Raw genomic sequence first — 56627 nt, 5'->3', positions numbered from 1 at the left:
TGGGTTTTTCAGTTCATTACTCTGTGAATTGCTCACCAGGTTGGAGCATCTGCTTGATTTAACTGGTGAGTGATTGCTTTACATGTACATATTGGCTATATTGGAGCCTTGAGCTTTCTTTTTTGTGCAACTGACTTTATGAACCTGAGAGACAGAGAGGTGTAATTTAGGAAGACTGAATAGCAAATGTTACACCATGTTTAACATTATGCAAAAAGGGGCATTTTAAATGACAGTGAAGAAGAGAAGCAAAACATACTGTTTATTATATAAACCGAGGTTCAAGAATGTTCCCCCAAGAAATAGTTCACCCAAAAAATTTAAATTTGAAGAAAATGTATTGCGGCTGTTCAGAATTCAAATATCCAGGGAGTGTCGCTAAAGGTCAATGCTCTATTGTGTTGGAAATATCCCCAAACCAAACCCAACCCTAAACCTACCTGATAGTGTTAACAAAGGCAAAAGTGATATAAAAAATTAGGGCTGTCAGTTTAGCACGTTAACTTAATTAATTAGTTATGAAAAAATAAGGCGATTAAAATGTTTTACGATAGTTAACGCGCTGGTCCCGCCCCCAGACCTGCACATCATCTTATATTTCATACAGTTAGGATCGTTTACAACCGCATTTTGATCGTTTGAAGCTGCATTTAAACTGCATTTTGGAAGTTCAAAATCGGGGCACCATATCAGTCCATCATATGGAGAAAAATGCTGAAATGTTTTCCTCAAAAAACATAATTTCTTTACAACTGAAGAAAGAAAGACATGAACATCTTGGATGACAAGGGCGTGAGTAAATTATTTGTAAATTGTTGTTCTGGAAGTGGACTTCTCCTTTAATTAGATTACAAATTTTAATCGACAGACAGCCCTAACAAAAACACAATTGTTGATGCAGCCATGCTATTTTAAGTTCCTTATGCAGATTTGAGCTGTTTTGTACCGAAGCTTTTCATCACTCAAGCGCAACGGCGTATTGCGTGTGAGCTACCGGGTAAGCCTACTAAATAGAGTCCTCTATCTATAATATTCTATGCTCTGGTAAAAAAAAAACGTGTCTATTCTGAATCAAGAGAGAGATATGCACAGATCAAGCACTGTTTACAAGGGAAAAAATCAAAAATGAAACAAATATGTCTGTGGATTTTGATGTAAGAGGGAAGGATAATTACGAATAATTCTGGCCAGAAGCAATGTTTAAATTTAAAACACCTTAATGATGGATTTGTTTCTTATAAACCTGCAACTTTTCACTTAAGACTTTAACTGATCAACTAGAGTCGTGCGGATTACTTAGATTTCAACTCTCATTCTGACCGCACACATTTAGTGTAGAGGATCCAGTGATTAGAAACTGATGCAATGCTAAATTTCTCCAAAGCTGTTCCTATGAAGAAACAAACATCTACATCTTTGACGGCCTGAGGGTGAATAAAAGTTCAACAGAATGAATGAACTATTCCTTTTAGATGCATTTTGGGAAGTGGATGGTATGGGCCATAAATCAAGTTGCAAAGCCATTACACCAACTATTTCAGAAGATTGGCCAGTTCTGTAAAAAAAATCTATTACTTGCATATGGAAAGCTGCACATCCCTCAAAAAGCCCAGTGGGAAATCGCATCAAACTCACACTGAGGACATTTATATTCATAAACATCTGGTGTGTATTAGGGAACAATTAAATAAAGGTGAAAATTTGCATTTGTGGAAGGAAGGTGTGTTATGAGAATCCTGGGACTGAAACATAAAATTAAACAGAAAAGGATTGTCTTTTTTGTTTTGACAACATTAAGATGCAGTCCCCCCAACTGCTATGACATTATTGAGTCTCTGTAATGAAAGAGTAAACTAGTTCCAACTCTCTAGAGGGCGTAATGAGTTTGACTAATCCCAAAATTGTAAGGGGTAATGTAGAGGTTAAATACTCAATGATTCATTTACTGCTGAATACAAAACAATAGATTTTGATGTCGACTGTGTATATGTTACCCTGGACCACAAAACCAGTCATAACGGGTCAGTTTTTCAAAACTGAGATTTATACATCATCTGAAGCTTTTCATTGATGTATAGTTTGTCAGGATATGACAATATTTGGTCGAGATACAACTATTTGAAAATCTGGAATCTGAGGGTGAAAAAAAAAAAAAAAAAAAATCAAAATATTGAGAAAATCACCTTTAATGTTGTCCAAATGAAGTTCTTAATGCATAGTACTAATCAAAAATTAAGTTTTAATATATTTGCTGTAGAAAATGTACACAATATCCTCATGGAACATGATCTTTACTTAATTTCCTAATGATTTTTGGCATAAAAGAAAAATCAATACTTTTGACCCACACTGTATTTTTGGCTATTGCTACAAATATACCCCAGCGACTTAAGATTGGTTTTGTGGTCCAGGATCACATATGAAATAACGTAATGTGTTTTAAATGACAAAAAATCACTCTAAAGTATATAAAATGTAACCTAATGTTCAAGTGGGTACAAATATGGAAATACACTTTAAGGCTCCACATGAATTTAAATTACTAAAGCTTTAAATGAGTTTAAAGCTCCAAGGTTTATGTTAGCACATTAAAATAACACCTTGGTCCTTAATATTCATATTAACTTGATCTACTTTGAAATGACAAGTTACAGAGCCTCTACAGCTGTCTACCAAGTCTATTAGCAATTCTGGGAAATTCTACATTGACAAACTAATAAACCAAATGTAGTGTTGCTGTTAATCCAAAAATTAAAAAACTGTGCTGTTTACTGACTTGAGGCATAAACATCACAAGCATTAGGCGAACAACAACTTCCTGTATGACATTATTAGTATGCTCTGTTATAATAGTTAAACAACGTTTAAAATCAGTAACATGAATACTAATCAAGATGCTTGTTGATGAGTATTCTGGAGTTGTGCCATGGGTAATGGAGGTATAAATCATACATTTGATAGTAAACAAGTTGTTGGAAGTCGCAATGAGCTAAAGTTATATACCGTAACAAAGTGAGCACGAATGCCTCATTCTTTCTGACTGGACCCTTTAATAAGGCTTAATGAGTTTTAATTGACTGAGATTAGTGGTGCCCCCTGCAGGTTTGATAACTGTGATCAAGAACCGCAAGCAATAAGAAACAATCAGTGTAATAATAAGCTTGACAGAGAGATTGCAGCTTAACAAAAGCTTTAATGAGCAGCCATTTGTTGTTAAGAATGGATTCTGAGATATTTGTATTTAGAGGCCAAAAAGCGGGGTTTTCTGTAAACGGTCTTTTTCTTTTCTAGCAAAGCACGCTTTGGATGAAACTCAAAGATATATTTTTATCTGTTTATCTGTTTTTTTATCTGTTTTAGCAGATAATTAAATTCAATTAGTCTTGACGTACATTCTGTGTGACAATTTTTTTTTTCAAATTCATTTACTAATTGCCTACTCTTGAGAAACTGCTGCCAGCTGGGACTCAAATTTACAGAAAGATCTTTATTACCTCAGGATGTTCATGCTTTTGGCTGACATTGAAATTGAGATTGATCATATCAACATTAGCTAAATTGCTTGAAGCAGACACGCAATTGTCCAAAAACCATAACGTGATTGGTTTTGAGATTAATATTAATTTCCTGAACGGAGCACTGCTAATTCAAACAAGATTAAAACAACAGAAAAGTTCAAAACACAAAAGTTTCTTTGTTTTGTAGTACTTCAGTGGCGACACAATGTCTGTTGTTTTAACTATTTAAAGAAAGACCACTAATATATGCTCATTCACAAGACTGATAGTAAGAACTAAAATTCTTCTAGGTTAATTTGCATTTTAAGCATTCATTTCAAACTGAGTGACATTCTCTTGCTGAGATCAGACGACTAAAGTGCTTCATTAACAAAATCCCTCAGCTTGTCAGTGAAATAAAAGAAGCGGCAATGCTTTTACAGTATATGCATAAATTAGATAAAATTGTCAAGTGTTTGATCTGGAATGTCATAAACAAAATCCGGTGAACCTGATGGGATAAAAACAGACCATCTGTCGGCATGTTTTCAGAGTGATTTCCTTACTAATTAACTGTCACGTCACTGAAGGTTGACATGCACTAGATATTCATTTTCTGAAAGTTTTAACAACATCTTTACTAGCTTACTGAGACGAATGGAGCAACGTCTTCAACCAAGGTTATAACAGGACAGGAATGGAATGCAAATACAAGAACAGTCCCCAAACCACGGAAAAGCTGGCAGAACATTCTGACTAGTTTCAGACAACAACCTCAAATGCTTCCCCTGGAATTCACATAGAGTTAAATCTGCTGTCAAGCTTCTTCTTTTGTACTCATTTCAGACCTCTCACCCTAACAGTGGTCAAGAAACAGATCTTTATTTGGCACAGAGAGGGTCATCAATCTCATACACACCCACTCACAAGTCACAATTTAGACATTGGTTTTTAATGCTCACAAACTTCCTCATTCCTGGAAGCTGATGAGAAAGAGATGAGATGTGATTTTTTTTTCATCATGGCAACAATGCATGTTTAATAAATAACATATTACAATTGGAAATCTAAGAAGCAATGGAAGGCTGCTTGTCCGCTTAATTATATTATGTAATCCATGGCATCATTTTTTATAGATCTTCATTGCATCATTAAACAGATGCAAGGCCATTAGGCAGGACATTGTTTGTTTGTACTCGTTGTCAGCCACTGAAAAAGGCATTTATTATTAAAGGTAGGGAATTTTTTTTTTTTTTTTTGGCTAAGCAAGGGAAAGAACAAGTGGGTGGTAAAACTTTGAATACACAACAGTGATTTTAAATTATTAATCATGGCTGCTACAGTAAAGTTCATCCTTGAAGTAACCTGCAAAAATGTACTGAACATGAACAAGTTTGTGACTACACTAAAAAAAAAAAACGTGGTGTACAAACAATTTTCACTCAGAAATAGCAAGTAAATTTCTTAAATACAAAGAAACATCAAGTAATAACACACTGAATTACAAAGTAGAAAGACATGAAATAGTATTTTCTTGTAAACTGTACTCAAATAATCTTTGTTTTATTTACAACTCCAATTCTTTATATATATATATATATATATATATATATATTTATATACATATATCTATATATATTTATTTATTTATTTATTTATTTTTTGCGATTTGGAGCCCCCTACAGTTAAGTGAGTGGAATTAATCACTGTCGTAACTTTTTTTTTAATTAATTAATTAATTAATTAATTAATTAATTTTTTTCTTGCACGCATAAACCAGATACAGATCAGCACAATAATGGATGACAATATAATAAAATAAAACAGGAAGACAATAAAGAAAAAAAAAACAACAGAAAAAAAAATAAGAATAACAGAGGTAGCAGCTCAGATTACATAATCATCAAATCAGTACACATTTTCACAGATTTGAGACTTTTTTTTGTTATTAATGTTTTTAAGTGTTAAAATTAGGTAGTTGAGGTCACAAAGAAAATTATGTAATTTGGGTAATGTTGAAGAAAAAAATCACTGTCGTAACTACGTGTGTTTGCAAACAGTGATGACGTTTTTTTTGTGGGCGGAGCTTATCTGGTTGCAGAAAATGTCGGTTTTTAAGTAACGTTAGCAGTCTATGGAGCCATGGAATAAAATAATTTAAAAAAGGTAAATTTGAGTTTATATTTCAAAATTCTGACTTTATTCTCGCAATTTCGAGATTAAATCTCACACAACTCGTCTCTTTTTCCCCTCGGCTCCGAGAAAAAAGTCAGAATTGTGAGATAAAATAAATAAATGTTATGTAAAATGTTAATAGTAATAGGTTTAAATATTATGTCATGCTGTAACTGTGGGGCTAATACAATGCGTCCCCTACTAACAGCATATGTGAATATTATGTAGACATATTGTTTAAATCATATTTATCCTTAAAAAGTAGAGTAGTCATAGTAGTTTTCATCCATAGTCTGTCCGTTTAAACGTCTGCGTTTAACTATAAAATGGTGTCTTTGACGACAGTATTCTATAAAAATTATTTGCATTCCGATTCTGGCATCAAAAGACAATTTTTTCCCCTCTTATTCCATGGATTTTACCTGTTTCCTTCCACTTGTTACCAGTGTTTTTCTGTTACCACAATGCGCGCGCAGCTGCAAGTGACGTAACTGTGATGCGAACTACTAATTTGACTATTTGTACTTGCTTTTGCTGCTGCTGTAAAGCAATCGGTCCTTTTCACGGAATTTCGTACCCGTTCATCAAACGTAGTTCCAGAACGTACGTTCTGAGGAAGCGTGAGAACTAAACAGAAGCCGTTCGTCTCATTGGAAGCCAGTGTACCTCAGAATGATTTGGAAACGGACATTTCAAGGTAAAAAAACTTACATACAGTTGCTTTAACTTGTTTATTGGTTGATTTTGTTTGTAAACTTACGTACCAGAAAGACTAGTCTGTTGTCATAGCAGCGGTTTGCTGAGTTCACACTATCCCACTTCTAAATAGCACCTTTCAGTGTTTCTTGCTGCCTGACTGATCTGAAGAAGCTGCACTTGTGTCTCAGTAGTCTACATCTAATTGCTTGCAGGCCTCTCAGCAGCCTGGTATTAATTCTTTCTGACCCCCTGAGCCATTGATTCCACTCCATTTGTCCTTTTCCTTCTCATTAGTGTTACTTTCTAATTATGTAAGACTTACTGGCAACTGAAGGGCTTTTAGTCCCTCCAGAGAACCCTCCAACAAAACATGGGTTTAGCAAATGAGCTCTCAGGATGTCTGGGGAAGCATTGTAACACACAATACTGAATTATGGAGACTTGGCAAAAAATTACCCACATGTGCGCACAGCGCAAATGCCGATCGACCTCACAGCTGCAAGCTCTGACAGCAGGAGAGAGCTAGCTGTGAGGTCTGATTAACAAGGTCAGCCGAGGCGTCGCTATGGTTTGTGGGCCCCCCAAACAGCATATTGTCTTGGGCACCCTCAAATCACGTTGTGGGGTTGTACTAGGCCAAAAAAAGACCTCACCTGTGATAAGCAAAAAAGAAAACGTGTACCAAATCCCTAAATTGTAATTCTGTAATTAGTCAGGCCTCTCCTGACTAAGCTCATCTGATCTCAATTTTGTAATCATGTTCATACAATCAGGATGATTTGCTATTTGAAGAAACCTATCAGGGCTAAAAATTTTGATCACTGGTCTGTTTTTAGTTTACTGCAATTTCTGCATGTGTTTTTTCACTATGCTAATCAAAAAGTAATAAAACAACATTTTTTGAAAGACCTCTGTGGTCTGACTATAGGGGAAAGTGGGGTGAACTGAGCCAGTTTTTGCTTGTGGTGTGTTTTAAATGAATATGTACATAAATGTAAGGATGGCTTTCCAAAAACAGTGGTCTCTTGGCTCAACTTACCCCCAGTAAGGGGTAAATTGAGCCTAGGGAGAGGGTAAGTTGGGCCACAAGGGGTTAAACTGTGCCATTGATTATACTGAACTAAAACTAAATGTATTCACCTCATGCTTTATCAAAGGAGAAGAAATTCAATAAAATGACTTCTTAAAATCTTTATGTGAGCCTTGTGATGGTTTGGCCATCCTTATGCTGTGTTTTACCACCTGTGGATCAAGACGCAGGGTTAGACTCCAGCTTCCCACAACACTAATAAAGATAAATCAGTTTGGATAATGCGATGGATGGATGGATGACTTCTTAAAGGGTTTATTTGAAGATACAGTTCACATATTTTAAGCCATTTTTAATTATTTTTTTTTTAAATTTCAGAACAAAATAAAGTTCACATTAAAGAAACTAACTAACTAACTAACTAACTAGGACTGCAATAGTACTCAACAATCAACTCCGGGCTCAACATACACTTACAAATGTATCAGGGAAATACAATTTCATAACTTCAATGGCCAGTTTTCATAAACAAGGCCTATTTAAAACTTTCAAAACAAAATCAAGTTCAAAACTTCCCTAAACATAAAGCAAAAAAATATTTTTTTATTTTTACTAAATTGCCAATAGAGGGTTCGCACTGATGTCACGTTTTGGTCAGTCACCTGGATGCGCGGCCATTGCGGCGATGCTCATATGTAAACCGCAGCATTGATTGCACGGTTAATGTACCACTGATGACTTTGTTTTACTAATTTATGCTGTCTAAACCATGGAAAAGTCATATAGATCATATAAATCATATAGAGAAGGACTTAAGCCAGAAAGGGTGTAATAATTTGACAAACTAAAGTTATTACAGGGCTCAGCGCAAAGCAGTGACAGTGTTTTCTTGGTTACTGTTGTACACAGAGCAGTGCGATGCTTATTAACACTGCTTTATAATACATTATACAGATGCTAGATGAAAAGAAAATGGCATGTGAACTTTTCTGAAAACAGAAAGTTCCTCTCAGAGATACATTCATATAAACTCCCCAACCCCAATTCATTATTTAGTTTCTTCCAATAATTGGTGCATCGTGAACAGTGAGATTGATCTGCCTGCTACAGTATTTTCTCCTCTTTAGGTCCCCTGTTAACAGCCTTTTACAGACTAAATATAATAACAACAACTTAATATTTCCACACAAATGACATTTTGTAACATGAATGCAGTGCAGTGAATATAGAAGTTGCACGGGCCATAGGGCAGTCCGTATGTCAAGCTCTGTAATAGGTGGTAAATATCCATACGATCTGCCTCCTTTGTTGCGGACTGACGACCCAACAGTTCTTCCTTCTATATGCCGACATAGTGAATTATTTTCATTTCTACGTTTTTTCACCAAGCCCATACACAAGTTCTGTTCCGTTCAGTGCCGACACAATGGCGACTTCCGGATTGATGACGTAACGTGAAAACACTATTATTCCATGAGCCTCTCTCAATTGCATGGAGAGTAAAATGGATAACTCTTCACATATTTGTGGTCACATCACCAATTTTGATTAAGGTTGCCTAGAAACAAGGGGTGGCTCAACTTCCCCACAGGCTCAAATCATCCCCCTCTCCCCTGTTTGTTCAATATGCAGACAGCACTTGTTGGGGATTTAGTAGGTCATCTATATTACAATATTGTTGTAAGCATTCTCATTTTAATGTCAGATGTGTGCCATTTTTTCAATAAAAGGATAATGGCTTCTCTTCTCTTTACCCAGACTACACACTACATCGTTATCTGTGTGTATTTCAACAGATCATGCAAGGGGTCACCTAAAGGAGGTCACTAGAATATATTCAAATATAAATTAAAATCTACTTCACTATATAATGGAACATAATGAATATGAAGTCAGTTTGAAAATGTGGATCAGCTGTCATCTTATCAATGTGGTTAAACACTGCAAACTTTTATTGACTGCACTGATTGAGTCCATTCTTAGTAGTTAATAATTTACTTTGCAGAGTAAAAATAAAAAGAGGAAAAAGAGTAAACAGAGTAAAGGTTATTTTATGATCGAACTTAAGGACAAACCAGTTTGGGGAAATAGAAACCGCAGCAGTGTGGAAAGGTGGGAAATTTCTGTGTTCACAAGGTGAATCTTAGAATTATTAATAAATGATATATTTTTCAAACTATAGGATATTGTTTGTTATATATGAACTGCATTTCCGTCAATAAAATGTTGCAAAACTATTTCTGTTCATTTTCCTCAGGGCCTTCAAAAGAGACAATGGAAAGGAACATCATATATTTGTGGATTTGTGCTTTTGCAGTAGTTCATGGGAATCAAGAGACTTTACCGCAACCTCCCATCAGCGATAAACTCCCATCATTGATAAAGATGAACAATGATTTTGCTTTCCATCTGTACAAGAAGCTTGTAGAAATGCCTGATTATCAGTCCAAGAATATCTTCTTCTCTCCCTTTAGTGTGTCCATGGCCCTTTCCGAGCTGTCTTTGGGAGCTGGTGGGGAAACCAGAAAGCAGCTTCTCAGTGGCATCGGCTATAACAGCTCAGTCTTCAGCACTGAAGAAATGCACCGGATGTTCCACAGTCTCCTGGAAGAAATTGACCAGAGGACAGGGGTGGACATTGATGTCGGTAGTGCTCTATATGTAAGCGACAAATTGAAGCTCCTTCCTGAGTTCCTGGAGAAGATAAAAGAGTTTTACCACTCTGATGGCTTTACTGTGGATTTCAGCGTCAAAGAAACGGTGGATAAAATTAACACATATGTGAAGGACAAAACGCATGGGAAAATAGACAGAGCTGTTGATGATCTGGAATCTGACACTTTGATGTTTCTTCTCACTTACATATTTTTTCAAGGTAAACGCACACCTTTACAATATTCACAAACTTTTATAGATCTGGTAATTGCATTGTCTCAGATCCCTTTAAATATGTCTCTCTTTCTTCCAAAGGAAAATGGGACATGTCATTTGACCCAAGCAAGACCCATCAAAGTACATTTCATGTGGACGCTGAGACTACAGTTCCAGTGCAAATGATGTACAAATACGCATCCCTCAAAGTTTTTTATGACGACGAACTCCTTTCCAAAGTCCTCTGTCTAGATTACGATGACTCTTTCTCCATGTTTCTTGCTGTCCCAGATATTCACACGTTTTTTGAAGCAAAGACCATCAAAGATCTGGAGAAGGCCATCTCTAGGCAGCACATTGAAAAGTGGAGGACATCTGTCAATAAAAGGTTGGTTGCCATAATTATTCAATGTATATTAAAATTAAGGATATCAGGACTGATTCATAAAAGCTTTTAGATGTTCAAATGTTCTTAAGTTTAATATCTCCAGATTGAAAAGCCATTTAATGTTTTCTCTTGTCCTTCAGAAAAGTTAGCATCTATGTCCCCAAGCTCTCTCTGAAAACATCATATTCTCTGAATGATATTTTGAAAGGATTGGGAATGGCTGATATGTTTACAGATAACGCCAACTTCACAGGAATGTCAGAGGAAAATATCTTCATTTCAAAGGTAAAGTTTCTAGATAATCAAGACATTGCATCAGCGTATCTGGTTTTAAAGAGACAGCAGCCTAATTTAGTTGCTATTGTCTGTGACATTGATGTTAACAAATAATAAAAAATAAAACTAAAACTAGACTAAAACTAAAACAGTTCAGATGACTAAAATATGACTAAAACTAAGACTAAATCAAATTTTGCTGTCAAAATTAAAACGGCAAAAAACCCATCTGTTTTTAAGAGGGCTCACTTTGATTCTCTTTCAGGCTATGCATAAGGCCACTCTGGATATAGATGAGAAAGGAACCACTGCAGCAGCAGTGACAACAGCTTCATTCACCCCGTACTCCTACAACCCATTGTTGTTTTTGCGTTTTGACAATCCATTCATGATCTTTATTACTGACCAAAAAAATGGCAACATCCTCTTCTTTGGAAAAGTTGTCAATCCGGAGGAAAAACAGTAATGTGACATTGAAGATGTCAACATTAGCCAGCAGATGGCCATGACTTAATCAACTGTTGTTCCGCTATTTTCCTGACGCTAAATTTTGTAGGTGTTGATTTATGGCCAATCCTTCTTCTAGAGGTTCACCTTTCTGCAGAGTTTAGTTCCAATGCATATCAAACACCTGAACCTGCTTATCAAGGTCATTGGATTGAGTCGATTGGGAATAAATGGCAGGAAAGTGGACCTGCAAGATTGAGTACTGCCAGGAAGGCATTGCTAGATCTGATTCCTCTGATGAATGTATTCTTCTCTGCCAAGTGGCAACTTGTTATATTTAATGCCTGTTTGGAAAGAGCTGTAGGAAAAAGTAAAATTCAAATAGTGGTAAAACTGGCATTTGTCTTACATTGTTATACACCACATATTTGGCGTAGAGATTAGATTAAAATCGGTGGGTGTCCATTTTATTATCCATCTCTGGATAGAAAACAACAAATACATTAGTGAAGTGAAAGTGAAATAGGTGAAATAACACACGAACATTCTTTTGGACAAACATATTGCTATTTTAACATGGCAGTATCACATGAAAAACATACTTGCTTAGAATCTCATAAAGGTCCTTCCACACTGAGGCCGAAATTCTCATCTGAAATTTTTGCATTTTAAAAAAATAAATACAACCTCATGTTGTGTCAATCACATTTACACTGCCTCTGAAACTTTCGTCTGTCATAAAAAATTTTGATTCTAGGTTCAATTTTCTGTGATTTCTGCATCTGTAACATGCATTTTCAGAGGTGTTTTGAAAATTCTAAGTCACTGTGATGTTTTGTGCATGACAAATTATGATGAAAAATAAATGTGAAAATTTTGGACTTTTTGTACAGCCATTCATCAACAAGTCTAATCTAGTCCTTTGATTCCTTGCCTGTAAGATTATTAATACAAACACAAACAGAAGCAGTCAGACCTGCATGTAAGCTCAATGGAGAATTCAGGCTCAGTATTACTCAGATGTGAAGAAAATAACAATGGATTGGCACAACTTTGCTTAAACACATTTCCTTGGCATCGTCCTAACCTTCCCCTCATTATAGCATCCCTCAGGTCAGCCACATGTGCCTACAATGCTTTCCATGTGATGGAAAATTGAATGGATTGAATCAATAATAAAGTTTAGAATTTTTTATAGCGCTTTGTAGGTTTTATTATTCCCTTGACTGAAATTGAGGAGCCAGTAGCAGTGTTCACATATGGTTTTTTGGCAGCTCAATATTGTTGTATAGTTTAAGTATGTCAGTTATTAAAGATACAATAGATTTTTATAAAATTATAAAGTAATTTCAGCTCAAATCATTGTTAAATTATATAATATAATGAAAATTACAAAATCAGCTTTATTTCAGCTCTGCTTTCGGGTTGTGATTTATTTGTGAAATTGTGAAGTTATTAGTTTTTTGCTAAAATGATTGGTTTTGATTTCATGGCGAGTTCAAATCATTTTATAATATGTGTGTGTAAAATGTTAAAATAATTTAATTTCAACTGCGCTTCTAGGTTGTGATTAGGTTTATTTTGTGATAATCACTGGTTGATTAGCCCCTTAGCGATCCAGTAAATTCCTGTGACTTTACCGGTAAATACACAAATGTGCTATTCACACAGGCAACAGTATTCTGCTTTTTACTGGTAAGAGACCATTCACACACCACCAAAATGCTGGTAGATTCTGTGATGTCTAATGATCTTTAGTAGAAGCACTTTAGTTTTACTCTCTAACCACATTTTTGAAGTCTGAGGCTTCATTTACAGTGTATTCAATCCCTTCAATCACTGCTAGACCTGGGACTCGAACCCGCAACCTTTCGGTCAGAAGCCTGACCCCCTAACCATTAGGCCATGGCTGATTAAAGAGGTCATCAGATGCAAAGTTCACTTTTACATGTTGTTTGAACATTAATGTGTGTTGGCAGTGTATGTACACATCCACCCTATAATGATAAAAATCCATGCAGTGGTTTTTAATTAGTCTGGAAAAATATCTCCTTTTTCAAATCGAGCCATTTTCAGATGCCTGCCGCTCCCACGATTGTTGATTGACATGAGTGTCTTACCTCAGACCCACCCTAAATCATCTGCGACAGTCCGACCTCCATTGTTTCGATGCCAGAGCAGGGATGTAAGTTAGACAAGAATATCTCCGATTTAGCGATTCAGGTCTTGTGTTGATCCAGCTTCACCTACAGCAGAAGTGAATATAAGGTTTTTTTTTTTATGAATCTCTTCAATCACCTTTCCTAATAACGTGCTAGTTCACAAGTTTCGTGGCTAAATTAAACAATCTCTCAGAGCACAGCTAGTCACTCCACAGAGAGAAGAGGGGGCGGGGCGAGCAGAACTCATTTGCATTTAAAGGAACAATCCATCAGAATGGGTTGATTTTTGCAGAGGTCATTTTGACAAGGTGAAAAAGGTGTTGTTTTACACTACCACTGAGCATTTTTAACCAAAGTATATTATAGACTTTTCATTAAGACCCTAAAGAATTATATCAACTTGTGGAAAATGGGCATCCGATGACCCCTTTAAAGTCGGCATGAAATTGCTATCATATTTTCTTTACAATATCTGAGTAAAACAGCTTTTCAAATGAGAAAAAATGTAGGACAGGACTTGATTTTGTCCATTACAAACTGATTAGACCATTGTTGCTGTTAGATTGTTTTCATGGTGCCACTTTCAGTTATCTGGGTGGTCTGTTACATTCCCATGTATAGCAGAGATGAAATGCTTTAGGATTAATTTTGAAACAGTTTAGACTCAGAAATTGAATTACAAGTAGCCTAATTAACTGAATTAAAGGTCAAATTTTATAATACAGTAGAAAGACTAAAATAAGATTTTCTTATAAAGTGTCCTCTAATAATCCAATAATCCATTTTATTTACAACTTCGAGTGGCCACGATTGTGCATTCAATATAACAATCAATAGCTAAAAGCTATACAGCTATGCTCTGTAAGATAGCTGGCATTGTGATGTAGGAACCAGCAGCAAGCAATTAAATTAAAGTGATGCATGGACTGTTCTCGGCTCAGCTGCACTGAGTCTCATGGCACGTGAGTCTAATGGCTTTATATTACTTTCATTACTCATGCTCAAATATTGAGGCACACATCTTTCAGGTCGTAATCAGACGCAATACTTGAATGCATGATGAAACACATTATTTGTTTTTGTTTTTCTTTTCAAATGACAATTATTGCATTGCATGGAAATTGGAATGCCAACCAGCATTTGAGCAGGCGAGAGTGTAATGATATTCCAGACCACTGTTATGAAGTCAGACGAACTGTAATGTGATTCGTTTGTGGGGAGAACAGCAGCTCTACATCAATGGCTGATTTTGTGTGCATGTTTATTCCCCACAGAATAATGTACAGAATGTATATAGATGTGAGAAAAAATATAATCTAGAGTGAAAGGAATTATAGTAGACAGACAGGTTTAGGTGGCAAGCATCAATTAGGAATACATTTGTTAGTTTATGATACTGAAAACTTCTGAGTTTTATTAATATCTGTGTTTCTTTTTGTTGCTGTCTGTTTAATGAAGAGGTGAAAGAGCCAAAAAATATTCATGTTTAACTATCATGCTGACACTGTTTAGTCTACTAAGTGTCAAATCTTGTGTAGTCATGGCAAACCATTCGAAAAATAAGCTTTGCTGTGGAAAAGTTGCTCAGTAACAACAGAGAGCTTCACAGGATCTGCTGTTATATAACAGATTGTTTTGGCAATGCTCTGGAAAAAAAAAAGTCCACCTTTAAAATCTTAAATCAGATCCTTGTGGCCTTCATGTACCCAATCTGTCCACATTTGTATTGCAAACAGCAAATGAAAATGGGATGAATATTACAACAGAACTATTCATCTCTAAAAATTGTTCTGAGGTTTTTGTTAACTGTATATTTTGACTCAATTAGAAACATTTTCTGTATTCTACAAATACGTAGCTGTCTTTGCAATACTTTCAAGAGGTCCAGTCTGTTGTTTCCTGAAGCTAAAAAGGTGGTTTTTAATCAGTGACCAATGATGTTACCATGACAATTGATGACACTGCAGTAAGTGTAATTGATGGATGCCATGTTCTTAGGCTACCAAAGCAGGAAAATATTGACTTTTTGTAAATTTAATCAGTTTTTCCTCTTACTAACTGCATGATGTCCACCACTTTTAAAATCATTTAATCATTTTATGTGTTTGTTGTTTAGATTTTGTCACGATATGGTAACGGCTATTTTAATATATATATATATATATATATATATATGTGTGTGTGTGTGTATTAAATATCAACATTTGAATGGCGTTAATAAGAAGACTAACTTAGAAAAGTAAGTAAACAATGCACACACTTAGATATAACCACTTTGTTACGTCAAAATAAGAGTTAAAATGTTTGTTACGTTAAAACAGGAGTTAAAATGTCATGAAAACATGATCTGTGGGAGTTTCTAGTGAGTAATCAGCTTGGTGAAATTTGAAGTAAATCTCCATGTATGTGAGCAATATTTACCGAGCTTTTATGATTGATGATCCGAATTAAAAAAATAGGTCAAAGTTAACTGTTAAAAAGAATAGCTGAACATTTGTTCACAAATAAAAAATATTGTTTAAATCGTTATACTGGTTATATAATCGCAATGTTATTTTAATAAATGTAAAATGCTGAGAAACACTAACTTCATGACATTCATACATTTATTTAATAAACAGAATATTGATTACATTGTTAATGTAAAAATTTAAAACAGAATTGTTTGTTTTCTTTTTCTGATAGCGTAAGTATGTTTATTTAACCAAGAAAATGTGACTGGGACATGCATTTACATTAGAGAGAGAGAGAGAAGTAGACAGGCTGAACTGGAACAAAAAACAAATTGCAAATGGCACAAAATATAATTATCATTTCTAGAATGTAATTATAAAGTCGACTACATTTGTAAATTAATACTTTGAGAACTTTTGTATAAACAAATATTTGTACGATCTCCATGACATCAGACTTCACCTCTTATCAGTTTTAATTAACAAAAACAAGCTACTGATGACAGCATAATAAAAATTTGGGCGATAATGTACAAGGTTCCTTCAGAAAGTGTTGCAAAACAATATTACTCAGAGGAGGCAACATAATGAAATAATTAAGATTAGCATCTAAGATAACATTTTTAGAGTCACCACTTGAAAAATAATGAGTACAGTATTACATCTGTGGAACCTGAAACATCTGAAATCAATCAGGATTATCATTACAAATACAAATATATATATATATATATATATATATAATATGAAGAGTTCAGATGCAAAAGCCTCTAAATTCATCTGATGTCTTTCTTTAAAAAATGCATTTTTATCAGGCTCCTATGTATAGGTTTCTATGTAAGTACCGGTACTTCTGATTGGGCTGAGGGTGGGATTTTAGTGAGTTTGAAGTAAAAGTATTTGATGGACATATAATATGTGTGGAGAGTGATTATATGAACAAGAATTTAATATCAGAAGAAATCTGGATGTATGCATGCTGATTGACCCATAATGAAAAAGTGTGTTTTATTTGAAAATCTCATTACAACTCTCAATACTTTAATATGTAAATTGAGGAATCTTATAATTTTATTGATAGTAATGTTTGGGAGACATCTTGGCACACATACAACTGCAGAAAGCCAGACTGCCAGAGGGCCATTATCCACATTAGCCGGTTGTGCAGTATGCTGGATCTTCACTATAGCTACTAATGGATTGAACGGCCTCTTGGTCTGTTATCTTGTGATGCAGTCGCTATTTTTGTTCCTGCTTCTGAAGGATCACATGAAGTCCCTGATACCTGTAGAGATTTATCTCTCTGCATTAAGTTAAAATGACAAAATAATCAAGAAATAATGTGAAAATTAAAAAAAAAACAATGAGAATTGTATACTACATACTGTATTTTCAATTACAGTAATTACGCAAATTATGTTATTAATTACGAAAACAACCCATGAGACCTCTTTAATCTCATTACATCTCATTTAATTTTAGATTGCAGTGAACAAATTAAACAATTGCTAATTGACTGGTAAATGACCAGAGGGCATGTTGTCTTGTGTTTTTCAATTACAGTAGCATTGCCAAACTCATTAACACTCAGACAAAGACAACAATTCTGATTACGAAGCTGATCACAGTTCTGTAATTAAAGGAAAATGCTCTCAGCACATCAAGTGTCAACAGAAAAACCCAGAAAGAACAAAGCATAAATAGTACATAAATATCTGTGCCTGCAGAGATGTGTTAACTTTTGAGTTCACAACACAAAAATTTGTTAACACATGCAGTACGTTCTTACATAAATAGTGGCCATAACATGATCAACAAGTCTGATTGCGAACCTCTGGGAACAAAACGTCAAGGAGCCGTCTGACCCCTTTAACTCCACCAGTAGACTTCAACACAGACTTCAAACTAGAGATTTGAATAGGAATACAACTTTCATGTAGTTTTTTATAAATAAGTGCTTGTTTTATTAGTAATTAAAAGCATTAGTTCATCCAAAAATGACAATTCTGTCATTATTTACACTTCCTCATGACTTTTGAAACCCACATGGCTTTCTTTCTTGCGTGAAGCAGCGAAGGAATTACCAAGCAGAATTTTAAGAAAGACATGAGGGTGAATAGATGATGACAGAATGTTCAGTTTTGGTCCTTTTAAATAAACTGAGTGCTGCATTTTTGAAAAGTTCTAACATTTTAAAAAAGATGCATCTCAAAACCCTGCCTTTTCCCCATTCATCAGCACTATGGTTTGACACTGTGCAAATCAACTCTGGTGAAATCAGTTCATTCTGATTTATTTTTTATTTTATCTCTCAATTTTTACAAATATCAATAGGGAGAGCATTTTTCAGTGCTACTCCATGAATAGATTGGAAATGAGAAAGCCATCTCACTTTTAGCCAAATAACAGCTATGATTATTCATGTATCCACTTACAATCAGTGTACTAGCTATATAATGAGAACACAATGATTTGAACAATTTCCTAAACAAAACAGTAAATTGAAATCCTCAGTAACACAACGGATGGAAAAAGTGGCGACCATTTCAAACCACTTGTGCAAAATGTGGATGGGGGGGCGCTTAGAGAAGCACTTTGGTGTACCCCAACCCCCTACCAGATTAAATTATAATAATGGCATGAAACACAGTCCATCCCGGTAAACGGAAAACACAAACAGCACAGAATCAAATAATGATACACTTTAGAAGCACCATTACAAGGCAAGCGCATCAGAGCAGTTAGTCGACATGTCAAACAGTTGCAAGCATATGCAAACACCTCTTATCAAAAACACACAAGCAGCGCCACGACCATCTGTTGATACAAGCTTGATGACAGCTCTAGCTGTGAGCAGAGTCCCAGAGCTGTACACGTTTGTCTTACACCATAAATAAATGTAAAACTCGAAATACATTCATGAAACCCTGTTGTTTGTACTGCAGACTTGCCACACTTCGTGGCATCTGTAATTTGGCATCTGGCATTAGGACATTCACAGGTGGGTTGTGATCTGAAATGATTTGCTGGTGGCTTAACATGCAAACATTACCTGGCAGTTCTTATTGCCTGTATATACATAACAAATTATGATTATGATTCTGTAGTTCCACATACAGTAGCCAAAAGAAGTACTGACACTTAATTACACATAAAATGTATGAAAGTCTTTGCATTAAATAGCATAATTCCAAGAAAGAATCAACTGCAAACTAACTGTGGTACATTTATGCGTACATTTTTTTTCATCTCTAGATAGCAGCAGCAGTTTGGAAAATGGATGAATGGATGTTTTTTTTTGCATTAAATTACAAAGAAGAGTGACTGGAGCTTCAAAGGGGACTCGAAAGCAACATTAAAGTAGTCCATACAATGTTTGCCATACATTAGCTTTATGGTGCTTTTACTTGCACCTTAAAAGCTCTTGTTCAAACATAAAGCCAAATGGGTTTGTAAGGGAGAGTAAATGATGAGAGTGATGATAATATAATGAACAAACCTTTCGATATGAAAGAAACTCATATAATATGCTTTCGGCAACATAAATACAATGCTCTGAACAGCTTTAGTGTAGACTATCTCTGTACCACTGTTGGCTAAATACGTATCAGTCAGTGAAAGCACTGAATGGTCACAAGTCAGATGTTCTTTATCAGCTCAATGCATCGGTGAGCTGACAGGAGAACTGCTTTTGGACTCATGGATTCACTGGAACTTTTAATTTGGCAGTGAAATATTATGCAATCGTTCTATTTTCCATTGCCCTATTAGCAGCTACCGAAGCGGGCAACGACAAGTTAAGCACGACTAGGCGTCTGGCTTTGCGGCCTGAGCCACATTCATTTCACTATTAATTAAGTCCCATGTCAGTTTCATTAATTTTACTCTGTAATCACTGCCTGAGAGCACATGTCAAATGTTAAATGCATTTATAAAAGTATTCCGGTTTCCACTGTCAACTATGCACTTTTGCAAATACCACATCATACCCCATCCTAAGCAATTAGAAATCACACTTTTCTCTGATGTTTATTGGTGGAAACAGAAAATTAGCAATTTCTGACTCTTATGTAATCTTCTAAATGTATTTACTGGTCACGGAGCCTTTTCACATCCACCAGTTTCATAGAGCTCTGACCTCTAGGAAAATACATTACGCTGTCGCTCCCTTTTTTCCTAGACACTGCTTTTGCATCTGCCTCGCTTATTTTATTTTAATTGGCAGGGTGTAAAATCATTTTCAGAGTCATGGGGATTTAAGCTGGTTTCAGAAACATAAAGACTGCTTTATAAAACACTTTTTTTGAAAACATTCTTTCTTTAAATACAGTTGCGACCCTGGATCACAAAACCAGCCTTAAGCAGCACGGGTATATTTGTAGCAGTAGCCAAAAATACATTGTGAGGATCAAAATTATCGATTTTTCTTTTATGCCAAAAATAATTAGGATATTAAGTAAAGATCATGTTCCATGATGATATTTTGCAAATTTCCTACCATAAATATATAAAAGCGTAATTTGTGATTAGTAATATGCATTGCTAAGAACTACATTTGGACAAATTTAAAGGCGATTTTCTCAATATTTATTTTATTTATGTCAATATTTCTTTATTTTTGCACCCTCAGATTCCAGATTTCCAAATAGTTGTATCTCGGCCAAATATTGTCCTATCCTAACAAACCATACATCAATGGAAATCTTATTTGTTCAGCTTTCAGGTAATGTTTAAATCTCAGTTTCGAAATTATATAGACCCATATGACTGGTTTTGTGGTCCAGGGTCACAATTCACCATTTTCTTCTAATATTGTATAAGATAGAGTGCCATGAATGTAACCTGCTGTTTAGCAAAACTGATGATCCATGGGTCCACTCTATAACAATGCATCGTGCAAAAATATAATATGCTAAGATGATGTTCAGTCACACTCAGTAAGATGCATAATCACAGATGTGGAACTGAAGGGCCCAATTAGAAGAACAGCTTCAATCATTCTTGTCAATAATTTATGTATGTTTAATTAAAAATTAACAAACAAAAATGACTGAATGCAGTCTTATCAGCCAAGAATAATATAAAACAGCTGCAGCAGTCATATCGCTCATTAAATATTTCTCATTGAAAATGTTACATAATTTACAACTAAAAGGATGCAAAATAAGAACAAAGCAGAGCTTTAATGGCCTCCTGACAACAACTGGTATAAAAAAGCAATTTACGTAAATGCCTAATCATCGTCTGTTGAAACTGCCTTCCATTTAAATTTTAAAGTCTTTTGGTTTATGGTGCCAACTGGTATGATCTAGAATATTGCACATGAAAAGATGCAGCACTTTGAGGCACTCGGTGAGTCAAAAAATTGGCTATTAAAATAAACGTGCTGAACGGACTGTTCCAAGGCCAGAAAGTATCTCACTAAACTATTGAATTAGTTCCCACTTTTACATTTACTTCGTTCAGGAATCCAGCTGAAAAACTCAAGCATGGAATTCAATTAAATGTGCCCACGGTTGCAGTTATCAGCATCAAAAAGAGCTCTGCGGGCTTGGCATTGAAAAACGCACACAATAAGACTAAACAGAAGTTTAGAGAGGTTTTAAAATAAGCCATGAGGATAAGAAGTCTGAGGAAAGTATTTGAGACCATTCAGTGCTTTACTGCACAATAAACATTTTACATAAACCATAAATTAGCATCAAGAAATATTCCTTCTTTTTTTTCTAGCAGTTGGCAGGTGAATAAAAGGACTTTGCCAAATAGTACCAACACTGAATGTAGTAGTCTCCATAGGAGCTGCATGGCAAACGTCAGTTTGAGTAAATCCAATTTGCTAATATTGCTGTTGTATATGCAGGATTCCCACATCTTTTGAATAATTTGTTTTCATTTGTAACATGCGTGATATTTTCAATTTTTTTTCAATGACAGTGGCAAACCCTGCACATTTTGTTTCATTTCAAAGGTTGCTTGAGTAACAATGAACAAAATCTCTTTGAGTGTGTTGACTGCGACAGTGACATAAGAGTGACGTTTTTGCGTGGTAGCATGCTGAATCACCCAACGTCAATATGATCCACAACTACATCTGGAAATTTTCCAGCTCGTTGGGTGACTAAACTCTTATTTTGGAAAATGACTACTATCAAGTCACTGTTCCTCATTTCCCCCATTCAAGTTACTGTTCTCTATGTTCAAAGACTGTTTGTGAGCATTGTCACTCTGAATGGCCTTTTTATTTAGGGCGCTCAGAGGACATTGAGTTTCCTTCTGCGTGTCTAGAGAGCACTTGGAGACCGCGCTGGCCACCTGGCAGAACTTCCTCAAGAGGATCTCTCTCAGGAGCAGGTAAACCCATGGATCTAGAATCTGATTGAGTGAGGCCAGACGTATGGCGGTGAGAAAGAAGTTGCAGTCCATTTGTAAGTCCTGGGGTGAGAGAGATACAGTAGCAGAATTGCACTGATGGGAGGATGTGTGGGTGGAGATCATCTTCAGCATAAGGACCTGCAGAACGGAAGGAGACACACCACAACAGCACAATGAAAAACTGTATATGCATGTGCTTAAAGACTTACAAAGACTGCTCAGCAGATTTCTGGTGGATTCTAAATGGCAGTTATTTGCAAGTTTTACATCCCTTCACAAGTATTCAGGGTAATTTCATAATGTTTTTAGCTACCAGTAAAAGTTCCAGGCAATGCTATATTATAAATACTATTTTCAAAATAATTTTAATATATTGATATCAGTTTATACCAGTCAAACATTTTTGAACAATTTTTTTTTTTTTAAAGAATTCTCTTCTGCTCACCAAACCTGCATTTATTTGATCCAAAGTACAGCAAAAACAGTATTTAATTATTTAAAACAACGGTTTTCTATTTTATTATATTTTAAGATGTAATTTATTCCTGTGATTTCAAAGCTGAATTTTTAGCATCATTACTCCAGCCACATGATGCTTCAGAAATCATTCTAATAAACATTTATTAATATTGTTATTATGTTGAAAACAGTTGAGAAGAATTTTCAGGTTTCTTTGATGAATGGAAAGTTCAGAAGAACAACATTAATTTGAAATAGAAGTCTTTAGTCTACAAAATTTATAAAAATTATAATGACTCCAAGCTTTTGAATGGTATAGTGTATGTTACAAAAGCTTTTTATTTAAGGTAAATGCTGATCTTTGGATCTTTCTACTCATTAAAGAATCCTGAAAAAACTCATATGTTTTAAATATTGATAAGGTAATAATAAAAAATGTTTCTTGAACAGCAAATCAACATATTAGAATGATTTCTGAAGGATCATGTGACAGTGAAGACTGAAGTAATGATGCTGAAAATTTAGATTTGATCACAGTAAACAAACAATAAATTATATATTAAAATATATTAAAATATAAAACAGTTATTTTAAATAGTAAAAATATTGTTATTGTTTTTACTGTACTTTGGAGCAAATAAATGCTTGGTGAACAGAAGAGACTTATTTAAAAAAAAACATAAAAAATCTTTTGACTAGTATGTATTGACTAAAACGAGCTACTTAATTGTGCAGTAATGTATTTCCTCTATTTTTAAATTTAGATTACCTTTGTCATCATCTAACACCTAATACTTAAAAACAAATTTAACTCAATTTTCAATTTTATCTTTAGTAGATCTCAAAATGAATTTCCATGTTCATACCATTTTTCTACATAATGGTAATGTTTAAAATGACTGATTTTTGTTTTTTAGTTATTTTTCTAATTTACTAGGCAAAAATGTATAGAACTTAAATATCAGCCATAACATCATAAACAATTTCAACCCATTTTTTTTTTTGTTTTGTTTAATTCCCACAGTCAGGTTATGAAATGGCATAACCGGGGGATGTGACATTTTTACAGAATTCTCTACAGTCTTTTCTTAATAGAGCCTATAATTCCCAGTGTAAACGCTAATCTCAAACAACTGTTCAAAAACATGACATTATAACAAGTAGAGGCCCTCCAAAGTGTACAGTACTAGTAAAATCGCTGGCCTGTCGAGTTCACCTTCACATAGGAATTCATATATTCTGTTTAATTCAATTTAAATAGAGAGGGTTTGTAGCTGGGCACACTTAGTTTTGAGCAGGAATGACACCATGCATGCTTTCATCTGATAACTACAGTAAGTGTATCTGGGAAAAGCTGATATGATACATACCAGTAGAGGTGACCAGCATGTCAACAGCACACACATAATGCCCATCAACTGAATAACAGTCTCTGTTGTTAACCTCTCCCATTGCTTGGACGACTGGGTCGAGGTTGCCTTCGTTTTGCAACGTGTAACCAAAGCACGGATGGTCACAACGTTACACGACAACGTGACCAGCAAAGAAGATATCCCCAATGCCGCAAAGGTGGTGGCAAAAAACGTATTTCCCGTTACGTTTTTGTCACCTGTACTTATGAAGCACCAACTGCCTGGCCACTGCAAAGTGTACTTTCCAACCCCAGCAATGGGTAGTAAGGCAAAGAGCAAAACCAGGCACCAAATGATGACCAGAACCTGCTTGGTCACGTTGGTTTTCATGTAATGTGAGTACCAGTGAGGAGCTGTGATAGCCAAGGCCCTCTCAATAGCCATGGCACTGGCTAAAAACAGAGGACACAAGCCAAAAGTGGTCATGCACACCCCAAAGAAAGCGCACAGAGTTCCGGAAGGGTCCACGCGTTTCCATTTCAAATCTGCTCTGTACACCGAAATGACTATTGGACTTGTGAGCAGCTGGCCGAAAAGATCAGTTAACGCCAACGAGCCGATACAAAGCAGAAACGACTTCTTCCTTTTGTTTTCCTTTTTTCTGTATGCACTATAAACTAACAGCATCGCCAGAGAGTTTCCGACCATTCCAGTGACCATCATAATGATGGGAAAAAATACGGACACAGAGCCACAGCTTGCGCTCTTGCCCGGGCTGTCCTGTAAAGATCTGGAAAGGTTCGACTCCCACATCATGGCTCCAGCAGTCAGGTTTGGCGGCAGGACATCTGAAGACTGACATTTAGATGTCATCCTTTTTCAGGGAGAGTGTTCATGGCCACAGCAGCCTTTTGAAACAGGTGGTGTCCTCAGTGAAGTCCGCTCCACTTCTGTCTCACTTTGTGCGCTCGGCTGTCCGAGAGCGCGCTATAAACACAGAGGCGGGACCCTTATGGAAATGTAAAACATGCTCAGAAAGACAACAGAAAAATAGTGCAAGACACAAAGTATATCTTGAACGCAAAGGGAAAACTTTTTTTTTATTTTTTATAAATAAGTAGATAAATGTGTCGGCTAAATTTCTTCCTCGCTGTTCGGTGCGGCTCACAAAATAGTAAATATTACCTTCATCCTCAAGCTGACGGACACAAGCTGTTTGACACACATGTGACCAAACGCTTTATCACTTTTTAAAGATTTTAAGATTAACCAAATTATCGGTAAACTTTCCAAACAAGGGATAAATTCTAACGATTTATGTTTTATTCGATGATAATCCTCCAAACCACCAGCTCACAGATGGTTTTGAACGCAACAAGTGCCACCTAGCGCACGACAAACGATATTTTCAAAACATCATCAGTTTCTGAGATGTATTTTTGCTCATCAGAAAGGTCTGTAAATCATACATGACTAATGAAATGTTATTTTATAAAATAGACAAGGAAAGCAACAAATGTTTTATTCCACACAAGTATGGGAGACGGGTCCAGTTTCTTAAACAAGTTGCAAATCATCTAATTCTCTAATTCACATTCTCAGTTTAGTCCTTATTCCACATTTGAGGACGTGTGGCAGACAGAAGGCTTTGTAGTTAAACTCGTAAAAGTTAAACTGTTTATTGTGTCTGTGTAGACACAATAAACCTAGATATTTTTCATGCAAGTTCATAGTGCTTAGTGTTGAGGAAAGTTACTTTTAAAAGTAATGCAATACAACATTGCGTTACTCTCTAAAAAAAAGTAACTGTTTTCCTTAGTTACTTTTTATGGAAAGTAATGCGTTACGTTATTTTTTTTTTTTTAAAAACTGGCCTGCTTGTTTGTTTTTTAAGTATAAAATGTAATATTTTTAGCAAATGTAAAAGCCCTTTCACTCTAAAAAGTGGACTGAATAAGCCTCAGGCTGAAGGAAAGGTAAATTCACGTCTGTACAGTAGAACGCAGGAGAAGGTTCAACACTATTCAGCATAAAAACAATGAAGCACAAATGTGACCCTGGATAACAAAACCAGTCATAAGGGTCATTTTTTCAAAATTGAGATTTATATATCACATGAAAGCTGAATAAATAAGCTTTCCATTGATGTATGGTTTGTTAGGATAGGACAATATTTGGCCGAGATACAACTATTTAAAAATCAGGAATCTGAGGGTGCAAAAAAAAAAAAAAAAAATCAAAATATTGAGAAAATTGCCTTTAAAGTTCTTTAAATAATGTTCTTAACAATGTATATGACTAATCAAAAATTAAGTTTTCATACATTTACAGGAGGAATTTTATAAAATATCTTCATGGAACATGATCTTTGATGATTTCCTAATGATTTTTGGCATAAAAGAAAAATCAATAATTTTGACCCATACAATGTATTTTTGGCTATTGCTACAAATAAATCCCAGCGAATTAAGACTGGTTTTGTGGTCCAGGGTCACAAATGTTAGGTAATCTAAAGTCATTTTTGAATATTAGTATGGCTGAACCGGATAATCAAAGGTGAGCAGCAAAGACCCTAGTTAATAAAATGGGATTAAATACATAAAGAATATCTGATTATTACTGGTCATATTCTGATTTTGCATTTTGATGTATACTGAATCATTTTTTTTGCAAGTGAAATTATGCATGTTCACATTTAGTCTGGGATTACAGTATCATGTTTACACTGCGCACACGCCTCTGTACTTGCGATTTCTCGGAGACAGGAGACTTGTCAGTCAATAAATGGGAAAACAAAGCAACTGGCGTTACTTGTTTGAAAACGTAATTCATATTTTCTTCTTTCTGATTACGTAACTCGTAAGTACCCAAACACTGGTGCAAATGTTTTGGCTGTTAGCTGTAAGGTGAGCTAGTTCACGGCTACAAGACGCTGGGTTAATTGTAAAATCAATGAAATATGTTATAACTTACTCCGAGCAATTTTTTGTTTTATTTATGTTTTCTTTTAACTCCATTATGCCTTGGTCTTGGAAGAGAAAGACAAACCGAGGGGTGTCTCTAAATGTTCTAAATTTTATCATGCTCAATTACTATGTCTGACATTGACAAACATGCTTAAACACACACCAATAATGTTGAAAAGTCAACATGAATAAAAAGCATTCTAAATCTTTTTTTTTTTGGTCATAACCCTTATGCATAATGTTACATCTCAACCCAGGGTATATTACAACTAACCCAGACTATGAGGTGAAATGTAACATTGAACTGGCTTAAAACAACTCCAAGATACACACAAATGTCAAAAATGTTGCAACCATCCCTCCGTCTCCTCTTGTAATATGGGGACTATTAAAAACATCAGCCTTTATAGGTTTGCAGTAAAACAAGTCATAGTTTATAAAGGCAGAGCTAATTCAATAACAAAGAGCACATCTTTTGGAAGAAAAAAAAAATCTCAACCAAGACATCCCCCAATGCAGTAACACAGGAGGACAAAAAAGTGCAAACAAATGTTTCAGATTAACAAGTGTTTATTCATGTTGGTTACACACTTATGCAATTTTAAAGGACAGTAAAACAGTTTCATATTTTCTTTGTTAGAAGAGGGTGATTATTTCACATGTTCCAAATTTAATTTGAGCACAGAAAAGAAATCCAAACCAGTAATTTATCAGTAATTTGAGTTTGTCCACGAGTTTGTCTAGTTTCTTAGTTCCACAAATGATAAAATTAAGAACAAAGACCAAAAAAAGACCAAAATGACCAAAAAAAATAAAAATTCACATTTCATCTGTCTTGCCAAAAGAAAATAAATCTCTACAAGTATAGAAAAAACATACTTACCTTTAACGCACACAATTAGACAAGGCATTGTTACGCCTCTGAGGAAAAGCTTTCTATAAGATGCTGGCATCAGGTGGTTATTTAATGTTTAAGCCATCATCATATCTTGTGAGGAGTTTAATATCAAAGAACTATAAACCCAGCATCTGAGTATTTTTTATAGAATAGTTTTTGCTTGATAGTATTCTGATAGTAGTAATGTCTGACAATGGATGAATAAAACTACTTCTGCAATATAATTTGCATAATTTCCCATTAAAACAGTTGATGTCCAGAAGATATGTGCCATTTATAGTCACAGACTTGATGTTATTTCTCTATAAACCCACTGACACTACAGAGCTTACACTTTGAGTTATACTGTTGAGAGATTTGGCTAGATGTTTAAAAAAAAAACAAAAGGCAGAAAACTTGTGAAGAGGTTACGTGAACATGTGCGCAAGTTTTTTTTCATAGAAATCAATATGAATTCAAACAGTTGGGTAGTTGCAATAGGCCAAAAAACAAAACTTGGAGTTTGAAAAACAAAAAACCAAAACCAACAACATGCAGTTTTAGAAAGAATTTGTTTCTTTTGTTAATCATTTCTGTTTTGAGCTTGAGCCAGAGTGGGATGATCCAGATGAGCCTCTGCGCCTACAAAGAGATAGAGAGAAAGAGACAAAGAGAAAGAGAAAGACCATGACCGATTAAGTGATTTGGTTCTTGAAATCAAAACAAACCATTAAAAATATATTGCACAGAGAAAAGCACAATTTTGTGACTGTTTCAGAAATGTACGGCTATATCACAGAGCCCTGTGTATAATGCAGAAGGACGCCTGGAATCCAGGACACCATGTGTTACACCAAACCTTTCAGACGAGTGCGATCGTGCGCGTCTTTTTTTGCGGCCACCAGAGGAGGACCTGGAGCGACTCCTCTTCTGGCCTCCTTCAGGCGATGACGAAGGGGAGCGAGACCTCTTCTTTGAAGAAGCAGAGCCCTTTCCTGATCTGGAGCTGGATCTTTCAAAGGGAATAAATAAGCATTCTCATGAAGTCAACAAACATCATTACACAGATATCTATAACAAGATTATCAAAGGGACTGAAATGGGAGGAAAACATCCACCCGAATCTTTCTAAATACTACTTTACTAAACTTCTTTATAAGACCAAAACTGCAGGTCTGACCAACTGATCTTTCAGAAGAATAAAGCTGAACCCGTCAGATACCTTACAGCTCTAATTGCCAGTTAGATGTCACAGTGTTGGCAGATAAATTGAGATCTGGGACACTGAATAATCAACAGCTCCAAAAGAGCACATTTTATAAAAGAACAAGAAAGCTCTTGACACCTACACTGAGAACAAAGTCGAAAATCCTGTTCAAACAGATAAAGCTAAAACTTACTGGCCCCTCATTTTTTGATCATTTGTTTGATCAACTTCTGTTCAGACTCAGAAGGACAAAGAGTTCACTACAACCATTGGCTGTTTATACACACACACACACACACACACACACACTCTCTCTCTCTCCAGGAGAGTGCATGTGACCTCATTCACCTGGAGTTGGACCTGGAGCGAGAACGAGATCGTGATCTGGAACTGGATGAGCTCCTGGACCGGGATCTGCAAGACACCGACATCAACAAAAAAAACACACCACAAATTTCCAATTTTTCCAAGAAAGTTAAAGACCCTCTGACAAAAAAACCCAAGAAAAGAGACTAAAAAGATCAGCTTTGGCTTTTTAAAAATACATTAAAACACCTGTTTCAAGTTGTGTTGATGGTATGAATTACTTGTAAATAAATGAATTGACACAATCACTTAAAAGTACATCAATATTCATACTATCATATCAATCAAGGCGGCAATTGAAAAAGACAAATTATATTTTTGAAAAAAAGAGAGAAAGAGAAAGAAATTAAACATTAAAACAGATTATTGCAATGAGATTTGAATAAAGATTTGAGCTGATACTGACATTTGCCTGGAGTTACCCTTGACCTGTACCCTTTTACCTGGACCTAGACCGGGAACTTGAACTGGACGAGCGTGACGAAGACCGCGAGGAGCCTGAACGACTGCCTTTCTTCTCATCATCAGCATCCAAATCATACTTGGACAAATCTGCATCATCGTCATCATCGTCATCATCCTAACAGGATAAAGATGAAAAACTATAATGGTAGATTCATATTTCTGCTAAAGCTGTAAAGATTTGTTTTATATTGAACCCTACTGCGATTTTCAAATCTGTTCTTTATGACTTACTACTGCAGTCATTTTACAAACAACATACCTAATAAAACAAAGGAGGGGATGACTAAAGCTAGCCACACACTAGAGGATTTGCACCCCTGAACAATCAGGGAGTGTGGCCCGATTCGTGGCTTGTCACAAGCAATTTTTTGTCCAGAAATACTCTATTGTGTAGTGTTAATATGATTATTTAAATGCTCCTGATTGAGACGGAGAGTCCCCGAACTCAAATAGTAAATTCTTGATCTTGATCTGGCTGCCTCTGACGTGATACCCGCGATAGCCAATTAGAGCAAGCAAGCATCACTTAATGGATGTTGCGTGCTTCCATAGCTGAAACCTGGCACTGGCAGCCACAAAAAATGCCATGAAAGCAGAATACATCATTCAAATTCTTTTTATACTTTTTCACTGTGAAACAGAACATGTGCTGACAACATGGATCGTCTTCCATTTGTTTGTCTTCTCTAGCCACGTTTGATCTCGCGAGTCTCTGTGAGATCTTGTGTCATTGTGAAATTGTTCCTACAATCAACAAGTGTGTGGTTGTGTGGTCTGCTCGAATCATCTAGTGTGCACAGTCAGAGGACTATAAGGCTAAAAATCGGTTAAAACGGTCTTTATGTCTGTGGTCGCCCATGGTTTTAAAATCTGTTGAGATTTAAAAATAGTCTTGTGTGCAGCCAGCCTAACAGAATAAAATCTCTTACATCAAGTTTGTATTTTGAAAGATCTCCATCTTCATCATCATCTTCTTCTTCTTCTTCGTCGTCATCATCTTTTTTTTTGGGTTCCTCTTTCTTTTCATTGTCCTTCTTGCTTTTTCCACGATACTTCTTTTTTATGCGCCCAAACTGTCCAGAAAACCAACAACATTTTTAAAATTCAAGTTTATCTGTAAATCATCTGTATTGCTATGAAGTCTGGCCTTCATATTAAAGGGATAGTTCACCCAAAAAATGAAAATTCTGTCATTGATTACACACCCTTGTGTCATAAATTTTTCATTTCTGGGTGAATTATTTCTTTAATATCAAGAAACGTCATCTGTGTGTACTAAAAAATTAAAAAAATCCACTGACCTCATCGTATTCACCATCAGACTCCTCTCGCTCATTGTAGACTAAATTCTCTCTCTCATTGAACCCTCCACCGTATCCTGTTACATGCATCAAGCAGATGACATTAAACAAAAATTCACAACACTGCCGTCAATGTGTCAAGAAATTTATGCTAACTTTCAATTTTGAACAAAGATAAAGATATACCTGTCCTTTCCTCCAGTTTGGCATATTTAGGAGTGTTACACATGTTGCACTCTGATCTTCTGGCCCAGTTTACATTACCACACCTAGATTTAAAGCAAGAACAAGTACAGATATTAATACATCGGTATATTACAAGGGTCTCAAATTCATTCAAGAAAAAGAAAAGGGTGCCCTTGGGTTATTTACAAGACCTGACCAACTATCAAACTATCAAACAAATTTGACCTTTTCATTCAGAGGTCCTTTCAGAACTAAACAAGAAAAGGATGATCAACCTAAAGAAAATATGAAAGAAGAGATCTATTCTTGCTTATAATAGTTTATAGTCCAATTTGGGTTGGATCTGGAAAAATGTAAGCCAGCAAAATGCAACCACGGTCTAGGATGGCCACTGTCCTGCAGAGTTTAGCTGCACACCTGCTTGTACTTTTTAAGTAATACTGAAGACTTCTATGCCCTTTAAGTGTAGTTGAAAATATCTTAAAATCACTTTAAGCACATGAATGGCAAAGTGAAGTCATTTGTGACCCTTTCCATTGATGTATGGTTTGTTAGGATAGGGCAATATTTGATATTTGGCTGAGATACAACTATTTGAAAATCTGTAATCTGAGGGTGCAAAAAATGAAAATATTGAGAAAATCGCCTGTAAAGTTGTCAAAATGTAGCTCTTAGCAATGCATATTACTAATCAAAAGTTACATTTTGAAATATTTACAGTAGGAAATGTGCAAAATATATTCATGGAACATGGAACTTTATTTAATATCGCAATGATTTTTGGCATAAAAGAAAAATAAATAGTTTTGATCCAATGTATATTTGCCTTTTGCTACAAATATACCTGTGCTACTTAAACACACTGCCCTATAATATAGAATATATCTGTTACTTCAAATATAGTATATCTGTGTAAACAAAATATAGCTCAATGAGCCTGTAGAAAATGGTGTAGAAAGTTAATTACTCAACTTCCAGTTTGCTTTATGTAACAAAACATTTAGATGTGATACAACGCATACATAAGTGACAGAAATTAATACTTTTCATTTTGAATTCGGATGTAGTTACTTTAGTGTGTTGTTTATAATATAATTCTTTTTATTTTGCTCAGGCAGCTTCTGTGTTGTTTCCAAACTGAATGCATGATGTCGTATTAATGAACTGTGGTCACACTAGACTGAGCATACAAAATTGCTACGGACGCTACGTTGTAATATGACATCATGCTCAACTGTCTTTTTAGAAAGACAATTCAACATCCACTTTTTTTCTCATGTCATTCATTTTTTATTTGCAAATTTTATGGGTCTGGCTTCGGTCTCAACCACGTCCAGCTATTTTTAGCTGTACTAAACAGCTTGTTTTGCTGCTTGATATTGCAAACTGTTATGCCTTACCATGTTATTTTAATGTATTATCTTAATTATGAGCACATTGTAGTGCAAAGTGTTTTACCATTTACTGCACGTGGTTATTCTTTTCGTTATTTCCCTATAGGCTTTCTTCCGCGTTAGAGAAAAAGTGGATATAATACATTCAAAATATAAAAATATGCCATCTACTTCACATTACTGCAAATCTGCAATCAATCTTCTACTGGTTACGTATTTCCATGATACAAATTTGAGGGGCAGAGTTCACCAAACTTGAACTTTGGAATGCAGTGATATTCACATTCACGTATTCACAAGCTTATGTTTGTCTCCTGCATTCTACGAATAGAAGTCAATGCAACAAAAAGTGCTGTGTGACTGGCCCTCCAGAGGTACTAGTTGTCCAGATGCACTTGAAGGCAGCATTTGGTTTGATTTCTCTAGTGAGTGTGATTACAGATGGCGCTAAACTCTTTAGGACCAGGTATGCCAAAACCACAAGTCCCCATCCACACCGTCAATGCTAAACAGGAAAAAAATGGTTGAATTATAAGCAGCATTACACAAAAAGCTTTGTGAAATGTCACTTATTTTTCACTTCAACCTTTTCAAGTGAACCGATCCCATTTATTGCGCTTCATGACAGGATATCATTACACTGTGTACATTTATTCTGCTCCATTAAGCAGGTTGAACAGTGTTGGGTTCGAATGAGAAGTAAAATATGAAGTCGGAAGGAATGGTTTTCTTTAATGTCACCGAAACAAATTGAAAAGACATGCTGTCAACACAGAAGGATAAGAACAGCTAACTTTAACAGATACTTGTGATTTTAACTATTATGAATATGTTTATAATGTACATTCTAGTGTTAAGCCATTTTATAGCAATACCCACGTTTTGCACTGCCAGTCGTTGGCACTGAAAAGACCTCTGCTCTTCTCAGCCAGAGTCTTTCCAATCTCGGTTCCCCCCGCTTTCATCATCTTTGCTTCAGTTGTCTTTTCTGTTTAAGGAAAATTGGCTAATTAGTTTAGACTCATCATGATAAAGTACTGTGCATGCATTGATACTCATTTTTGTGACACACCCCTAATATATAACATGTAGTGATTATACAAACAATTATAATCCACTTACCCCTGCCACATCTGTTACAGCTCGTTCTTCTAGCAAAGTTGACATTTCCACACCTAAGATTTTATAAAGATAAAACTGATTAGGTCTGTAGACATAAACATCATTCGGCATTCATGCACACAAAGAACAGGCCAACTCACTAACACTTTCAAACAACAGTGAGACGTTCAAGTGGTGCACACAGTTAAATACATTCATAATACAACTTTTTTTTTTTAAAGAAACATTTCACAAATAGCCCAAAACATTGCAACTACTAATGAAGACGATATAATGGCAGATAACGTTAGCAGACTCGTGCACATAGCAACTGACTAGCTAATCGCTTAACCTAAGAATTACGAACGTGTAACTCTCAAAAGTATTTGATTACCAGTGGTTTAGTGGAAAGAAATTAATATAATGTTTTACGTTTGTTTTCAAAAACGAAAAGAACGCGTTTATAGGCCCAAACACACACTATAAATGTGCGCTAAAGCTAACACATGCTATGCTAACAGAAGCGTGTGATCTTCTCTCAGCCACAACATTCATTTTCCCAGAGGGATTAACTTGTAAGTAATGCAAACATATGCGTATATATTAATAATTGGGATTTTTAATAAACCATTATACGGCAGGTCTTACTTTTTATCGGGACAAATCCAGTCTCCGTCGCTAACGCGAAAACTCTTTCCCGACATGTTCGTCCTCTCAGCTGCCCCCGCCACAAATCCGCCAGAGAAATGAAGAAAGCCTTATGAGTATTAATATGTATTTATTACACCAGCACTAGTATTTAAACCTACAAGTACAGCAAAAACAACACTTTACAGAGTGAGAAAGAGCGTATGCAGGAATACGTTTGCTACCGAAAGACACATGGGCTGCGTCTCATAATCTAATTGGCTCCCTATCTAGGTGCATGGTAGGCGGGACCCAGACGCCGAGTGATGCTGTCTAGATAGGCGGCTCGCTAGATTTTGAACCACAGCCACAAACTTGACGTGCAGCAGTACTAGCTTCCATTACAGACGTGCAATGAAGTCTAATTAGATTTATTTCTAAAATAATTCAATTTGTCTAAACTACGTGTGACAGCTCAAACAGATGATCATACTCCTAACTGCCAAAAATAGACCCTACACATTCGTTTTAATTCCCTGCGTCATTTCCTTATGGGCCATTTATTTTTCAAAGGCCCCAAATAATAAAATAAGGCAAGAGAATAACAAAGAAAACAAAATATTTTGCCGAAATGCAGTATCAAGTAATGATGATATAGTATTCTGCATATGGACATCCTAAGTAGAACTAAAGACTGCTAAAATTACAACGACTTAGCTACTCTGAAAATAAATAATTAAATTCGCGATTAGTGCATAATTAGACATAATTTTTAAGAAGATAACATTAGCTGCCAGAAAAGTTACATAAATTTCTGTGCTTTTAAAACATGTTTTCAGCACTAGTTTCTTCCACAAGGTTTATATAGGCTAAATCTGTATGTAAGTTCGACTTCTTTTTATGGATGTAGTATTGTACTAAATAATTGCATAATGTATTGTTAGGCTATTTGAAACACATCAAAGACACATATGTCTACAATACACAGTAATATAGACATTATTTAATCTCTGATTGTGAACCTGTGCTTTAAATACATCCACTAGATGGCAGATTGTGTTCATCACACAACAGTCTGGAGAATTGGTACATTTGGCAGCAACTAAGTCTGTACTCACTACAGGCTTGTTCCCATGTTAACATTTACACATGCATCACAGAAAAGAGTAAAAACCACAGACCTACATGCCATTGCCATATGTGAGGAACATGCAGATATCTACAGACATATTGTGACACATCTCCAAATCTTTCCTTTCAAATGCCACCCTTATGCAATGCCTCATTCGTTGCGCCAACATTTTGCAGACCTTGGTTCGGTTCGGCATGAAGGCACACGCGTTGCTGGGCCAGATGGAGTTGAGACATCCCTCCCACTGTGAGTTCTCAGTCCTGCAGGGACTTAGATAGGACCCATCCTTGCTGGTGCTCACCAAGCTAAGCCTGTCCTCCATTCTCTGCCAAACTCACGCTGTTTCAGAGGTCTCTAGCACAGCTGGTGCATTGCTTATGAGTCAGAATGCCCACATTGTTTTTCAAGTGGAGGTGTTTAAAAATATCTGATGCCCACATTTTACCATGGCTATTTACATAAACATGTTTTTGGATGGACAGTTTTTTGATGGATATTACATATAAATGTGAAATAACTGAATGCAAAAGTCATGCACATGACAAAGCCTTAATGGCAGAGTTTATTTAGCATTTACGCTTTCTTAGCTCACACCCTTATATCAAATTGACTTCGTAAAACAGCCCCAGCCAAGAAAAGATATGTAAATGTATTAAGATTAGCTTTCCTTTCTACCATGTTTGTGTATGTGTGCATAAAAAGGACAAATACACTTTTCTGCAGGAGCTCATTGAAATGAAAACAAGAACTCGGATTATGAATAATACATTTCTTTATCAGTAGAATCATGAGAAAGAACACACTCTTCTGAGAGTGCTTTTTTTTGCTATTTAAAAGCTCAAAATAGTCCAGCAACACTTTTCGGCATCCTAATGCTTCCCCTAACCTAGTGCTTTTAAACAATCAATGATAATGTGTTGTCAACACAACTAACATCCATAATCGATCATAGTCGCAAATGAGTCTTTGGGCCTGCAAATGTCACTGTCCAGTCTAGTTCTTACTTCGGATGTTCCACTCAGGTGCTTTTTTGACAGTGAAGGGTAGCCAACGGAGGTTTGAATCCCTATATAAAGCCACCTGGGATTTCTGGATCTGACAGATGGTGGAAGCTATTCCTGATGGAAGGGGGGTTGTGTTACTTTGACACGTTGGTTTAACATCATAATAATAAGCTAATAACGGAAGCTTGTATTCCCCCACGCACCTATACAAGAAATGATTCCGTCCTTGTGCAATTCAAGGAAGTTCTCAGAGCAGCTGCTCTTGTCGAATCAAAAGTGAGACAGCTGAGAACAGCAACAGAGATCTTTTGGTTTGCATGAGTGGACGGCGAGGTGCTGTCAGCTTGCTGTGCTCTTATGTAAGAGGTGAGGAGTAGCTCAGGAAAGCTGGCTGCCAGCTGTGCTGGTATTTGGATGAGAGCTCCTGCCTTGTCACCTCATTGTAATCTCTCTAATGCATATTCATTGTCAATGCATGGGAGCACTTCTCATTCAGAAGGTCATCCGCAGTGGGGCTCCATTGCAATGGTTTTTTGCGCGTTGAATAAGTCAGAGGGAGGACAGCGACACTGGATAAATATTCTCATCTAGATGAGTGCTATCATGTCTTCATTTCTCTTCTCAGAGGTGACCTCACGCTCGAAAGCTGAACGGATAATAATGTCATGTACAGTGTAACGTAAAGTGACATTGCATAACATAAGGCATCCTGCTTTAACGTGATGCTTGTGAGGTGAGAAAATTGCATGTCCTGTGTCATAACAGTACATTATACAGGGAGGTGAAAAAAAGGTGAGCTACCATTTATTAAAATATCATATTTTAATATAACAGTACGTCATGCATCCAGAGGTAGCTAAATTTACTTACCTTATGTCATTTTAAATTTGTATGAAATTCTTTTAAATTAGACCATCTAATTACAATGAGTAGTATAGGGTAGAGTGGAGAAAAGTTAAACATGTTTAGAAAAATCATCATAGTTTTAGTGACAATGACATGAGTATGAAAGTATGAAAAAATGTCCAGTGTTTTCATGTTAAATTATAAGATTTTAAAGAGATTTAGATTTTAAACAAAAAATTTATTTGTACCAAGGGGATATTTTACCCCACCTATGGGGAAAAACACCCCCATGGGTGAGGTAAAATGCCCCCCCAGCTTTAAACATTTACAGCAAAATCAGAGTACAGGCAGTTTTAGCTTAAAATTAAAAATAATATAATCAATTATTACGAGTTACAAAATTATAATAGCCTATGTGAAACATTTTGTTAGCTGATGCTAACTGGCTAGCTAACCAGCTACCTTATGCTAACTTGAGGTAATTTTTAAATATAAAATCCAAATTTTTTTATTCAACCAACTAGTTAACATACATTTAATGGAAAAACAAAGGATTTAATGTTCAAAACAGAGTAACTACAGTAATTGCCCATTGCCTCCTAGGGGCGTTTTACCCCACTGACTATGTTTGAGAAAAAAATTATGTCATTCTGGAAACGTAATTATATATATTTTTAAATAACGCATACGCCCTATCTGCAGGCCCTACTGTTTTCGTATCATATATAACTGTGATGTTCTACAAAACAACAAGCTTTAAAACACTTTTTTTCTTACTGCTGAAAATTAGATCTTTTACTGTGAAATCCGTTTTCTCTCCGGTACATCACCAGTGTAAGCTTCATGGTGAACACCTCTATATCACTCTTGTCAACACAGTCCATAGTTACAATAAAAAATGTATCTTGATTTGATCTTGTGGTTATTTTGGGAAAAACAGTAGGGGGGCATTTTACCCCATTCTACCCTACAACACATGCAGTGTTTTTTGTTTTTGTTTGTTTGTTTCTTGAAGTCAAGTGATAGCAGTTTTGTGACTGGAACTTTGTTATTTAGTTTGAATGAGTCTGAATCATGAATGAATCATTAAAGGGTTAGTTCACCCAGATGAAAAGTCTGTCATTAATTACTCACCCTCATGTTGTTTCAAACCTGTAAGACCTTCGTTCATCTTTGGAACACAAATTAAGATATTTTTAATGAAATCTGAGAGCTTTCTGACCCTGCATAGATCTCAAAGCAACTGAAACATTCATACGGCCCAGAACGTTGTTAAAATAGTCCATGTGACATCATTGGTTCAACCATAATGTTATAAAGCTACGAGAATAATTTTTGTGTGCAAAGAAAAAATAAATAATGATTTTATTCAACAATTTCTTCTCTTTGCGTCAGTCTCTGCACCAACATTTTAGGGTGAACCCTTTATGGCCAGGTTTGGGAACTGGATAAACGGATTCAACTGTTAAAAAGATTTGACTCAAAGAGTGTCCTAGATTTTGGTCTGGACATCACACAAAGTGTGCCATCACATGGCATCAGAATATATATATATATGACAGTCCCAGTCCTTATTGACTTTTATTATAGTGAAAATAATGGCCAGTAATTCACCTTTTTTGTCCTGTGGGGGAATCATATAGGTTTTGACAAACATTTGCATCACTAACTTGACTCACTGTTTTAAAGTTAAATATGTACTATACTACACATGTAATTTTGTTTTGGTTAAAATTAACAAAAAAGTTTTTTGATCAAATACATGAGACAACAGTGTTCAAAACTGTCTCCTTTCCTTACATTGATTAGCAATGGTAAGCTTATAAAAAATATTTATAATTTGAAGTGTCAGGTATGATTTTGCGAGAAATTGACGTCATTCATCAGTTTAAAGCCTCTAGTCTTCGCGTGGTTCACATCTGTAAACAGAAAGAAGAAAATGTTATTACTATATGTCTGTAGCTTGTTCTTAAAACAGCGGCTTAGAATTTAAACTTTTCGATGGCTGCTTTTAAAGTTCTAAATTGTCGCCATTGTTAACATTTAGTGCACCTGTTGTCAAAACTTAGAACCCTCAAACTGTGAAGTCGCCAGTCAAAGCCACAGAAGCCTGTGCTAAAATGAGAGTAAATATCAGCATGGCTTTTAAAAGGTGGTGACAACTCCAATAGCTGGAGGAATTAAAGACTGATGCAGATGTTTTTTTTCCAGCTGAACAGGTAAAGATATTTCAGTGGCTCAACAGGTAGCTAGCTATTACTTGTGCACTTGTTTGTTTGATTCAGATAGGTATTGAACTTCCTTTGTTGTTTTTTCTTGTGTTTCTATGGCCATTGAAGCAAATTACACTTATTTTCTACCAGATATGTGCGTGAGAGAGCAGTTCTAGTCCATGATTCGTGTGATCTGATCTGACTTTGCAATTGTTAGAATTAAACGGCAGTAACATGATTTATTTTAAAACATTTATTTGGTCAGAACAAAAGCGGCAGATATGTTACTTGCTTGTTCAGATGACATTTTTGGAATATAGGCTATGCCAAATATTTATATTGTATATTAGACATAAAAAATCATGGGTCAATCATGTTACATAATCAAAGTTATTTCTATCTTAAAATGCGTGAAAACACACAACTACAATTTTCCATTATCATATTTATTGATTGTGTTTCAGTTTTTTCATGACACCCACTTGTAAAATCCATCCCCATTTGATGGCTAGAAAAATATAATGTGAAGAGAATGCTCCCACCTGTATAAAACTATTGTTCTACAATCAGATCTAGTGTTGCACAGATAAAGCGTTTTACAGATTGAAAGGCAATCTCCTATAACAACATGTGCCCTCGTGCCGGTGAGACTGAGCAAAATGCAATATCCAAACCCTCGTTCCCAAACAAGGCCAACGGATCGACTGCAGTCATAATTCAAATGTTTCTGTCAGGGCTGTCACACAAGTTCTTGTGTAATTGGAATGATTCACTTTCGGGAACCACTTCAAAAAGAAGTGAAAATCGATACTGTGGAATATGAAGCATCCTTACTCAGACAACTCGGGGAACACATTGACGCATCGCAACCTCCTCCTCTCCTTCTCTCTTCATCCTTTGCTCTGTCTGGCACAACATATGTTTGTCAAATCCTTAGTTCTGTTTTAATGAGTGTTCGTTTGAATGATTCACTGTTGTTACACTGAGGAATATTACACTGAGACTTAAAGGCTAATGTCATTTAGCAACGGCATAGTATGCTCTAATGAATTTACTGTAATTTTGCATAAGGATATTTCATCATAATGTGTCTTTCCCGAACTCTGCACATACAAATCTATAGTCCAATATGGCATAAAAGGTTCAGAGAGCACATTAACCTGAATTAGATTCTGTACTGCGCATTATATATTGAACAGTCCCTCATCAATTATGTAAACCATACATAAAATCTTTGCCTCTCTTCAATCAAATATGAAAAACAGTTGTTTGCCTAATTTAGAAGAGATCATTTTAGGGCGAAGTAGCATCGTCTGAAGGCTCCCAGTTAAGCCTTTTCCCCAGATTGGTTCATCATCTGGATCCGACAGGGCTGATTCAGTCAGTGATAAACGTGATAGGTGGGAATTTGTCCCATTACACTGACAACACTTGATAAATGCCTTGTAAACAACAAGTCACAGCTGTTAATGTATCATAATAATCCTAGATTAGGAAGAGCTGGCCAGGCCAATCAATGCAATTAAGCTCTGACAGAGCCAGCTCATCCACATGGTGCTTGCGATCGCATGCAAATAATCGCAATGGCGCGTCATCTTAATTCGCAGCAACAGGTTAACGGCATAAAATAGCATTTTAAGAGGTTCAGCGTCAAATTCAGCTCGGCGCTGAGTCGTTCCGTCGGAGTTTCTGCCAAAACTGTCCTTTAAAACCAAATTACAGGTGACATTTCAGGGTGTCTGACCATCGGGTCGCTGAGGTAACTCTTAGCTTCATTGCCACTCTGCATAGTCATGCCCCATTGAAAACCATCCAGAGTGTCTCCTTCAATTCACATCCAAATCTTATTTTTAGCTCTCAGGACATTTAACTGATGTTTTCTGGAGGAATATCTCAACTCCCCTGCAGTCTGGCCCTGCCATTATCAGAGTGATGGTCAATTGAGATGATCAATTTGCATAATGAGGCGTTAAATTGGAGCCAGTTTAGCCACCTTCCCCCGTATCCAGCAGCTTTTACCCTGCGGATGGGGCATGGAGGCAGACGACGGTCTGGTTATCCAGCACTGGCGTCAGTCTGCTAGTCTCCTCCTTGAACGCTATTGCAACTGAAGACCAAATGACCACTTTAACATATTAATGTAATGGATGAAACTGGCAGCAAATTGATTCCCTCGTGTCAGTAGAATAAATCCTTCACTCCCGCTTTAAATGCAAGACACAGTTAATACATTCAACAACCTAGATGCTTATCGGTATCATACTTGGATAGTGTCGGGTAATTGCTTTGAAGAAGATCACGGAATAAAAACACTTTTTAAACTTTTGATAAATATCTTCATATATCTAATTAATATTCCCTGAGAGCTTCTCAGCGATAACATCATCAATTTTGTAGACTGTTAAACAGTGAAAACGTTACGTTAGCCTTACTAAGCTGGATAAAGCCCTGCCGGTGCAGTTGAGCGTGTTGACCCCTTAAGACGCCACGGCAGAGGATTTATAACAGCACATCAGTGACACTGTGATTGATGCTGGAAGATTTTGAGGGACAGCTGGCTCACGATAGAGCCATCAGTGTTCTGTTCCTTGTCATCTCATACAGCTGTTGTTAAGATATCTTCTGCCCTCAACACATATAGTACACTGTAGCTCCTGGACGTGGAGGACGTATGACACATACACAATGCCTTCTGCGTGGTTAACGGCATCAGTGCCACCACTTTATGTATGCAGTGACACTGCATTAAAGAATTAGTTCACTTCCAGAATGAAAATTTCTTGATAATTTACTCACCCCAAGTCATCAAGATGTTCATGTCTTTCTGCAATCGCAAAGAAATTAAGGTTTTTGAGAAAAACATTCCAGGATTTTTCTCCATAAAGTGGACTTTGTTGGGGATCAATGGAGCTGAAGATCTAAATTGCAGTTTCAATGTAGCCTTAAATGGCTCTACATAATCCTAGCTGAGGAATAAGATTGTTCATTTTCTTAAAAACTTTTATACTTTAACCACAAATGCTCATCTTGCACTAGCTCTGCGATGCACATGCATGACTTCATGCATTGGAAAGTCACGCGTGGCTAGTTCTTTGTGTGTGTACTTTGGTTAAAAAATAAAGAAAGGGTGAAAAACTCAAAATCATTCAACATCGTTGTTTTACCTTTTTTTGTAAAGAGTGTTTGACTTTCTTCACGTTCGCTTTGTAAACATTGGGTTGGTACTTCTGGCTACGTCACGCATGTGTGATTATGTAATGCGTGAAGTCGAGCGAGTGCAAGACAAGCATTTGTGGTTAAAAAGTGTACAAATTTGTGTTTTTATTAGAAACTGACCGATCACAAGATAAGACCCTTATTCCTTGGCTGGGATTGTGTAGAGCCTTTTGAAGCTGCATTGAAACTACAGTTTTAGCCCTTCAACCCATTTATCCCCACCAGAGGTCGCATTAACAGAAAATTGTCTGTCATTGACAGAATTTGTTTTATCAGTGACAGAAAAATCTGTAGGCTGTCCATTACTTTGACAGATTATACTGAGTGTAATCTATTGTAAATTGTAACTGTAATTCCCACCCCTGTCCAGTTGGTGGCGAGTGCGCTCCAGTCTGGCAGCAGGGCACGGGATCCAAAACAAAAACGAAACTGTCACGAATGTTATGCGTTTGATTATGCGAAGGCGAGTAACGAGCAGCTACAATGATCTATCACGCCACATTAAAGAGCGTCAAAACGGTATTTATTGCTTGAACTTCCTAATGAAATGGACAGAATTTGAAATCTGAGACTTTGTTTCATATCAAAAGTAACACAAAGCCTAGCCTATTGCTATTTATTGGAAGGAAGGCACACTTTGTGCACTGTTCATTCATCAGCTGAAAACAGCATAGACCAAAAGATCGATTGTGATTTAAGAATCGATATTAGTTCATCAAAATGAGAATCTATTAAAATAGAATTTTTACGACGCTGTCCGTGAAAATGATGGACAATGTTAAAGTCTAGCGCAACCTCTGATCCCCACTTAAGTCCACTATATGGAGAAAAATCCTGGAATGTTTTCCTCAAAAACCTTAATTTCTTTGTGGCTGAAGAAAGAGAGACATGAACATCTTGGATGACATGGGGGTGAGTAAATTATCAGGACATTTTCATTCTGGAAGTGAACTAATTCTTTAAATGCAATAAAAAATGGAAATAACTAAGCTGCACCACAAAAGCATTGATTTTTCGTTACACTTTATAATCACTCTGTTTCATTTCAAAGGCTATACCCTCTAGAGGTCACATCTGTCAACCTCATTCATAACCAAGGATGTCTCATTTTAGAAAAGGAACCATTAAAATCAATAACCATTACATTCTAAACTAAGAAAGAATTTAAAGTAATTTACATCTCACAAGGAATAACAGTCAGTTTCTTAAATGAGGCAACTGCAATGGCGTATGCAGCTGACAAATGCAACCTCCATATGGTGCATCTTTTGAAATGAGACACAGCTAACAAGGTCACATTTGTTAACGTTAGTTAGTCCATTAGCTAAAACGAAGTTTCAGTTACAAATATGTTCTATCTATCTATCTATCTATCTATCTATCTATCTATCTATCTATCTTCTGTGGACGTCTTAGGATTGTGAAATCTTCATCCTTTCAGTCTGAATGTTTCAATTAATATGATGAACTTGTGGAGATTCTTCTTGACAGGTAAGCTAAACCTCATTAAAAGTACCCTACTTTTACCTGTTGAGAAATGCCTTCAAATTTATAGACCCATAAGAAGTGTTTTTGTGACATGCAAAAGAGATGTTTGCAAATGTCGAAAACATGCTTAATTAGATGAAACTAGCAGCGCAGAATCTACCCTATCCTACTTTAACTAATTAATTTTAAGAAATGAAACCTTATTTTGATGTATTACCACTATTTGAGTAACAACACATAAAAATAACATTTCATTTTGACTGGACATTCTGACCATGAGAAAGAGGATGAGTGAGAGAGAGGCAAGGTTGTAGCAATACCCAATTTGTAACTCCACTCGGATGTTGAGTCAATAGGCGCTTTTCAATCAGAAGGCTGCATATTTCGGCTGCCATGTCATCAAGACCAGTTGAAGGACGTTTTTGTAGCTTCATGTCCTTCACTCAATCATTTTTGAAGAATGAATCAGGTATATCCTTTACGTCCTACAATCACCCACAATGCACATTGCATTAATAAATAATAAAAAAAACCTAAAAAGGAATCAGCATTGAGTTCATTCAATTCAATTCCATGTCAACGTAACAAAAATATATATATACTGGATGAAGTCATCCAGATCCGGTTGTCTTGTTCTAAATCACATAATGCTAAACTGTGCATGATATAAACCACTGGGAGAGCTCAGACAGTTATTACATGTATTGCATTAACAGAAAATCAATTAATATAAAGATGTTTAATATAAAGTATTCTTCAAATTATGTGCAGTGACCGTGGGGACAAAAGCAATGCACTTTTACTAGACCGTCTCATTGTAGCATTTAATGCTGAGCAGAACTCTAGCCTTGAAGCCTCAGAAGGACTGGACTTGGAAGGTTGCAGCCTTCTGTTTGAGAAGCACCCAGTGACTCATTGAGCTGAGAACCGTCTCTGTTAATAACCCAAGAACCGTTGAGTAAGCTGAAAGCTGGCTTTCTTAACTTTTTATGAAAGCAAGCAAAAATCCTTTCAGCCTAGAGATGAATGAACTTATACACTGATTGGGGCACACATTGGGACTTAAGTTGTCATAATAAAAATCTATATGAATAAATCATATTCATACAACGATAGTGATGCACAAAATTTTTGTTTACACATATGTAAGGACTTTTGAAGTTCACTGAAATGAAATAAATCAGACTCACGGAAAGCCCTTATGTGGATATGTCTGGACATGTTTCATGCAGATTACCAGGTGGGAACACGAGCTCCATCATAATCCAGACTCGACACCTGTTATTGAACGATACAATTGAACAATGAAAATTGTTGAATTGAACATCACCAGTGTTCAGAATCATTCAAATGTTCCATAGTAAATGTATAATTCTGGACTAATTAGTAATTTACCAACACAGTAATGGTAATCCTGTGAATCCTATGAATAATATATGACAGAATTTTCAGATAAGGCATAATAACTATTCAACACTTGACGTCCAAGGATGCACCCAACACGAACCATAGGTACCTCCGTCCTTGTCAGTGCATAAGACATTTTGTCCTGATGTGCAATGTAGAGGAGTCTTTAAGAATCAGCTGTGTTTAACATGGACGTCTGAAACATAAGTTACCTTGATCAAAGCAACCAGATGAGCAGGGGGAAAAGCAATCTTCAAATGGCAGGTGATTATGTAAAGGTCATTTTTTCCTGTGATTTGCTGCTCTAGGTAAAGAGGAATGACACATACATTGTTACATGGAAGTAAAGAACATATGGTGACCTATCTAGAATCCTGTGTTTGTTCCTCTTGTTCACCTTTTGAAAACCACGGGTGACATAAAAGCTGCCATAGATGTTTGTACAATCCAGGAGTATCATCAGCAGAAAAGAAAAATCAATTATTCATCATCTGGACATAAAAGTGAAAGAGGGAAGGTGATTCAAAATATAATCATGATGCTGATAAATGAATTTAGTTGATATTACAGCAATATCTAAATAACCTTATCTTGGTCTGTTACTTTAAAAAAACCCATATAGATATAGCAAGCATATAAAAAGGCTGCTGTCTGATATCTAAAATATGCATTATGTATTAATATTATGCATTTATCCTCAGTAACATCTTCTACAGTAAAGTTCTTATTAGGAACCCTTTTAAAAATTCATAGACATTCTTTTCATAAGAAGCAATTCTTGTCATTAGCAGAATGGGTGTTTTATTCAAAGGCAAGTTCACAGAGCAGAAAGCACATGCTTTTTGTGTCATTTAAAAATCAATGAACACTGTGTTGCTGCAAGCGTGTTGGAAGTTGCAGGTTTGTGTCTTGCTTTGAGGTTTTCTTCTGCATGACAAAACTCCCCCGCTGGAAAAATTAATTCCTCTTTCTAAGCCAGAAAGAGTCTTCAGACCTTCAGTCACACAGTCTGCGGTGCAACGTGTAATGAGGACGCAAGGTCGTTTTTGATGACGAAGCCTTCAACCCACGTTCCATTAGAGTGACTGCTCGAGGTGATGATGGAAAACATCAAAACCCACAGATACCAATAACATCCTGACTTAATGAACCTCACAGGTACAGGGTTGACTCTCTACAGCCTCCATTTAAATCTCAATGTTTGTAATACAAAAACTACTTTTAAAGTTAAAAAATGAGTTCACACAAAAATATATTATAAAGAAAAACTCCAAACCTGTACGACATTCTTTCTATTCAAAGGAGGCATTTTAAATGCGCAGTTCATGTTTTCCATGCAATTACAATTATGGGGGCTGAAGCTTTTAAGCTTTAAAAAGAATTCAAAGAAACCATAATATAACTCTGTATGACTCATGCTCTACATTTTATGTTTTTTCAAAGTAGGTAGCTTTGTGTGCTGAACAAACCTAAATAATTCAATGATAATATTCCACTGGTCTGGTCTGTTGCCATTGTAAATGAATCACTAAGTCAGTGAGTTGAACTTGAGAATCAGATCAAAGGTCTGAATGAACTGACTCACTGAAAAGATCTGATTCAAAAGAATCAAGATTTGTTCATGAATAGGATATCTAGTTTTTCTATGAATTCTCAAGAACGTGTCAAGCAGAGTTAAAGGGCTAGTTCACTCAAAAATGAAAAATACCCTATGATTTACTCACCCTCAAGCCATCCTAGGTGTATATGACTTTCTTTTTTTAAACAAATACAATTAAAAAATGTCCTGGCTCTTCCAAGCTTTATAATGGCAGTAAATGGTAACATTCAACAGTCCAATAGAAGAAAGCTACTGAAGCTAAGGGGGTTAATAAAGGCATAATAAAGTGAATCGATGTGTTTTGTAAGAAAAATAATATTTATTTATAATATTTAAAATGTTATAAACTGTAATCTTTAGCTTTCGCTAACTGTCCTACACTGTAAAAAGCAATTTGAGTTCAGTCAAGTTATTTCAACTTGAAATGTTAAGTTATACTAAGTGACAACTTAGATATTTGAGTTGATTCAACTTAAAATTTTAAGGCAGCTGGGTTACTTACCCAGCTTTTAAGTTTAACAAACACAAATATCTAAGTTGTCACTTAGTGCAACTTAACATTTCAAGTTGACTAAACTTATTTGAGTTGACTGAACTTAAAATTTTAAGGCAGCAGGGTAACAAATTATTTTAAGCTGACTCAACAAATTGTGTTTTTGGTTTTTTACAGTGTATGTGCATTCACAAAAACGTGGCGTTCCAGCAGATAATGTAGGACATAGATATAGCGTAAGCTCCGGTAAAAAGAAAGAAGAAAGTCATATAGACCTAGGATTGCTTGAGGGTGAGTAAATCACAGAGTAATTTTAATTTTTGGGTAAACTATACCTTAAAAATGAAATGTGTATTAAATGTCTCACACATAAGATTTCATATGGACCACTTTTATTTATTTTTGTATTTATTTAGTATTTTTAAAGCTTGATAGTCACTATAGTCATGATATTATTTAAAAATTCAACTTTTGTGCTTCACAGAAATAATAAAAGCATGTGAGTTTGGAAGAGGGTGAGTAAATGACAGAATATTGGCTTAACAGATGCAGGCCCCAATCCAAAAAGAATTGGTTGCACTAGGGGGCACTATTGATGCACCCAGTATTGCTGATCATCCCCTCTCTACTGGGGGGAACCACCCCTTTTCATCTCCTACTAAGCTTTAATATCTTATTTGATAATGTGTGAGTGTTAATTTGAGAAAGACACACACATACACTCTATCCCCACCAGGTTTGATGATGACATCAATCTTTATGCACTATTTATATTCAGCACTGTCATTCCAGTCATTCTGATGAAAAATGTCACCTAAAAAAATATGATTGTGAGCCCTGGTTTTAAAAAAGAGTTTCAGTGCAATGCGACGTACAGTGAACGTGGATCTTTATTTTTTGAAGTTGTTCAGTGATTTCGGATAGAATGCTAAAGAGCACTAGCCCTCTTTAAGAAAACATCTAAATAAGTTGCTATTTCTTTGTACAATAGAACGAGTTCACTCATCCCAGATTGTGCACCAACCTCTGTATAATAGGCCAGTGACCCACTTCTCACCCTGTTCTAATGGCAAGCCATTTCTCTTTTGTTGTCATGCTCACTTCATAAGAGAAAAAAGACCTCATGAATGCTCTCTGCCCCAAGTGCCTTAGTGCAGAGAGGAGCAGTTGACATGCCGTCACCATGGTAAAGAACTCCCAGCAACAACAAAGCTATCATGGCTACCACAGATATCCCGGTGACTTTGAGAGATACCAAACTTGGAGCAAATACCTACCATTTTTTCAGGACGAGCGGGGGCGTTGGTGCTTGGTGTGTGTGTCTGTTTCTGTGATAACAAGACATAAAAATATAATAAAACAAACAGGAGATGCTCTCACACCAATTTTGAGAGCTCCATCCTTTGATGAGGATGTCACGCTCAAGTTTTCAAACGATCGTGTCAGCTACAAGAGTCTCGGTGCTTCCTGTGGTGTCGCTCAGAAGTGATGTGAACTCATCTAATTTGACAGGAGCTTTTCATTGATGCTGTTGCCTCCCCTTGATGTGAAGGAAGTAATGATTTAGCTTATAGAACAGTTAGTTCTGGTCTTGTCTGATTGGTCAAAATGAGCTTTTTAAGAGCACTGATATTTAAAGGGTTGGTTGACCCAAAAATTAAAATTCTGTCATGAATTACTCAAACCCATGTCATTCCAAACCTGTAAGACCTTCGTTCTTCTTCAGGACACAAATTAAGATATTTTTGAAGAAATTCGAGAGCTTTCCATAGACAGGAATGCAACTACCACGTTCAAGGCACAGAAAGGTAGTAAGGACATCGTTAAAATATATGCATGTGACATCAGTGGTTCAACCTTAATTTTATGTAGCCACAAGAGTGCTTTTAGTGCACAAAGAAAACAAAAATAATGACTTCATTCAACCATTTCTTCTCTTATGTATTAGTCTTCGATGTGCATTCATGAGAGTACCATAATGCTGAAACTTTTAACCCAGATACAGTATGTGAGAGAGTATGGGATAATTTTTGTGCCAATAAGAATGAACGTAACTTTATTAAACTGAAGGTAACTTTCCAAGAAACGATCAAAAATATGCCACTGCAAAAGAAGAAAAACACAATGAAAATGAAAAAATGAACTCAGTCGCACGAATTTAACATGCTCTTCAAATATGCTTCATTCTTTGTTAATGATTTTCAAAGAATCGTTTTCGCGAATCATGGATTCTGAATGCGTTGCCACAACTTTCGCTTACGCTTCGCAAATTTTCGTTTGCTGTTTTGGCACAAACCTCTCGTGGGGGCGGGCTTAACAGCGATCTACTCTGATTGGCTAATGAGCTTTTGATGGACAGTTGCTCTCTGACCTGGAAGCACGGAGGTGACGTCAGTGGCGCACATATTGGAAAGTTGTTGCGGTGTGCAATACGTCGTGCTTTGTTTATATTAAGTATTTATGTTATTAGTATTTCACCTATGGTCGTCTCTTAGTTTCTAAAGATGAGCTCCCAGGAAAGACACGGAGCAGCATCATCTTCCACCTCAGCTTGTCCCTCAGGGCAGCTTGAAGTAGGTTCGTGTTGCTAAAGTAACGTTAATCAATAACATCGATAAAAGTTTTATTCATGTACAGTGTGCAACAGTTCTGATAGTTTCTATAAACAAAGCACGACGTATTGCGCCACTGACGTCACCGTCCGTGCTTCCAGTTCAGAGAGCAACTGTCCATCAAAAGCTCATTAGCCAATCAGAGTAGATCGCTGTTAAGCCCGCCCCCATGAGAGGTTTGTGCCAAAACAGCAAACGAAAATTTGCGAAGCGTAAGCGAAAGTTGTGGCAACGCATTCAGAATCCATGATTCGCGAAAACGATTCTTTGAAAATCATTAACAAAGAATGGAGCATATTTGAAGAGCATGTTAAATTCGTGCGACTGAGTTCATTTTTTCATTTTCATTGTGTTTTTCTTCTTTTGCAGTGGCATATTTTTGATCGTTTATTGGAAAGTTACGTTCAGTTTTATAAAGTTACGTTCATTCTTATTGGCACAAAAATAATCCCATAAGAGAGTAGCATGTCCAAAAGAATAGTATTTATGAAACAGTAGGCAAAAATTGGCCCTGATGACCAGCTATATTCTGAAGTGCCATGAGAGACTTTCCTATCCCATGAGGCCATGGGAGAGGATTTGTAAATGGCAGTGAAGCGACGCAACTGACGTTGGTAGGTTACATGACAATGAGAACATGACGAATATAGTACGACCCGATTATATTTACACTTAAGGTCAAAAGTTTGCACCCCCCTTTCAGAATCATTAAAAATGTTAATAATTTTACCAAAATAAGAGGGATCATACAAAATGCATGTTATTATTTATTTAGTACTGACCTGAATAAGATATTTCACATAAAAGATGTTTATATTGTCCACAAGAAAAAATAATAGCTGAATTAAACAAAAAAAACTGGTTCAAAAGTTTACATTTTGTTCAGTGGAAATTGTTTATGAGTCCTGCATTTGTCCTGAACAGGTATACTGCCTACTGTTCTTCAGAAAAATCCTTCAGGTCGCACAAATTCTTTGGTTTTCCAGCATTTTTGTGGATTTGAACCCTTTCCAACAATGACTGTATGATGCTGAGATCCATCTTTTCACACTGAGGCACCTGAGAGACTCATATGCAACTGTTACAGAAGGTTCAGAAGAAAACACAATGCATTAAGAGCTAAGGGGTGAAAACTTTTTGAATTTGAAGATCAGGGTAAATTTAACTTATTTTGTCTTCTGGAAAACATGTAAGTATCTTCTGTAGCCTCTGAAGGGCAGTACTAAATTAACAAATATGATATTAAGGCAAAATAAGAAAAAAAAAAATATACATCTCCATTCTGTTCAAAAGTTTTCACCCCCGGCTTCTAACGCATGTTTTTTCCTTAGGGAGCATCAATGAGGATTTGAACCTTCTGTAATAGTTGCATATGAGTCCCTCAGTTGTCCTCAGTGTGAAAAGTTGGATCTCAAAATCATACAGTCATTGTTGGAAAGGCTTCAAATACACAAAAATGCTGGAAAACCAAAGAATTTGTGGGACCTAAAGGATTTTTCTGAAGGACAGCAGGGAGTTTAACTGGACAAACAAGCAATTTATGAACAACAATCACTAAACAAAAAACACAGCTTTGGATCATTCAGGTAACAACACAATATTATGCTTTTAAAGTAAACTTTTGAACATGGTCATTTTTATAAATTCAACTATTATTTTCCCTTGTGGACTATATGTAAACATCTTTATGTGAAATTTCTTATTCAGGTCATTACTAAATAAACAATAACATACAGTTTGTATGATCAACTTTTTTTAATAATTCTGAAAGGGATATGCAAACTTTTGACCTCAACTGTATACTACACACATTCATACTCTACAGAACAACCTTTTTTAACAGTTGCAAAGTAATCAGTCAATCAAAAGAAGTACCTGCTCAGAGGTACTTTTGCAATTTTAGATATATCCATTGTGTTTAGGAGTGAGTCATTGAATTATTCACTCAAGCAACTAATTCAGAGTTTGATTCTGCTTTGGCTTTGTTTGGAAACTATTTTCATTAACAGGGCAAGAACAGACAGACAGGTACATACTGTGTCTAAAATGTAAGTCACTCAATATTAATTGAATATTTATTGCAGTACAAAAGCCGTAACAATACATCTTTTTTTCTGAAATATCAGCACTGATATGTCTGATATTTAGTACAACAGCATTCCTGTCTATGTGATATTGCTTTATTTATTTTTTGCTCTTGATTATTCAATTTCAGCAGCCCTCTGACATTGAGTGATGCTGAACTGTTTGTGCTGAAAATGGATGTCATAGCTTTTTTGCTGATTCTGCAAAAAGCAGCAAATAAATTAAGTGAGGTGCTATGAAAGTGAGTTCTAAGTATTTGCGAGCTCATTTTTCCTTAAGCACTTTGAAATGGGTAGAGTCCAGGCCACAGTCCAAGGGGTATTCCTTCACAAGAATATTAATTCAAGTTATTTGTGCTCCAGTTCAATCTGCAGATTTGACTGCTTGCACTTCAAGCAATCCATGTGGAAATAATCTGAGATTATCCGTCCCCTCTGATGCTCCACATTTTCAAAACGGATTTCCCAAAACAAGTGCAACCCCATTCCTACAGTGAAATGACTAGGTCATCTTTTTGTCTGGATAGCATCTGTTTTTGTCAGCAGGCTCTCTTATGATTAAGGACAGCAGACTCTCGTTCGGAAAAACAAGACCGCTTGTTTTGACCGCTAAAAACATAGACTGCTATGCTGGAAATATTGCAGCGAGCTGAATAAATGCGTGCATGTTTGTTTTTGCTCTTGCCCTTCATATTTCACAGGAAAACAATAACAACCCCCACCTATGGTTTTACAAGATTCCAGACTATGAAGAACAAGCACGGTTTTGAGTGATCTCGGCCAATCATTGTCCCTGATGTCCTTCTAAGCTCAGATGGAAACATGTTTTACAGATGTACTGAAACCCCCTCAGGCTTTCTCTGTACTTTCAGCTGTGGAGTCCTTAAGGCACTCAGTTTCACTATCCTACAAGCACACCTCTCCAAGTACCAATTGAGTGTTGATATCAATCCTTGATGAAGTGCTAGAGGATTGGCAACGGCCTTAGGGGGAAGAGGATGCAGGGATCACAAAAAACAAACATTAGTGAGAGGATTTAAGGGTGAGACTGTGAGACCGTGGGTGGGAGTCGAATCAGATGGTGGAGAATTTCACAAAACCGTGATGCGCTGAGGTGCTGAACCACAAATCAACTAATAGATAGACAGACAGACAGACAGACAGGAAATTAAGGAAACTGGTGTGTGGAAACAAGCTTTTCTTTTTCAATTTACATCCAATTGATTTCAAGTAATTGCCTAATGCATGGTTGCCATCATTCCTTCTTGAACACTGCCGTTTTTTTTTTTTTTTTTTAACAGGTTCTTTTAGATTCATCACAATAAACTGAATGTCATTTTTGCATTGAGCTTTATTAACAATCCAACATTGTTGCAGGAAAATCTAACTACAGGCATACTACTTCAGATAAGATTAGAATACATGAAAACCTTTCATTTAAGTCTCTGGATACTGTGAAAACACTTTTCTGGAATAGAAACATTTGCCTAAGGTAGACAGTGCGACTACACTTGCACATCTATATTAAAACACAGCCAAAGGCCTGTTAAAATTCCAACTCTTCACGCTCTCTCACACTTCTGACAGATAAATCTGAAATCGTATTCTCTTTTTTAAGGCTACAAGGCTTACTGTGTGGAAGACCAGAAGCATCATATATTGTTTTTCTGATCAAAAATACTGTGAATAGTATTATTGCCAAATATATATGCATTTTATATTTCAAATACATAATAAAATATCTAACAATATGTATTATACTCAGGGGTGCACATAAGTTTTTTTGGTCTGGAGAGCACCTGGAGATTTGGTTTGGTGCTCGCACTACATATAGTGTGACTGATTAAATGTAACTACAAAAAATACAATAAATAATAATAGTACTATTACACTTTATTTAGTTCGTTTTTCTAATAAAATAATACACAAAATAATAAATAATGTGTGATAATACTATTATATTCAAAATAAAAAATGCTTATTAATTAAAAATATAATTATATTATATAATAATATTTACATTTTCGTTTCTTTTCATTTTTATTTTTGTATGAATTTTTGAACATTTCCAAACCTAAAATGAGCAAGCTGTTATTTTGGTTGCTGGCAAGTAAGTATATGCGATGGAAATCGAATGAAACTCTTATACAGTATTAAGTTAGTCGATCTAAAGCAGTGACTGTGCATAAACAGCTGTCAACCAGGTTTAACCAACTTACTTATACCTAGCACATTTTGTTATTTTGACTGCGTATGCGCACTTGCGCACCACTTATGTGTACCCCTCATTATATATAACTTAATTTTCTATATATAATCAGGGGTGCACATTCGTTTTTCAGTCTGGTTCTCATGAGAGCTTTGGTTTGATGCTCACACTGCACATAGCATGACTCATTAAATAACTATAAAACTAAAACAATTAATAATAGTGATAACAGTATTGTTGCAATTTATTTATTAGGTATTTTAAATAAAATAATAAACAAAATAAAAAGTAGAATGTGATAACACTTTATTATTTTTTTAAATAAAAAAGTGAGTATTAAATAAAAATACAATTTTTGTTGTATTTTTTTGCAAGCTTTTATTTTGGTGGGTTGCCGGCAAGTAGTCTAAATGCGCTGATGGTTTTAGCGCTGCCGATTTTCGTCATTTTGAAAGGGAATCTTATACAGTATTACAGTTAGTCGATCTAAAAAACTGATTGAGAGCTGTCAGCCTGTCAGTCGGTTTGCAGATGAGTGGTCTCAACTTATTTACACTGCACAATTTTTATTTTGGTCAAGTACGCGCACCTGCATATATTATAACATTGTTGAGTTCAAAAGTTCATATCCCCCTTTCAGAATAAAACTGCTTGCTGTTCTCCAGAAAAATCCTTTAAGTCCCACAAATTCATTGGTTTTCCAGCATTTTTGTGTATTTGAACCCTTCCCAACAATATTTTGAGATCCATCTTTTCTCATTATGGACAACTGAGGGACTCATATGCCACTACTACAGAAGGTTCAAATGCTCACTGATGCTCCAGAAGGAAAAACCATGCAGTAAGAGCTGGGTGGGGGTGAAAACTTTTTTAATTTAAAGATCAGGGTAAATTGAACTTATTTTGTCTTTGGAAACATGTAACTTCTGCAGCCTCTGAAGGGCAGTAATAAATGAAACAATATGATATTTAGGCAAAACAAGAAAAATGTACACATCTTCATTCTGTTCAAAAGTCCCTGTGGAGCATCAATGAGTGTTTGAACCTTCTGTAATAGTTGCATATTAGTCCCTCAGTTGTCCTCAGTGCGAAAAGATGGATCTCAAAATCAATAAAATAAAAAAATCAATAAATAAAAATAAAATAAATACATCTATGGATCTTTCAGGTAACAACAGAGTATTGATCAAGGGGGTGTAAACTTTTGAACGGGATCATTTTTATAATTTTTTTATTTTATAAACTCTTATTTTCTCTTGTAGACTATATGTAAATATCTTATTCAGGTCAGTACTAAATAAACAATAACATGCATTTTGTATGATCCCTTTTATTTTGGTAAAATAATTAACATTTTGCAGATTCTGAAAGGAGAATGTAAACTTTTGATCTCAGTTGTATTTTACACTTCATACTTCATTTATGTGATGGCAAAGCTGAACACTATGAATGTGCTTGATATATGTGTGGAAATGCTGATAGGTTTATTGTAAGGATACTTATATTATACTTATGTTATATCAGGACAATAATATATTAAAATTTATTTATTTGTTTTTATAAATAATATATTGTTATTAATAGCAATGCATTATTTTTAGTACATTTTAGTTCATTTGACAGCCAGTGAATATTTTCAATTGTTGGCAGTT

General features: G+C 35.8%; 3 protein-coding genes and 1 long non-coding RNA gene across 8 annotated transcripts; 1 reads left to right on the top strand and 3 right to left on the bottom strand.

Moving 5' to 3' along the window:
- Positions 1 to 6170: 6170 nt before the first annotated feature.
- On the top strand, positions 6171 to 12575 carry LOC127167363 (alpha-1-antitrypsin). 4 transcript variants are annotated; one of them, XM_051113362.1, is made up of 5 exons: positions 6171 to 6369; positions 9659 to 10276; positions 10372 to 10660; positions 10801 to 10945; positions 11202 to 12575. In XM_051113362.1, exons 1-5 carry the CDS (start codon positions 6345 to 6347, stop codon positions 11400 to 11402), a joined length of 1278 nt encoding a protein of 425 aa, XP_050969319.1. In that variant the 5' UTR covers positions 6171 to 6344; the 3' UTR covers positions 11403 to 12575. The 4 variants fall into 4 exon arrangements, with proteins under 4 accessions (XP_050969319.1, XP_050969322.1, XP_050969321.1 ...); XM_051113365.1 differs by having other exon boundaries at positions 6172 to 6369; positions 9876 to 10276; XM_051113364.1 differs by lacking the exon at positions 6171 to 6369 and adding an exon at positions 8384 to 9513.
- Positions 12576 to 16872: 4297 nt separating this feature from the next.
- On the bottom strand, positions 16873 to 25168 carry ptger3 (prostaglandin E receptor 3 (subtype EP3)). Its single transcript, XM_051113354.1, has 2 exons — positions 24200 to 25168; positions 16873 to 22508 (listed from the first exon to the last, which is right to left on the bottom strand). Exons 1-2 carry the CDS (start codon positions 25052 to 25054, stop codon positions 22152 to 22154), a joined length of 1212 nt encoding a protein of 403 aa, XP_050969311.1. The 5' UTR covers positions 25055 to 25168; the 3' UTR covers positions 16873 to 22151.
- A 2531-nt stretch (positions 25169 to 27699) lies between these two features.
- zranb2 (zinc finger, RAN-binding domain containing 2) lies at positions 27700 to 34962 on the bottom strand. Of its 2 annotated transcripts, XM_051112864.1 has the most exons (10): positions 34693 to 34961; positions 34066 to 34118; positions 33823 to 33931; positions 31550 to 31632; positions 31364 to 31440; positions 30992 to 31135; positions 30041 to 30177; positions 29580 to 29645; positions 28884 to 29036; positions 27700 to 28666 (listed from the first exon to the last, which is right to left on the bottom strand). In XM_051112864.1, exons 1-10 carry the CDS (start codon positions 34746 to 34748, stop codon positions 28612 to 28614), a joined length of 933 nt encoding a protein of 310 aa, XP_050968821.1. In that variant the 5' UTR covers positions 34749 to 34961; the 3' UTR covers positions 27700 to 28611. The 2 variants fall into 2 exon arrangements, with proteins under 2 accessions (XP_050968821.1, XP_050968820.1); XM_051112863.1 differs by having other exon boundaries at positions 27700 to 29036; positions 34693 to 34962.
- Positions 34963 to 37989: 3027 nt separating this feature from the next.
- LOC127167155 (uncharacterized) lies at positions 37990 to 46273 on the bottom strand. Its single transcript, XR_007827957.1, has 3 exons — positions 46190 to 46273; positions 45761 to 45848; positions 37990 to 39572 (listed from the first exon to the last, which is right to left on the bottom strand). It is a non-coding gene; the product is annotated as an uncharacterized LOC127167155 (long non-coding RNA).
- Positions 46274 to 56627: the final 10354 nt, after the last annotated feature.

This window comes from Labeo rohita, chromosome 6 (genome assembly GCF_022985175.1).
Source record: "Labeo rohita strain BAU-BD-2019 chromosome 6, IGBB_LRoh.1.0, whole genome shotgun sequence".
Lineage (NCBI taxonomy): Eukaryota > Metazoa > Chordata > Actinopteri > Cypriniformes > Cyprinidae > Labeo > Labeo rohita.
Note: the sequence above shows the minus strand (reverse complement) of the source record. Positions and strands in the feature narration are given on the sequence as shown.

Coding starts and splice junctions, on each gene's coding strand:
- ptger3 (XM_051113354.1), bottom strand. CDS start 25,054: ATGACATCTAAATGTCAGTCTTCAGATGTCCTGCCGCCAAACCTGACT. Junction 22,509..24,199: donor CATGCTGGTCACCTCTACTG/GTATGTATCATA, acceptor TCCGTTCTGCAG/GTCCTTATGCTGAAGATGAT.
- LOC127167363 (XM_051113362.1), top strand. CDS start 6,345: ATGATTTGGAAACGGACATTTCAAG. Junction 10,277..10,371: donor CACTTACATATTTTTTCAAG/GTAAACGCACAC, acceptor TTTCTTCCAAAG/GAAAATGGGACATGTCATTT. Junction 10,661..10,800: donor AGGACATCTGTCAATAAAAG/GTTGGTTGCCAT, acceptor CTTGTCCTTCAG/AAAAGTTAGCATCTATGTCC.
- zranb2 (XM_051112863.1), bottom strand. CDS start 34,748: ATGTCGGGAAAGAGTTTTCGCGTTAGCGACGGAGACTGGATTTGTCCC. Junction 31,633..33,822: donor AACGACTGGCAGTGCAAAAC/GTGGGTATTGCT, acceptor CTTTAAATCTAG/GTGTGGTAATGTAAACTGGG. Junction 29,037..29,579: donor CGCTCCAGGTCCAACTCCAG/GTGAATGAGGTC, acceptor TCCCTTTGAAAG/ATCCAGCTCCAGATCAGGAA.